Source organism: Pseudonaja textilis, chromosome 3, assembly GCF_049901715.1.
Source record: "Pseudonaja textilis isolate UNSWEBS1 chromosome 3, rPseTex1.2, whole genome shotgun sequence".
NCBI lineage: Eukaryota > Metazoa > Chordata > Lepidosauria > Squamata > Elapidae > Pseudonaja > Pseudonaja textilis.
The window spans coordinates 10,242,252-10,310,571 of record NC_141992.1 but is presented as its reverse complement, the minus strand read 5'-3'; the positions used below and the strand labels follow the sequence as shown (position 1 = coordinate 10,310,571).

The following is a 68,320-nucleotide window of genomic DNA, read 5'->3' as shown; positions in this document are numbered from 1 at the left end:
TTCTGTTCGCTTTTTGGTGTGTTGATTGTCCCTTTTGCACAGTATATAGATGTTTATGACTACATGTCTATTGATTTCATTTTAACCCTGAGCTACAAATATTCTGCTTTCTCAAGCTCACTAGATTAATATGTAGTAGTTACTGCCTACATTTCCAAGCAGTAGTATTTGTTTTAACCCATTTATAGATTATTATGTTCCATTTATTATTGAGAGACCCCAAGAGCATTCCATGGTTGTGATAGGATATACTCTCTCCTTCTCTCAAGTCTTTGTAATAGAATAATAAAGTTGGAAGCAACCTTCTAGTCCAAATGCTGCTCAGGCATGACACCCTATAGTACCATTTCAAATGGCTGTCCAATCTCTTCTTAAAAACCTCCAGTGTTGGAGCACCCACAACTTCTGAGGCAAACTGTTCCACTGATTAATTGTTCTGCTAGGAAATTTCTCCTTAGTTCTAGGTTGCTTCTCTCATTGATTAGTTTCCATCCACTGCTTCTTGTCTTGCCTTCAAGTGCTTTGGAGAATAGCTTGACTCCCTCTTCTTTGTGGCATCCCCTGAGATGTTGGAAGACTGCTGTCATGTCTCCCCTAGTCCTTCTTTTCAGTAAATGAGGCATACCCAATTCCAGCAACCATTTTGCATATGTTTTTGCCTCCAGTCCCCTAATCATCTTTGTTGCCCTTCGCTGCAGTCTTTCTAGAGCCTCAACAACTTTTTTATATCGTGGTGACCAAAACTGGATGCAGTATTCCAAGTGCGGCCTTACCAAGGCATTATAAAGTGGGACTAAGACTTCAAATGTTCTTGATACTATGCCTCTGTTAATGCAACCTAGGATTGCATTGGCTTTTTGGACAGCTTCAGCATACTGCTGGCTCATAGTTAAGCAATTGTTTACTAGGACTCAAGATCCTTCTTCCAATGACTATTGATGATTAAGGTAAAGCAGGGGTGGTATTCAGCAGGTTCTGACCAGTTCTGGAGAACCGGTAGCGGAAATTTTGACTAGTTCAGAGAACCAGCAAATACCACCTCTGGCTGGTGATTTTACAGTATCCTTCCCCTGCCAGGCCCACCAAGCCACGCCCACTGAACTGGTAGTAAAAAAAATTGAATCCCACATGTGACTGGTAAAGGGAAAGGTTCCCCTTGCACATACGTGCTAGTCGTTTCCGGCTCCAGGGGTCGGTGCTCATCTCCGTTACAAAGCCGAAGAGCCAGCGCTGTCCAAAGACGTCTCCATGGTCATGTGGGTGGCATGACTAAATGCAGAAGGCGCATGGAACGCTGTTATCTTCCCACCAAAGGGGTCCCTATTTTTCTACTTGCATTTTTACATGCTTTCAAACTGCTAGGTTGGCAGAAGCTGGGACAAGTAACGGGAGCTCACTCCATTATGCGGCACTAGGAATTCGAACTGCCGAACTGCCGACTTTTCTGATTGACAAGCTCAGCGTCTTAGCCACCGAGCTGCCGCATCCCATTATGGACTGAACAGACCTGTGCAAATATTTGGTTTGGAGATTTAATTTGAAACCAAGTGGTTTGAACCTCTGAATCCAACTCACTTTTTACTGCATGAGTAAAAGAAAAAAATCTGTGTAGGCTTTTCCTTTCCCTTGCACACATTTCATTGCCAGGCTAAGTAAGAATATCAGCGCTCTGAAATTTGAAAACAAAGTTTGCATGCATTCGGCTTTGCGGATGTGAAGAAAACCCCCAAGGATTTCCTGCCCACGCATTTGAAATGGTCTGCTGTGTTTTCTTCCCCTAAATCATGAAAAGAACTGGATCCTTCGGGAACCGGAGGCTGGAGCAGAACAGCTTCTGCCTGGAGGGAAGAAAAGCCGTCCCTTATTTCAGTCTCTGTTGCTGGCAGCCGGAGGGTTAGAGAAACACTTTGAAATCGTCCCTTTGCATAAATAACACGATATGTCAAAGTGCTGTGTTTGGACACACTGCTGAAATATCGTGTGCCAAAAGATGAGCTTATAAACATTAAAGCCATATGGGCTCTGCAGCCCAAGCGTGCTGGCCTGGCTTGCCGGAACACCACTCATGCGCCAAGGCTCTGTTGGAGACTTGGCTGGGGGAGAGCAATGCAACGAACCTAGCCTGACCTCCCTCCATGTAGCCGGCTGGACTGCCAGGGTTGTCCAGGAGGCGATCCAGACCATTCACATGGGCCTCGGCTCATTTATCAAGCCATAATTGGTTGGGCTCCTGGGGAGACCCTGAAAGTGTCAATCATTTCTGCTTTACTGCAACGGTTCATTATTACGGCTGGAGGAGACATCGGATGGAAACTTCAGGGAGAGGCCAAGGGGATTGTGATGTGGGGCTGGAGATAGAAATCCTTGCTGAAATGAGAGCCAGTTTGGTTAATGGGCTGGCCTAGAAACCAGGAGTCAGTGAATTCTAGTCCTGCCTTATGCATGAAAGCTGGCTGAGTGACTTTGGACCAAACACTAGGAGACAATGAATTGTAGTCTTGCCTTAGACATGAAAGCCAGTTGAGTAACCTTGGAGTAATCACCAGGAGCCTGGGAGTTGTAGTCCTGCTTTATATATAAAAGCTGGCTGGGTGACTTTGGGACAGTCCCTGGCTCTCAGCTGAACCCACCTCACAAGGTTGTTGTTGTAGGGAAAATAGAAGGAGGAAGGAGTATTAGCTATGTTTGCCACATTAAAGTATTATGATAAAAATAATAAAGATAGTGTGTCAAACTGTGTAATTCAGATCTCCTTTTCCTTTTTTCAGAGCTGAACAGAACTAGATTTGTTTCGTTTAGTGATTAAGGCACTGGGCTAGAAAACATGAGAGCATGAGTTCAAGTCCCATCTTAGCCATAAAAGCTAAGTGGGTGACTTTAGGCCAGTGACTGTCTCTCAGCCCAACCCTCCTCACAGGGTTGTTGTTGTGAGGAAAATAGGAGGAGGAAAGTGTAATGGATATGTTCATCATCTTGAGTTATTTGTAAAACAAATAAAGACAGAATACTAATACTAATAATTTAGTTTAGTTTACTTTATTGTCATTGCACCTCGTACAACGAAATCAAACACCATCTTCAGTGCGCATCATGACCATGAAAATAAACACAAACACACATCCTTCACCCTTCACACATTGAACAGGAAACCCCCGACACCACACCAACACTGCACTATACAGCAGAATTCAAAAGAGCTACTGCCCTGGGATAGAAGCTGTTTCTCAGCCTATTTGTCCTTGTTTTTATTATTCTGTACCGTCTGCCAGATGGTAATAGTTCAAAAAAAGGGGTGCCCAGGCTGAGATGGATCTTTGAGGATGTTTTGAACTTTCTTAAGTAGTGGGAGCTATAAAGGAGAGGGCAACCAATGATCCTCTGGACAATGACATTAACCGTCTGCTGTCCTATCTGCCACTGTGCAATTGGCAAGCCATACAGAGGTGCTTTTCTGTATCTTTTACTTTTCTGTATCCTGTACAGAGGTGGATTTGAAGCTGTACAGATGCAGATAGATAACTCAACAAGACGTCCATAACAAAGTACATTTATTAGTTCATCAGGTATCCTCATAACTCACATTTGTGATGAAGTTCTTCTTTAATGACCAATCCTTTGCATATCTGCGTTGTAGTAAAAGAAGGTTATCTCCTAACCCATCTTGTAGCGATAGAAAGCAGCTGCCATTGAGTTAGAGCGTTCAGGCAAAAGTGAGGAAAACTTCCCCCAACCCCTCGAGGGTCAATTAAGTGACCAATCAGGATTACCGATGTGGTCACGTGATATGGACTACATTTCCCAGGATACCTTTAACTACATTTACCATGATGCATTCCCTTAATGGGACAGCTCATAATTCCTAAGTAACTATCCAATTCTCATAGACTGGCTGGGACAGCACAGGTGTAGTAAGTTAAGATACTCTCTATGGTGCAGCGATAGAAGGTCACCAGCAGTTTTTCATCCAGTTGTTGTTTTCTGAGACGTCTCAGGTAGTATAATCTCTGCTGGGCCCTTTTGACCAGGGCTGCAATGTGGGCACCCCAGGTCAGGTCCTCTTTTATGGTAACACCCAGAAACTTAAAACTGGCCACTTGCTCCATTCGGTCTCCATTGATAAGCAAGGGCTGGATGTCTGATCTGTTCCTTCTATAGTTCTATTATGTAACATTATGTAAAAATATGACTTACCTGTATCCGAAAAGCCATGGGAACATAAAGTAGAAAAAGTTGTTGAAAATGAGAAGGTGAATATATTGTGGGACTTTCAAATACAGACAGATGCCATTTGGAACACAACACACCAGATATCACAGTTGTCAAAAACTGAAGTGTACAATGTATTATTATCGCTGTACCAGGAAATGCCAGAGTCGAGGAAAGAGAACTGGAAAAAAAATCATGAAATATCGCGACCTGACCATCAAAACTGCATGATTATAAATGAAACATGTAAGAGTGATACCCACTGTAATCTGGGCGCATGGTATTATGTCCAAGAATTTTACAAAATACATCAAGAAATTGCAGCTTCCTGCAATAATACCAGCGCAGAACTGCAAAAAATTGTGCTACTCAGAACATTGTACATTTTAAGAAGATACTTGGTTGATACCTAGGACGCTGACAGCAACCTATATCAACCATCAGTGCCAGCCAGTGATATTTGTGATACATTTCTAAATTGTTTAGTTAACGGAGTTTCATGTTTAATGAATAAAAGAAATAATAATAATAATAATAATAATAATAATAATAATAATAATAATAATAATAATAATAATAATAAATACCCTGATTCTACAAAAACCACAGCTTATATCCTCCAACGCTACTTTAACAGTTCTTGGTTAGAACTCAAGCTGTTGAGCTACCAACCAGCCCCAAAGGCTGTGAATCTCACTAAAGATTAGCTAATAATAATAATAATGATGATAATATTGATGATGATGATATTGAAGATGGTGATGCAAGCGGGAACTATAGAACTGAGTAGGAATGTAAAATGATCCATGTGAGATTCCCTGAAGCATCTTGGGTAAACTATCAGGCAGTCTTTAAAGACTGTACTTTCCTTGTCAGTATAATTTCTGAGAAAGGCAATATTTACACAATTAATCCACTCAATGAGCATCCAACACTTGATAGAAAAAGTTTGATTTCATTTCAATGAAAATGGCCAGTGTTTCAAAAACTGGTCATTATCATTGAGAGCCTTCCTGATTTCTCTGTTAGTGATCCCGTCAAAGATCTTTTTCCCCCATAAAAATATTTTTAAAGCCTCGTTCAGGAAACCCAACAATTTTAAAAGGTCGTTAGCTCCTGGCGTGACAATGAAAGAACTATTTGGGGGTCTTTTCTCTTTTCCTTTCATTCATAACATAAACCTCTTCTGATTTATTAGAGAGAGGCGGCAGTTTCGCTTGGTGTTTTCTTCAAGGATGCCTGATGTCGCAAAATGTTTTTTAGAACTTGACCTAGGAAGGACCAGCCTTTTAAATTACACTAATTCAGGAAACAGTTGAATTCAACACAGGAGATGGAAAGGTTAACATGTTTGTGATGAATTGTGTTATATCTTTCTACAGTAAACTCTGGAGGAAGCCGGACGTTTCAAGAAATCGACTTATTCCTGGTGACTTGAAATCCCTCCTTGTCCTTTAGAAGGGAAATGGCCGTTAATCAGACTGGACAACGGCAAGCTAATAAAAGTGGCTGTTAAATTGGAACATGCTTCCCATTTTTAGCTTTCATTGTTAAAATTTGCCCCTTAGTTTCCCTCTCTCACAAGATGACCGGGGTTCTTTTTTAGCCTTCATTCTGAAATAAGACCTGAATTGCTGATGGTGGTTGTGTGGGAGTTTAAATTCATGTTGACTGGAGAATAAAATGGGATCCGGGAGCTAACTCTTTTAAATTAAAGAATTTAAATTACACTGAAGAATTGGGGGAAAATGATTTTTCTTACTGAGAATATAAGTTTGCTGGTCTTGTATTCTTTGGCCAAGGATGACCAGGCAGGGCTCTCTGAGGTGATGACAAACAATAATACGAAACTCTGTAGAGATTCTCAGTCATCCATGACAGGACACAACTTCTTCAGCTCTGAAATCATTCTCCATTATCCGGTAAGAACTGAAGAAGCTTCTTGGATGAGAAGAGAAATGTCTTCAAAAGAAAAAAAAAAGCAAGAAAGTCCAATTGCCTCCTGAAAAAAATACCTTTGGGACAATGATATGAAACTGTATTGTTATAGGGCAGGGATATCCAGCCTTGGAAATTTTAAGATTTGTGGATTTCAACTCCCCGAATTCCCCAGCCAGTAGGCTAGGTTCCACAAGTCTACAAGTTGTCATGGTTGTTTCTACAATCCCTGTTGTAGAGAGACTGATACTCAAGGGAGACTGGCACTGTGCCTGGAGGATCCATTCCTAGTTTTAGTTGTGTGATGAGCATAACAATAATGGCATTTCTTCTTGGGCATTGACAGTGTCTTGGAATGGGATGGTTGTTTCCCCATCATATACAAGACCACAAATAAGCCAATTAAATTTTAACTGAATAAAATCTCAATCCTGGAAAACTGAATTGAGTAAACCACGGGCATGTTAAACACATATAGCATAAACTTATCATGCAAATAGCCCCTTTGCATTCTTCCTCCCATTCTTTGAAATCTTACAGACTTCCTACTTGTTTTTTAGGTAATTGCAATCTCAGTGACAGGCATGAATGGTAACCGTCATAAGATTCTCTCCCACTGTAGGAAAAGAGCAAGCTGAGCTGGAAGGTGGAGTTAAATGTGTCATTGATTTGGAGTCATTGCAATCCCACAAAACACCTCTCTGGGAATCCCGTTTATCTAGCGCCAATTCAGCTTTGACCATTAGTTGACTAAATTCCTGTATAGTGGTAAAGTAGCAATAATAAACTCTTCTGTGCCTTGAATTTAACCAATGCTCTTGGTTATTTGTGTCTAATATCCTCATGGTGTGATTCTAAATGTTGAAGGAGCTTTTCAGTCATTCAGGTCATGGTTGTCCCAAAAGTGCTTTTTTCAAGAGGCAGCTGGACTTTCTGTTTTTTATTTGAAGACGTTTTGCTCAGTGGTGGGATTTTTACTACCGGTTCTGTAGGTGTGGCTTGGTGGGCATGGCAGGGGAAAGATACAGTAAAATCTCCATTCCCTCCCCACCCCACTAACCTGCTTTCCAGCTCCGTTCTCCTGTGCAGGGCAACAAAAGAAGACCCAGCCAATCAGCTGGGACTCGGGAGGCAAAGAATAGATGCGGGTGGGGCCAGTCAGAGTGGCATTTTGAACTACTTAAAATTTCCGCTACCGGTTCTCCAGAACTGGTCAGAACCTGCCGAATACCACCTCTGGTTGCTTCTCATCCATGAAGTTTCTTCAGCTCTGATTGGGTGGTGCGGAATGTGATTCTAAAGTATTAGAATACAGAGGTATTTCCCTTTTTGATCAATATCATTTATTTCCAGGTAAGAAAATCTCAGGTTTTTCAGAGCCAAGATCCAGAACATAACAATTGAAACAGGAAGTCCTCAAAACTTACCCCCATTCATTTAACGATCATTTGAAGTTACGATGACACTGAAAAAAGTGACTTATGACCATTTTTCACCCTTATGACCACTGCAGCACTCCCGTGGCCACGGGATCAAAATTTGGATGCTTGGCAACTGGTTCATACTTATGACAGCTCAATGTCCTAGGGTCAAGCTATTTTCCAAGGCACCTGGAGGCCAGACAAGGAACAACGGATGTAAACTGAACAAGAAGAGATTTAACCTGGAAATAAGGAGAAACTTTCTGACAGTGAGAACAATCAACCCATGGAAGAGCGTTGTGGGAGCTTCATCACTGGAGGCTTTCAAGAAGAGACTGGACTGCCATCTGTCAGAAATGGTGGTAGGGTCTCCTGCTTGGGTGGGGGAGTGGGTTGGACTAGATGACCTACAAGGTCCCTTCCAACTCTGATTATCTGTTATCTGTTATCATGTGATCCCCTTTGGTGACCTTCTGACAAGCAAGATCCATGGGGCAGCCAAATTTGCTTAACAATCCTGACCCTAACTTAATCACTAGTGTTTCCCTGAACCACGGTGGCAAAAAATAGGGCAAACACTCACTTAACAACTGTCTCGCAAAATGGGGCAAAAACTCACTTAACCATTGTCTCGCTTAGCAAGAGGAATGTTGGGCTCAACTGTTGGGTTGTATGTCAAGGACTACTGGTATGGGATCATCCCAGGAAACCCCCTTGCTGCCTACATGGATGGAGAGCAGAACTGAGAGAGCAACTGTTTTTTTTCTTCACACGCTTTCGGCCTTTGTCAAGGAATGAGCTTGTGGGTTGTGTTTAGCGTCAGTCCATAAATAAACCCCCCTGGAGCCATCGGTGTCGGGCTTTTGGCGGAGTTCAGAGTTCCCGTGGCTCCTTTAGAAAAATGACTCATGCCAGCCGGGTCAGGTGACTTATTCCTGGTGACAGGAGGACAATTGTCTTCGGACAAAGCATTGTGGTAGCATTGACTTGATCGCTGGGTTTAAAATAGCTCCTCTGCTATTATGGGATTGGCCTCTACTATGTCACACCTCATGTTTTACAGGCTTGTATTTCTGCCTGAAGAAAGAGCCAGGATGGCCCCTTCCTTGATATGTGTATATACTGGTTATCCTTGTCTTACAATCATTGGTTTAATGATGGTTTGAAGTTACACCACCACTGGGGGAAAAAAGGACCAAAACTCACTTGACAAATGTCTCACCAAACAACAGAAATTTGGGGCACAATTGTGGCCGTAAGTCGAGGACTACCTGTATTCTAGATGATTGCAGTGTCCTGGGTTCATGCAAAGGTCATTTAGGGCCTTTCCAGGTGGCTTCCAACATGCAGGTTCAAAAGGGGAAAGCCAAGACTCTCTCAACTACCCGGTGGTGGGATGTAACTGATTTAACAACTGGTTCTGTAAGTGCGCATAGCATTCAAAAAACACCAATTTCAACCTGTACAGGGTGGCCCCAGTAAGTAGAACAGCTGACGCACGGTAATCCACTGTGTCACGCGAATCAGCTGAGCTGAAAAAGATGTAAATATAGGGCAGGATAGGGTGGGACAGGTGCTGGGGCGAGCTGATTGTCAGAACTGAACCGGCGGCAGCCCACCACTGCAAATTACCACATGTGTCGACTAAAAAAATACTCCTCCTAGTTGCCAGCAGAAAGGGAGTAGAGGCTTATGATTTGAATGGGGGTGGATCTCTTGTAGCACTGACAGCATGATTCACTTAAGAACTGTGGGAAAAGTGAATGTGAAATCAGGTGCAAACCACTTAACAACTGCTTTGCTTAACAATGAAAGTTCTGGCCATAAGTCCAGGACTTCCTGTACTGTATGCATGGATTGGATGGGGACTCAGGAGGAACTTCGGAGAAAGGAAGACTTTAAAAGATGTCGTATCGGTGGTTGCAATGCTATGATTGAAAGTCTGGCTGTTGTTTTACACACTGCATCCCACACAGGGCTGTCCAGAAGGTTATGGCCAAAATGACAAAATCTTGGCTACTATGATGGGATCAAAGCTTTTTCTGTTTGGCATGTATGTTGCACAGGGAGGCCTTTGACCACACCGTTGTGCAGGGGTGTCAAAACACGATTTCAATGAGGGCCGCATCACGGTTGTGTTTGATATGGGGGGGGGCAAGTGGGTGTGGCCATCTCAACCTCACTTGTGTCACGATGGCCTCCTGCAGCCCTCTGCCATCAAAAATGGAGCTCAGGGTGGGCCGCACTCCACTTTCACTGGCAGAGGGCTGCGGGAGGCTATCACAGCTGAAAATGGAGCTTGGGAGGGCCAGTTTTCACTGGCAGAGGGCTGCAGGAGGCTGTCGCAGCCTAAAATGGAGGTTGGGGAGGCTGCAGACACCCCTGAGCTCCATTTTTGCTGGCAAAGGCACCACGGGCCAGTTCTCCACTGAATCCAGGGTGGCCCCATGGGCCAGATCGAAGCACCCTGTGGGCCAGATCTGGCCCACAGGCCTCGAGTTTAATGCCCCTGCCATAGTGGGTGCCATTTTGGCATTTCAGACTGTAGATATCTTTGACATCACACATAAAAATAGGCAAGGATTCAATGCTATGTCTGCAATCACTACTGTAAGATTTTGCAGGTAATCTTCACCAATCCGAAGTCCTACACTGCAACTGTGAGCTGCAGATTAATTTAAGCAAAAGTCCACAAGTCTTAAAGTTGCCAAGTCTGGACATCCTTGCTCTACTCTAAAGCTATTCATTGACTGTACTGTATTGATTCAATAAACTGAATTCAGATATTGGATTAAGAGGTTTTATGGGTTCAGACAACACATGGAATCATCACTTCGTTGACTAACAATTTCCCCCTTCCCAATGATCGCTGCTAAAAACTAATCAAGTTTAACATGTTGTGCAAATGCATCAGCTAGGTCTTTACCTGGCCTGCTTAAATGCATTGCAATGAGAACAGCCACTGAAAGACTCTGCCACCCTGATTAAATCACCTTAAGGCAGGATAAGAAGCAAAAGATTGAAAGGAGAGGAGCAACCTTGAACTAAGAAATTTACTGGCAGCGAGAACAATTAATCAGTGGAATGACACTGGAAAGTTTTTAAGAAGAGATTGGCCAACCATTTGTCTAGAATGGTACAAGGTTTCCTGCTTGTGCAGGGAGTTGGACTAGAAGACCTCCAAAGTCCCTTCCAATTGTGTTATTCTGTCAAAGTCACATTCCCTTAATTTACTCCTTCGTTACTTTTCCATATCCTGGAAAAACCCCTCTTGCTTAGATGGCTCTTTTCAGATCCTGTCCAAATTATACTTCTGTGCTTCCCTTGGATGTCAAATTACACCTCTATCCTTCCCTTGGATGCCAGATGTAAGTCCCAATCTTGCAATTCATTGTTGCTTCATAATTTACAAACCTCACTGATCTCCTGTTGGAATGAACCTCTCCCCCTGGAAGGTTGCGTAGGACATTGTGTGCATCTAACATTAGACAAACAAACCACATATTTCTCCTTGACAGGGGAAATGACCAAAGCAGGAAGTTGTAGTACCAGTTTGTTTCCATATAATGAACTACCTTTGGCCAGCTTCCTGATTCTATAAATAACCCTTGGACTAGTTTCTCCACACTTGGCTGTGTGATGAACTCATGACATGTTAACCATTGTCTTCTCTGTTTTTGCAACTTGTGATGGGGGCGTCAGCAATTGGAGGTTAAGGCTTCTTAGCACAGTTCTTACTACTCTTCAGTTTAGGTAAGCAAAAAGCAACAAAGATGATTAGGGGGCTGGAGGCTAAAATATATAATAACATTTGCTGGAATTGGGTCTGTCTAAGGTAATGAAAAGAGGGACTGGGGTGACAGGATAGCAGTCTTCCAATATCTTAAGGGGCTGCCACAAAGAAGTTAAGGTACTCTCCAAAGCACCTGAGGGCAGGACAAGAAATAATGGATGGAAAGTAATCAAGGAGAGAAGCAACTTAGAACTGAGGAGGAATTTCCCGAGGGACATCTTGCCTCCAGAAGTTGTGAATCCTCCAACACTGGAAGTTTTTAAAAAGATGTTGTCTGAAGTGGTGCAGGGTTTCCTGCCTAAGCAGAGGGTTGGACTAGAAGACCTCCAAGGTCCCAACTCTTTCCTTCCCTTCCCCAAGATATTTGGGAAAGCTGGCACCTGTTCTTAACATCAATATCTTTCATCTTCATTCTTGGCAAAAATTAATGCTTATTTAAGTTCTGGCACTCGGGTTTAGCTGAAGGAGCCAACTGCCTATTCAAAAGAACATTTTTTTTAAAAAAAACATGAGACATTTTTGAACTTCCACAAGTAGTCCTTGATTTACAACCATTCATTTAGTGACTGTTCAAAGTTACAACAGCCCTGACAAAAGTGACTTAGGACCGTTTTTCACACTTATGACCCTTGGAGCATCCCCTATGGTCACGTGACCTAAATTCAGACGCTTGGCAACAGTCTCATATTGTCAAGTTGAAAACCAATCAGTCTCAAAGGCAAGAACAGGGCACAAGTTACCCAAAATTATAAAAATTAAGCTCAGCTGAAAAGGAGAGAGGAGGGGAAGGGCTCGAACGTTTCAGGAACCTCCGAGACTCCATTTTCCCACCCTTTAATTCCTGGTGCGTGTGAGGTGTCAGGATTCCAGCAATCGCCCTAATTAAACCATGATTCTCGAGCCAAACTTCAAAAACTTTCAAAGGATTCATTAGAGGCGACATACTGACACCGCCCTGTATGAAGCCAACTCTGGCATACATAATTTACAGTCACCTGTGACCCTGTTTCCCCCTTGGATGTCTCATAAACCAGATTCTCCCATTGAGCAGTTCACAGTCTGGGTGTCATCATTCACGTTCTCCAATTAAATATATATGTGGGCAAAAACTCTGGTATTTTAGTTACAATCTTTTAAAGATAAGAGTTGGACTATCCTTTCGCTTTCAACTGTTCTTCCAGATTTCCTTCCTCCCACCCACCCCTTTTTTATGGCAACTGCTAAAACAGGCATAGGAATGTTTTATGAGTGGACAGGCGGTTCCATTTGGCTTTTTAATAAATGAAATGACTTGTAGTCAGATGTTACCATCCTCTTTATTAAGAATAAAATTGCACACAAAGGAGTCATTTAAAAAAAAAAAGAAAGAAGATGAAGAGGAGGGGAAGGAAGAGTAGAATCACCATGAACATAACATCGATTGTTATCGCTTTCGGATGGGAGAAGGGAGAAAGAGAGACTTGTGCCTGAGGTCAGAGCTCCGAAATCCCTTCTCTTTTTTTTGATTGGTGAAAGAATATCAACTTTTAGAGAGTCAAAGGGCCCAAAAAAGAGTCAGTGGCAAAAAATGGCAGGCGGGATGCCATCGGCAGCCTCCGTAGAGAAGGAAGGAGGGAAGGAAGGTATCTCCCAAGGAACAAAAAACCATGCGGATTACAAAAAAACCTGCCAGATCCAAACAAGATTATTACAGTCCGTAAATCTTTAATCTGCTGTCCAGTGATGTCCACAAGGATGGTAGAAGGGATTCCTCGGTTTTTCGAACAGAAGGTCTAGTTGTTTAGGCCAGGGCCAAGGCGCACCACGAGTCTTGACGAGGGCCAACGCTTAGACCTGATGGTTGGGACATGGCAGATGGGAAGGTGTAGTCTTCTGGCTCATACTTGAATTGGGGGTGAGGTTCCTCCAGCCCGTTTTCAGAATGACCTGGACCCTGCAGGGGTCAGCAATAAATCAATCAGTTCACCGTCACAAATGGGACATTCTTAAGACAATGGTTAGGTACTGTTCTGGCTTTGGCTATGAGCCACGGTGGCGCAGTGGCTAGAGTGCAGTACTGCAGGCTACTTCTGCTGACTGCTGGCTGCCTGCAATTTAGCAGTTCGAATCCCACCAGGCTCAAGGTCGACTCAGCCTTCCATCCTTCCGAGGTGGGTAAAATGGGGGCCCAGATTGTTGGGGGAAATAGGCTGACTGTACACCACCCTAGAGAGGGCTGTAAAACACTGTGAAGCAGTATGTAAGTCTAAGTGCTACGGCTATTGATACAGGAAATCCTCACTTACTGTTCTTCATTTAGTGCCTGTTTGAAGTTACAACAGCACTGAAGGGACTTCAAACCAGTCCTCGCAGATACAACCATTGCGGGCCCACAGTTACATGATCAAAATTCAGGTGCTTGCAGACAGCATGCAGACGGCATGCATTTACAATGGTTGCAGCATTCCAGGGTGACTTTTGATACCCCTGCCATAATGGGTGCCATTTTGGCATTTTGGACTGTGTCCTGTAGATAATCTCTGACATCACAGACAAGGAGTTGGGAAGTGTTCACTGAACAGTTGCAGTGTGGCAAAAAAAGCTGTAAAATTGGACAGGACTCAGTCCCCCTTAATTACATGTTTATCTGGCTGTTTTTTGCAATGGGTCTATTGAAAAAAAAATGACATAAAAGTAAGAATTCAAGTACTCCTCAACTTACAACCATTCATATATCCTAAAGATGCAACTGGACTTTTCTGGTTTTTTCTTTGAAGACGTTTCGCTTCTCATCCAAGAAGCTTCTACGGCTCTGAATGAGATGGTGGGGAATGGAAGGATTTATACTCCTTGCATAGAGCTGGTCATTTGCGTCCTTTTAGAGGGTTGGATGACTTGGATGACTGAGAATTCTCTACAGACTTTTAGCTATACAATTTGAGATGAACCCCCTTCGAATGGTGTGGGAGTAGGAATGGATTTCCAAAGGAAAAAAATTGATGACTACAGAAACCAGGAGCATTTACTCAGGTGACCCTGAGGACACAGATAAACCTCCAAGTGGCCTCAACATCTCTCTAAAAAGAATGCAAATGATCAGCTGTCTGAGACCGTCCCAGGCAGCTTCCCAAAAAGATGGGGGTGGGTGGGAGCGGTCAGGCTCACTTAATGACTTCATGACTCACTTAATGACAACGGTGATTTACTTCTCTGTGGCAAGAAAAGGCCACCACTACAGTTAATAACTGTATGCCTCTCTTAACGTCCGTGATTTACTTAATTCTCTGAGGCAAAAAAGGTTGCCAGTGGGGGGGAGTCGGATTCAGTTAATGACTGCATGACTCACTTAATGACCAGGCTGATTTACTTTCTGCGGCAAAAAAAAAGGTTGTAAGATGGGGCGCATCTCCCTTAACAACTGCCTCGCTTAGCTACAGAAATTCCAGGCCCAAATGTGGTTGTAAGTTGAGGACTGACTATATCGACGTAAGGTCCCTGTTGATTCTACTGACCTGTGAAGTTGACACTATTGCTTGTCCCGGATATTGTGGTGTAATGGCGGGTTCGGTTTTTAAAGTGACAGTGCTCTCTGAGTTTGTAAGCGAGGAAGGAGAGCTGGTGGTGGAAGTTGTGGTACCTGATAGTGATAGAAAATATATATATATATATATTAGAATCTATCTATCTATTAATCTATCTATCTATCTATCTATCTATCTATCTATCTATCTATCTATCATCTAACAGATAATCGGAAGGGACCTTGTAGGTCATCTAGTCCAACCCCCCAAGCAGGAGACCCCACACCATTTCTGACAAATACACCATTTCTGACATCTATCCTCTCTCTCTCTCTCTCTCTCCATCCATCCATCCATCCATCCATCCATCCATCCATCCATTGGTGGGATTCAAATTTTTTTACTACCGGTTCTGAGGGCATGGCTTGGTGGGCGTGGCAGGGAAAGGATATTGTAAAATCTCCAGTCAGAGCTGGCATTTGCAGGTTCTACAAACTACTCAAAATTTCCGCTACTGGTTCTCCAAAACTGGTCAGAACCTGCTGAATACCATGTGTCTGTCTGTCTGTCTGTCTGTCTGTCTGTCTGTCTGTCTATCTATCTATCTATCTATCTATCTATCTATCTATCCATCCATGACAGCATGACGCAGATCCAGCAATTACCATCCACAATCATTCCCTCCTTTCATTAGTATTTCCACCTATTCAACAGTTTTCAATGCCTTCTACTATACAGATAGTCCTTGACTTACAACCATTCACTTAGTGAACATTTGAAGTTACAACGGCACTGAAAAATGGAGTTACGACCATTTTTCACACTTATGGCCGTTGCAGCATCCCTGGTGGGGGTCACTTGATCAAAATTTGGATGCCTGGTTAACTGGTTCATCTTTATGACAATTGCAGTGTCCCGGGGTCACATGTTCTTCTTTTGCGACCTTCTGACAAGCAAAGTCCATGGGGAAGCCAGATTCGCTGAACAACTTTATTACTAATTTAACCCCCGCAGTGATTCATTTAACAACTGTGGCAAGAAAGGTCGTTAAGATGGGGGAAAACTCATTTAACAAGTATCTCATTTAGCAACAGACATTTTGGGCTTAGTTGTGGTCTTAAGCCGAGGACTACCTGCATGATGCTCAAAGCCAAATGCCTTCTATCTGGTTTGTCTCCAGGTTAGGATTCTAACACAGGTCCTGTTCCATTTCTATTGTTTTTAAAATCAATTTATTAACTGTCCCAATTACTAAAGGGCCAAGAAAATAAGAAAATAAGAATTAAAACAGAAATCCTAGAGTAAACGGGAAATTATCTCAAGGCCATGTCAACTATGGGATTAAAAAACAACAACAACAGAGTTTTAAATCACTCTCTTGACACTGAGAAGCATTGTAGGGGGAAAGCCCAACATTTTCACAAATAAAAAAGGAAACTGAAATAAATCTGAATAATACGATGAGTTAGTGCATTCGGTGGCCATGAAATACCAGGAATGCTTGCGAACTGCCGGATAAGAAAACATTGCAAAATCGGTGGGAGTTGAACTGAAAACACAGGAAGAGGGCAGAGGCAGTAGAAATCTCCAAAGTATGTTCTGCCCTGTAACATTTTGTTTGGATTTTCTTATGCATTTATTTATAGTCTTTGCTGCCAAAGCACTCAAGAAGGTTTACAGTTCAAAATGACTAAGATCAATCCTTAACCATCATTCTTTGTTAGAGCTGGCTAAGAGCTGGAGAGCGATCCGTCTTGAATTGCCATGCTTCGGGCTAAGAATTTGGATAGGGCAAGTTCAAAATAAAACACACAACTAACTCCCTGTTGTCCAGAGCTGCAAAACACTGTAGTTCACAAATCAGAAAATATTACTGGACATGGAATCAGATGCAATCGATCCATACTTAAGCATTGAGAAATACTCGGATATATATCAACAGAGTCCTGTATTTCCTAAATAAATAACATCGCCTGCACTAGCAAATAGAATAATAATGAAATGCTTACTGTTTGTTGAGGATTTGCTTTTATTGACATTTTTAGGTTTCCGTTTTCTGGTCTGGATGCTTTCCTTTTTCATCGCCAGAGGTCTTGGCACCTTGATATTAAAAAGAAAGAAAAATGAGCACAAACCAAAATACTGGTTTAGGCCTGGCATTTCTGCTCTGGCTGCCTACCACAACATTCTTTTCTGCACAGATATTTGCACAATATGTATGACGTCCTTGTCCTTCACTGCAAACTGTTTTCCTCAATGGTCGTCCTTGGTTAGTAAATGAGCAGGCACAATATTTGGAACCCTTTCTGAATGATATATTATCTTTCCTACCAGACTTCCCCCTCTACAACAACCACATGCCAAGCAAACTTTTGTCTCTTGGAGTCAAAAAATGGACCTTTGGTTTACTAAGACCAAACTTGGATTGCTGCATCCAATTTTGGTCACCGTAATACCAAAAAAAAAAAGGACGTTGAGACTCTTTTCGTTGAACCAGACATCCCTAATTCCTGCAACCTTTCTTCATAGGTTTTAGCTCTAATCTTCTAATCATCCTTGTTTAGCAATTGTTACAACGGCACTGATAGAAGTACAGCGACTCTCTCATTAACAGTCACTGCAGCATCCCCGTGGTTATATGTGATCAAAATTTGGGTGCCAAGAGCTGGCATGGTTTACAGGTGTAATTCTGGGCTCCTTTTTTAGAGGACCGAAGGCCAAAACATATGAAGAAAGGTTGCAAGAATTGGGTATATCTAGTTCAATGAAAAGAAGAACTAGGGGTGATATGATAGCAGCATTCTCATTTTGAAGAGGCTGTCATAGTGTGGAGGGGGTCAACGTATTCTCCAAGGCACCTGAGGGCAGGACAAGAAGGTGGAATATCATTAGGGATGATAGTCCATCTGAATATAATTAGGTATGATATTCCATCTTCTTGTCCTGCCCTCAGGTGCCTTGGAGAATACGTTGACCTCTTCCACAGGTGTAGCAAGCACCTTTGGGACAACCATGACCTGGATGACTGAGAATTTCCATAGATAGTGTTGCGGTTCGCTGGCAGCCTGTGCAGATGGCAGTGGAATCGGACAGTGGGAAAGAACGGGGATCACTCGGGAATCTGGGGAGGACTCAGATGGGGGTCTTGGGTCCGATGCAGGGATGGGGCCAGGACCATCTGGGAGTAGTGTGCTGGCTCCGGAGGCTCCGGAGTCTGGCATATCAGCAAGGCAGAGGAACAAGGGGAGCCTGTTCCTAGTGTGCGTGTGCGCAGAGCTGCTAGAAGGCAAGAGCAGCCAAGACAAAAGGGGCAACTCGGGAGTAAGGCTGGGAGGTGATTCCCCCTCCCCTAAGGCATAAAGGAAATGCAAAAGTAGAGAAACCTTTGCAGGAAACAAAGTTGTTCGTTCTGTTTGGATTAATCCTTAAAGCTCTGTGTGGACTTTCTGCTTTGGTTGGTTTTTTTATAGTTCATTTGGCACTTTAGTTGTTGGCAGCACTTCAAAGGAGAGAAAGGTGGGTGCTTATCTCGAGGGACTGTTTGGGACTCATTACAGGCTGGGAATGAACATAATTCCCAGCACTGAAATAAAATGAGTTGTTTTAACTAAGCATGTACTTAATTACGGTCTCAGGAAGCCTTGGTCAGAACAGATACCTCCAGTGACGGAGCACCTACAACTTCCAGACTAGTTTGCAGAACTGGCAAATACCACCTCTGCTTGGCCCTGCCCACCTGCCCCTGCTGTTACCTCTCCTATATTCCCTTGTTTTTCAGCTCAGCTGATTCACACAGCAGGGTGGATTGCTGCGCCTCAGCTGAGCTAAAAAACAGCTCAGCTTACCAGCATGGACAGAGGTCGGTCTTTGAGCTCTATGCCGCGCATAGAACCACACATAGAATCGGTAGTTAACAATTTGGAGACCTACCACTGTAGATAATGTCATCGATGCAATGAACCTAAATTTGGACAGACTCTTGAGACAGTGGAGGACAGGAAGCCTGACCTACTGCTGCAGTCCATGGGGTCGCGAAGAGTCAGATGTGACTTACAACTGAACCACAACAAAATGCCAGCAACTATCTCTCAATGACCATTACTAATGTCAATCGACACATCAAGTTATTAAAACGTAATAAATGCAGAAAGCTATGCTCTCCTCTTACCCCGTGGAGTTTCATGTATAATCCACATGCATTGCACACCGGCTCCCCTTCCGCGTTCCGTCTCCAGAGGGTTGTGGTGGTTGTGTGACAGTTAGTGCAGCAAAGACCAGCTCGACGACTTGTAGACTGCCAAGTAAAAGAAGAGAAATAGTCTTTTTAAGAACAGAAGGACAATTTTTGGAAGGAGGGAGAGCCAAGGGAGAAAAAAAGAAACATTATTATGAGGCATCAATTTGGAGGCAATCAAAATTAAAACCATTTCCCAAAACATGAAAAGCCTTGATTCCACATTAAAGACAACACGATTTATTGGAAGCAATAACAGTCTGCTGAGATCATGTCTTTTTGCAATGTGCATGGTGTTTTGTTTTTTTTAACGTTGTGACATGCTCTGGTAATATCCCTTTAAATCCTCTTCCCTGAATTTAAGTGGACTTTTGCCAGGGGGAAATCTTTCACAAAGCACCAGAGGAGAAGCTGAGCCAAAGATTTCACACTTTGTGTTTTCTTTCTTTCTTTTTCTTTTTTCTTTCTTTTTCTTTTTCTTTCTCTCTTTCTTTCTCCCTTTTTTCTCTTTCTCTTTCTTTTTCTCTTTCTATTCTTTCTCTTTTTTGTTTTTCTTTTTCTTTCTTTCTCCTTCTCTCCATCTCTTTCTCTCTGTCTCTCTCTCCCTGCCAAAGTTATGTAATTATGGCTTAAAGGATATCAAGCATGACTTCAGAATACAGGGGTTAGGAACCCTTGAAGACCTAAATGGAAGCTTTCCAGAAAACTGTGGATCCATGCAACTGCTGGCTAAATGCTCTCCCGGCCCCAATCGTTCTGAGATTGTGTGTATATTCTAAAGAGCAAGGAAGTGCTGTGATCACAAAACTGTGTGGATGTGCACGAAACGCCTCCCCAATCACTTAGCAGCTGTTTTGCAAATCGAAACAACTTTTTTTCTATAGTAATGGTTGTTTTCAATCCCTTGAACTGCCTGGCAGACAGGTCAAATGCATCTAGTTCAGCGGTGGGGCTAACCTTTTTGGGCTCCTGTGCCAAGAATTGTGCTCATTGATGTGCAAATGCTCGTGTGCCAGCACCCAGAAGGCAATGCGCGCACGCCTCGTGCCCTGCCCATGCATGCAATGTATTCCACTGATTAATTGCTCTCAATGTCAGAAAATTTATCCTTAGTTCTAGGTTGCTTCTCTCCTTGATTAGTTTCCACCCGTTGCTTCTTGTCCTGCCTTCAAGTGCTTTGGAGAATAACTTGACTCCCTCTTCTTTGTGGCAGCCCCTGAGATATTGGAGCACTGCTATCCTGTCACCCCAGTCCTTCTTTTCATCAAAGTAGACAAAACCAATTCCAGCAATTGTTCTTTAGATGTTTTAGCCTCCAGTCCCCTAATCACCTTTGTTGCTCTTCTCTGCACTATGAATTAAGTGTTATAACTTATGATTCTTGACTCTTGATGAATGTACCTTTTCTTTTATGTACACTGAGAGCATTTGCACCAAAGACAAATTCCTTGTGTGTCCAATCACACTTGGCCAATAAAGAATTCAATTCCATTGAATTCAGTTTCATGTTACAGAGGACTTATAATCAAGTCCCCATACTTATGGTCCTTATGGTCACTTGATCAAAATTTGGGTGCTTGGCAATGGGCATTTAAATATGACTCTAAACTAGGAAGGGCAACTGTGAACTTCTAAACGTTTCTTCAACGTGACTACAACACTCATCAACCTTCGCCCTTGGTTACCCCAACAGGGTCTAGAACAATTCGCTGTGGCCAACTCGCCACAGCCAGGTCACCATGGCCCAGCTCATTGTGGGACAAGAATTATACTAATATTAAAGAAATGGTGGAATAGAATCATTAAAGAAAGGATGCCAAAGGAAGGACAGAATGAAGTGTGAATGACAAAAACTGAAATATTTTTTCATTTATTTTAAATAATTCAATTGAATTCTTAAATTGTCCCACGGCGAGTTGTTACACAGTCATGGTGAATTGTCCCAAGTTGGCCATGGTGAGTTGGCCACCGCAGGTTGTCCCATTCTGACCCAAGAAGATACTGGGAATTATAGTTCAGCAACAGTTGGAAGGCTCCCATTTCCCCGTTCTTTGCTAGCCTGACCTTTTCTTGACATGCTAACTATCAAAGGACGATTTTTGGGTGGCCGGGAAGGATCTCCAGAGCCACAGACTTCTCCAAGTGGCTGCTCGTAAAACTAGATCTCAAGCTGACCCGGTCTCATTTCACTTCTCACTTCAGGTGCTTTAGGAATACTTCACAACCTTCGTGAGAGAAACTTTCTGCCTGCGATGATCATAATCCAGCTGCTTTGGAAAATTATGTACGCGCCGGAGAATTTCATATTTGTTTACTTTACTATTAAAAACTTGGGACCACAAATGATGAATTAAGTGAAAGAAGCAGGAACTTGAATGCCCAGCTCGGCAAACTTCATAGCGCTGATCAGTGTTTGTAGAAAATGAATGGCGTGACAAGGCAAGAGAAGACGGTTCAACATTTAGGTTTGCAAAAAACAGTTGTTAAAATAGAAAGTGCAGTCATATACTGGAAGCTGCCTTTTGAGTCTCTTTCTCTCTCTCGGCCTTGCAAAAGATTTGTGGTTAGTTTCTTCTAGCCCTCCCAAGCTCCGTTTTTACTGGCAGAGGGTTGCACAAGGCTGTTGCAGCCGAAAATGGAATTTGGGAGCCTGTTTTTGTTGGCCGAGCGCTCAGGCCACCACAGGCACCCCTGACACGAGTGACGTTGAGCTGGCCATGCCCACTCCAGCCCCCCAAGGTCAAACTCAACCAGAGGTGGTATTCAGCAGGTTCTGACCAGTTCTGGAGAACCGGTAGTGGAAATTTTGAGTTTGGAGAACCGCCAAATACCGCCTCCTGACGGGAGATTGTACAGTATCCTTCCCCTGCCATGCGCACCAAGCCATGCCCACAGAACCAGTAGTAAAAAAAATTGAATCCTACCACTGAACACAACCCCAATGTGGCCCTCAATGAAATCAAGTTTGACACCCCTGTTCTACCCCAACTTCCAAGGAACAATAAAAAAGCTTCTGTAAAAAATGGAGTAGATTATTCCCCAATGGCCCTTTGGTGGTTTTAAGTGCACCGCTTCCAGTGAATGACATGTTTGCCCTTAGCTGATATAAATTGTCCATAACAGTTTTGTTTACTGACCATTCTAAGTAATGCCAGCACTGAAAGAAAAAGACTAATGACTGAGTTTTTTTCACACTTATGACCGTTGCAGCATCTCCATGGTCACATGATCAAAATTTGGGTGCTTGGCAACTGGCATATAAATATGACCCTAAACTAGTAGGAGAACGTCTGTGAACTTCTAAATGTTTCTACAGCATGACTACAACGCCCATCAACGCTCGTCCTTGGATACCCCAACAGGGTCTATAATTCACCACAACCAACCTGCTAGAACCAATTCAACATGGCCAACTCGTCACCGCTAATGACCATTGCAGCATCCCCATGGTTTCATAATCAAAATTCAGCTGCTTGGCAACTGACTCATATTTATGATGGTTGCAGTGTCTTGGGGTGATGAGATCTCCTTTCTGTCAAGCAGAGTCAACAGGGAAGCCGTACTTCCTTAACAACCATGCTACAATGTACTGATTCACTTAACTGTGGTGAGTACTATCCTAAAATGGGACACAATTCACTTAAAAACTATCTCGTTTGGCAATAGAAATGTTGGACTCTGTTGTGGCCCGCCAGTGGCCAGCAGAGCTGGTAGCAGATTTGGACAGTGAGGAGGTTGGGGAGGAACATGGGCCAGTCCTGGAGTCTGGGGAAGGCTCTGACAAATGTTTTGTGTTGGAGGCAGAGATGGAGCCAGGACCGTCTGACAGTTATCAACTGCCTTCTGAGTTGGACATCAGTGAGGCTGAAGAACAGCTGGAGCCTGTTCCTAGTGTACACTTGTGCCCAGCTGCCAGAAGAAGGGAACAGCTAAGGAACAAGGGTCGACTTGGGAGTAAAGCCACAGGTGAATGGTGAATGGCCCCTCCCATAGGGAATAAAAGAGGAGCAAAAGGGGAGTGGGGCTTTACAGGAGACAATTAGTTCATTTGGGTGAAGATCTGTTCCTGCATTCCTGCCAAGTATTGTCTGCTACAGTGTGGCGTCTGAAAGTTATCGACCTGGCAACTCTCCAAGCCTGATAAAGGTCTGTAATTGTGAAATACCTTGAAAGACTGTTGGCCGGGAGTTTGCTGGAGAGAAATTCACTATAAACTAAATAAAAGGGGTTTATTGGGACAAGGAGTCAGCTTCGTGCTGTTGGGGAAGCCTAGGTCAGAACAGATTCCATTGCGGTTGTACGTTGTGGATTAGCTGTGCGTTACACAGCCCTTCAAGGAAGAAGGCTGCTCTTCTAAAGCACACTTGAGTAACACGTTCCTTTGTTTTGACATTTGGCAACACCAGTGTAATGAAAAAAAAAATCTGTTGGGCTAATGGAAAAGGAGGGAAACCCCCCAAATTATTCCAATGCTTTTTCAGCACAGAGAGTTGAGTTTCTCCTCCTCCTTACTCCAACTGCCTCTGCAAAGGAGTGACCTTGCTCCAAATTGCCATTTCAATCCTGGGCCAACCCAGTTTTGTTTATACAAAATCAGGCCGAGTCCTTAAACGGAAAGCTAATCGGGAAACTACCTTAAAGCAGCTCAAATGCAGCTGATAAACTCTCTCTGCATTGTGAGTTTCCAACTGTGTTTATTCAAAACACACCCAGAAGTTTCACCCACTCTCTAAAGCCAGTGGACCTTTCTGGTGAAGCCTTGTTCCAAAGTTGTTGTTGTTGTGGTGGTGGTGGTTTATTGCAAGAAGAAAGGAAAATAAACCCAGAGAACGGAGATCCAAGAAATGGATTCAAAACCGTAACATCCTCATCCCAAATACGAACAGAAATGCAGCTCGTGTTGTAGGGTTTTTCTTGATTAAATAAAAACACTGCTTGCATAGCTCTGACTCCGGCAATGGAAGAAAGGCAGGGAGGAAACAGCACTGAGATTTCTCCTTTTTTTTAAAAAAAAAAGTGGATTATCTGCTCAGCTTTTATCTACTAAAACCCAGCTGCGGGGAGGCACATTTCAGGTTTTATCCGTAGGTCTGTACAATTGCTCCTCCCTACTTCTACTGCAAAACATACACCCCCCCGCCCGCCATGGTTGCTTTCAGTTCTACGCGCTTCAAAGGCCAAAGAGAACATTATCAAGACTCTGGAAAATTCAGTGTTTTTAAATTTCAGGTATGGGGTCTCAAGGACGAAGGGATATTTTGGAAGCCCACGTGGTATGATCTATTCTCCAAACAACTGAAGGGGAGTAGGGGGAAATCCGATCTTGAATGTTTGGTGAATAGCCCTGGAGGACGTGTGTATACACACACACACACACTTGAGAACACATACGGTCTGCTAGAATGAAGTGTGAAGCTCTGAATGGCAGAAACAGGGACAATTTACAGCTTATCTGGGGCCCATGTTTCAACCCCACCCACCCCGGATCGAATTGAAAGTGTGAAAGTGTGAAACCTGAAAAATGACGGCCAAGAAATCGGCTTGTTGGTTTGACAGCCCGTTTTGTGTAAGCTTTGCAGAGCAAAACAAACAATTATTTGGGGGTACAAATGCTGTAAAACCATTTTGGAATTTTGCCTCCTTTGATACAGTGAATGGGAGATCTGTATATAGATAAGTCCTCGAATTACAACCATTCACTTAGTGAGTGTTACAACAGCACTGATAAAAAAGTGACTTCTGACGATTTTCCACAGTTACGACTGTCTTGGCCTGTATTTATGACGGTTGCAGTGTCCTGGGGTCATGTGATCTCCTTTTGTGACCTTCTGGTAAACCAAGACAATGGAGAATCCAGATTCACTTAGCAACCTCAAATGATTTGTTTAATAACTGTGGCCACAGGACAAAACTCACTTAACAACTGTCTTGCTTAGCAATGGAAGTGTTAGGCTCCATTATGGTTGTAAGTTAAGGACTACCTATATTTAAATATTGGTGGTTTCCCAACCTTGGCAAATTAAAGGTGAGTGGATTTCAACTCCCAGAATGCTCAGCAATGACCGTGCAGGCTGGAAAATTCTGGGAGTTGAAGTCCACATGTCTTAAGGCTTGAGGCCAAGGTTGAGAAAACTGCTCTAAAAAGGAGAGTTGTTAGATGCTTTTTGTTAGATCGGTTCTCAGGAAGACGCAAGACCAACAGTGAACATTCAGCTCTTTATTGTATTTAGATCAGTGCTAAAACCTTGGAGCCGCAGCAGCCCTTCATATAGGGCGGCATGCGGCTTGCTGGCCAATAACGGGCATTCGAATTCCCCGCGATCGGTTTGGCCAATCATGGGCGATCCGTCGTGACCCAATCACAGCCGGTCAGTCGGCCAATCGGGTTATGGTCCATGTGGACCAATCGGTTTGCAGGGTTTCAAGAATGTTAATATAGAACACCCCTCCCCCCTTGGTTCAGTCCTTATGTAGGGTGGTCACGTAGTCGCGCAAGTAGGTGGGGCGTTGTACCTGCCTAATTGACCTGCGCGGCTCAGTTGTTGTTGAATCTTTGACCGGTTCGGACAGGCTCCGCGTCGTTCTCAACTCCCTTGCTGGAACTGCCTGGAAGGGTGAGCCGGGCCTATGGCTGCAACTCCTACCCGGTCTACCCAGTTCAGTTGAGTTGTCGGCTCCGTCGTTCCCGCCTGGTCTTTCTGGGCTGGTGGAACTGGCTTGGCTGCTCCTTCTGGGTGAAGCCCCCGTCCCATCCTCTGCGTGGTCTCCTGGTGAGTATTGCTGGTTAATTTGTGGGTTTTTGGTGGGTGTTCCTGATTTTTCTGTTGCGGTTTCCCACCCTCCTCCAGTTTCTTTAGTGGTGTTTTCTGGCGGTGTTTATAGGCTGTCTGTGTTGGTGGCTAATCTTGACCTTAGTTGGTCGATATGCCTTTTCCAATTTCGCCCATCGTCTGTTTGCTGCCGGTATGATCGGGGGCCTGTTACCTGGGTTATTTTCGTGGGTACCCAGATAGGATCCCCCATGAAGTTTTTTGCGTAAACGGTGTCCCCTGTTTTAAATGCTCGGTGCCTGCTTGACGAGTCTGGGGGTTTCTCAGGGTTATATGTGGGGTGCAGCCTATCTAATTTGGACCGTAGTTTCCTGCCCATAAGTAGTTCTGCTGGGCTTTTGTTGGTTGTCATGTTGGGTGATATATGTGTATGAGTAGTAGTTTATTTATTTTTTCCTGTATATCCCCGGTTTCGATTTTTTGAATGGCTTTTTTTTGTGTATTGAACTATGCGTTCCGCCTGCCCATTCACTGCCAGATGAGCGGGCACTGTCAACGCATGCCATATCCTTTTTTCTGCCAGGAATTTCTCAAAGACTAGTGCGGTAAATTGCAGGCCGTTATCCGACACTAGTACGTCTGGCAGCCCGTGTGTGGCAAAGAGAGTCTTTTAATGATGGCTTCTGTGATTGTTGTTTTCATGTTGCTTACCTCCAGCCAATTGGAGTAAGCATCGATCAAGAACATGTGCCCTCTGGTCGGCCCGGCGAAGTCTATGTGAATCCTAGACCAGGGGCCCCTGGGGGTTTCCCATTCCAGGATTGGCGTGGCGCGGGGGGGGAGCTTGACCTGGTTTCTTGCCGCTGCGAGTTCTGTTTGCCGGTTCCGGAAGGGTTTTAAGGGTTTGAAGTGTTCGTCGCTGCTATTTTCCAGCCACCCTTTTTCAACCCAGCTCAAGACTCGCACCAGCCGCTTGTCTTTATTTGTTTCTCTGGCAATGTCTGGCACGGTCAGAGGTGAGTCAGGCAATGTCTCTATCTGCAGGGTTGTTGTTGTGGGTGCTGGGTTGTCCTCTTGGTCTGGTAGCGGGGAGAGGCTTAACGCATCTGCATGTGAAATGTTCTTGCCGGGTCGGTGCATTAGCCAGTAGCTGTAGGCGGCAAGGAACTCGGACCACCTTGTCATCCTAGGTGACAGGATGTTCGGGGCGGCCCTGTCCCCTGCCAGGATCCCTAGCAGCGGCTCGTGATCGGTGATGATAGAAAAGGTCCTACCGTAGAGGTACTCGTGCAATTTTTTGACGCCGGAGATGACTGCTAGGGCCTCCTTGTCTAGCTGGCTGTAGTTTCTCTCTGGCTTGGATAGTGTTCTCGAGAAGAAGGCAATGGGTGCCTCCTTTCCATCCGGTAGCGTGTGGCTGAGGATGGCCCCTATGCCAAAAGGTGATGCGTCACATGTGACGGCTAGCGGTAGAGTCTCGCTATACTGAATGAGAACTGCATCCGAGGTTAGTAGTTCCTTTGTGCGTTTGAAAGCGTTTTCCTCCTGCTTCCCCCAGGTCCAAATGGCTGTTTTATCCAACAGCCTATGCAAGGGTTCCGCCACGGTCGCCTTATGTGGGAGGAAAACATTGTAAAAGTTAATCAGTCCTAGAAAGGCTTGCAGTTCGGTTTTGTTTCTTGGTCTAGGGGCTTCCTTAATGGCTTTGAGTTTTTTGTCGGTGGGGTAGATTCCGTGCTTGTCAAGGAGGTAGCCCAGGAACTCAACCCTTTCGGTGCACAGTTGGCATTTTTCTTTTTTGACTTTTAGTCCAGAGTCTTTGAATTTTTGAAGCACCTCCCTCAGGCGGCTTTCCAGTTGGGTTTTATCAGTAGCCGCCACTAGCACGTCATCAAAGTAGGGCACCACCCCCTTGATTCCCTGAAGCAGCCTTTCCATTAAGCTCTGGAAAAACCCCGGTGCCACGCTGACTCCGAATTGGAGTCTGTTACATTTGAAGGCCCCCCCGGTTACAATAGTTTGTGCTTCCACCATTTCAGCATTGATCGGCAGTTGCTGGTACGCTTGAACCAGGTCGAGCTTTGCGAAGACCCGGCCTCCCCCCAGTGAGTGCAGAAGGTGCTGTACTACTGGGACAGGGTAGGCACTCTGCTGCAGCGCGTGGTTAAGGGTGGCCTTGTAGTCACCACAAATTCTTATTGACCCATCTGGTTTGATCGGGGTGACTATGGGCGTCTCCCACCAGGCATGGTCAATTGGCTCTAGAACCCCTTGCGCGATGAGCTTGTCTAATTGCTCATCGATCTTGGGTTTGAGCACGAATGGCACTCGCCCTGGTTTGAGGCGGATTGGGGCAATGCTAGGGTCTAGATTGAAGGAGATTGGGGACCCCCGGTACTTGCCTAGGTTGCCGTCAAAGACTTCTTAGAAGTCCCTTGCGAGCGCTCGGTAACGTGGTTGATGCCCGTCACCTCGATGCCTAGTGGCGCGAACCATTGTAGTCCCAGCAAGCTCGGGCGGTCTCTGTCCACGATGGTGAGTGGAAGCACCTCAGTCCGTCCCTTGAAGGTGATCTTGAAATGGCCGATTCCGACTACAGGGATGCGGTTTCCCTGATAGTCCTTCAGGATTAGTTTTCGGCTCTGCAGCTCGCGTCGGTGGAGGGTAGGCACCAGGCGCTTGATTGTGCACCAGGAAACCATGGAGAGATAGGACCCGGAATCCACCTCCATCTCACATGGTTGATCCTCAATGCCTACCTCCACATACACCTTCTGGGCGTCGATGGTCGAGGAGTGACCAATGACGACCGTCTGATGTGCCTCCTCTCTTGGCTGTGCCTCGCTGAGCCGCCTGCTCCGGCTTTCTTGGCTCCAGCGACTCTCGGTATGGAGGTCCTTGGTCCTGGGGTGTGTGTGTGTGTGTGTGCAGTCTCGTCGCTGGGGGCTGCCGGCTCGACGCCGGGGGCTGTAGTTCCACTTGTTCCGGCACACCTTGGCAATGTGCCCCCGCTTGTCGCAATGCCGGCAGATGGCATCCAGGAAGCGGCATTCCGAGCGGGGGTGATCGCCTCCGCAGCCGGCACACTGGAACCTTGACTTACGTCCGCTTAGTTCCCGCCGCTCGCGTGCTGCCTGGTGTCTGTGGATTTCTTCTTCCTCGTCCTTGGTGTCGGAGAGGGAGTCGACGCTGCCATGGTGGGTGGCGGTGGTTGTCCGGTGGCTGGTTTCCATGTGCTTCTCTGAAATTGGGGTTGTCTCGATGGCCGCTGGCCGGTCCGCTGCGTTTGTCTGCCTCATCCGTGCCACCAACTTTCGGGCTGCCTCGGCTGCCATTGCCTCAGCGATGGTGTCGGCGAGGGAGATGTCGCCCTTGGCTATCGTCCGGCTCTGTAGAACGGGGTCCCTGAGTCCGAGGACGACTCGGTCTCGCAGGGCTTCGTCCATGTTGGTGAACCCACACAGACCCCCGAGGTCCCTCAGCGCCGCCACGAAGTCACTGATGCTCTCGTTCTCATGCTGGTCTCGTCGGTAGAAATCGTGCCTTCGGATGAGGGTGGGCACGGTAGGGGTGTAGTGGTTTCGTAGGATGGGTTCGAGGTCGGCCCAGTCCATCTCTTTTACATCGGCAGGCTTGGCTAGGGCTTTTGCCATCTTGAAGACCGCAGGCCCGCAGTATGTTAAGAACACGGCCCTTTTTTTCTGCCCGTTGGCATCCTTGAGGTTGCTGCATTCCAGAAACATCTGGAACCGGTCGGTGTAGGATTCCCAATCCTCAGCAGCTGGGTTGAAGGGTGCGGGTGGCAAGGTACTGCTGGCCATTCTGCAGGTTATGTTGCGCTGCTCGCCACATGCTCGGTTGGTTTCTTGTCTCACGATCCCATCCTCCTCGCCAGTGTTAGATCGGGTAGATCGGTTCTCAGGAAGATGCGAGACCAACAGTGAACATTCAGCTCTTTATTGTATTTAGATCAGTGCTAAAACCTTGGAGCTGCGGCAGCCCTTCATATAGGGCGGCATGCGGCTCACCGGCCAATGACAGGCATTTGAATTCCCCGCGATTGGTTTGGCCAATCGCGGGCGATCCGTCATGACCCAATCACAGCCGGTCAGTCGGCCAATCGGGTTATGGTCCATGTGGACTAATCGGTTTGCAGGGTTTCAAGAATGTTAATATAGAACACTTTTCATCTGACTGGGCAGGATCAGCTGTTTCCTTACTACAGAGGTCTCCAAACTTGGCAACTTTAGGACTTGTGGACTTCAACTCCCAGAAGTCCACAAGTCTTAAAATTGCCAAGTTTGGGGGGGCCCTGACTTATTATTTCAAGAGTTCAACTTCCAAGCTTGTAAGTCCCAATTTTGCCTCTCAGACTGACAAGTGTCATGGCAGTGAAACACAGGTTAGAGATCCCAAAGGTGTGTTTTTTTCCAAGAGACAACCTGGCTTTCTGTTTTTTTTTTTCCTGGAAAACATTTCACTTCTCATCCAAGAAGCTTCTTCAGCTCTGACAGGATGGTGGGGAATGGAAGGATTTATTATACTCCTTGCAGACAGCTGGTCATTTGCATTCTTTAGAGCAGGGTTGTCCAACCTTGGCAACTTTAAGACTTGTGGACTTCAACTCCCAGAATTCCTCAGCTAGTGCAGGGTGTCCAACCTTGGCAACTTTAAGACTTGTGGACTTCAACTCCCAGAATTCCTCAGCTAGTGCAGGGGTGTCCAACCTTGGCAACTTTAAGACTTGTGGACTTCAACTCCCAGAATTCCTCAGCTAGTGCAGGGGTGTCCAACCTTGGCAACTTTAAGACTTGTGGACTTCAACTCCCAGAATTCCTCAGCTAGTGCAGGGTGTCCCCTTGGCAACTTTAGACTTGTGGACTTCAACTCCCAGAATTCCTCAGCCAGCTGGCTGAGGAATTCTGGGAGTTAAGTCCACAAGTCTTAAAGTTGCAAGGTTGACACCCTGCTTTAGAGAGAGATACTGAGGCCACCTGGAGGTTTTATCTGGGTCCTCAGGAACACCTGAGTTGGTGCAAATGGGTGTGGAGCCTTCCTGCAACCGCTGAAAGGACTGTGCTGTACACACAGTCCTTTTCAACAGTTCCGTTCCATTCCTTACCATCCAATCACAGCTGAAGAAGCTTCTTGGATGAGAAGTGAAATGTCTTCAAAGAAAAACAAAAAACAGAAGTCCAGTTGCCTCTTGAAAAAAGCACCATGACCTGGATGGTTAAGATATGTTAAGACATGTTAAGAGATACTATCAGTGAGTGAGGCGGGTCTTTAAAAATTCCATGAAAAGCAACAACTCAAACACGAGTCAGTCTTACCAGTCGTTTCTGTGGCTTGATGAGCGGTCTGTTGGTCCCGTTCAGTTTGTGATAGAGGCCACAGGCGTTGCACAGATAATGCCCCGTGCCATCTTTCCTCCATAACGGGGTGGACAGGGCCCCACAGTTCACACACTCTCGGCTATCCCCAGGGAATTCCTCCAGGAACTCTGAAATGAGGTAGGGGGGGAAAAAAAGAGAATTGTGAGAATTGAACTTTGGGTGGAATCAAGGCAGCCCTTCAAGGAAAACCCAACAAGGAAGCCAAGATTATGAGTGCAGTTAGAATGCTGACAGGTGAGAACAATTAATCAGTGGAAAGATTAATTGCCTCCAGAACAGAGGTGGTATTCGGCAGGTTCTGACCAGTTCTGGAGAACCGGTAGCAGAAATTTTAAGTAGTTTGGAGAACTGGCAAATGCCACCTCTGACTGGCTTCACCCCATCTCTTCTCTGCCTCCCGTTGAGTCCCAGCTGATTGGCTGGATCTTCTTTGGTTGCCCTGCACAGGAGAACGGAGCTGGAAAGCAGGTCAGTGGGGTGGGGAGGGAGTGGGGATTTTGCAGTATCCTTCCCCTGCCACGCCCACCAAGCCACATCCACCAAACCACACCATGCCTACCAAGCCACGCCCACAGAACCGGTAGTAAAACATTTTGAATCCCACCACTGCTCCAGAAGTTGTTAATGCTTCGATACTGGAAGTTTTTAAGAAGAAATTGGGCTACCATTTTTCCGAAACGTTTTCTGATCAGGGGACTGGGCAGAGGACTGGACTAGAAGACCTCCGAGGTCCCTTCCAACTCTGTTATTCTGTTAATGCTAATATAGTCCTTGACTTACAACACTTCGTCTGGTGACTCTTCAAAAAAGTGACTTATGACCATTTTTCACACAACCGTTACAGCATCCCCATAGTCATGTGATTAAAATTCAGACCAGAGGTGGTATTCGGCAGGTTCTGACCAGTTCTGGAGAACCGGTAGCAGAAATTTTGAGTAGTTCGGAGAACTGGCCAATTCCACCTCTGACTGGCCCCACCAACCCCATCTCTTCTCTGCCACCCCAGTCCCAGCTGATCGGCTGGGTCTTCTTTGGTTGCCCTGCACAGGAGAACGGAGCTGGAAAGCAGGTTAGTGGATTGGGAAGGGAATGGAGATTTTACAGTAACCTTTTAAAATTCTCCATCCGATTTGAGGAGAGAGAAAAAGTGGGAACGAATTCTCCAAGCAAAGGAGAAAATATCCCCTTTTTTTGTTCTTTTGAAATGCTACAGTAATATCACTACTAAAAAAAGTCCCTATCAGAAAAAAAAAATGGGCACACCTCTAGAGAGATATTTTTAAAAAGATGTTCATCTAGACCAGAAGTGGGGAATCATGGCCCCTTTATGACTTCTGGACTTCAACTCCCAGAATTCAAATTCAAATTCTGGGAGTTGAAGTCCACAAGTCATAATAGAATAGATAGAAGTCTTTATTGGCCAAGTGTGATTGGACACACAAGGAAGTTGTTCACCACACCGATCTAGACTAAATGTTCCTCAAACTTGGCCACTTGAAATGTGTGGACTTCAACTCCAAGAATTCTCCTGTCAACGGTTGACTGGAGAATTCTGGAAATTGAAGTCCATACATCTTCAAGTGGTCAGCGTTTGAGAAATATTGATCTCAACAGTACAGTCAAAAGATGAACAGATGCATTGATATAGATCAATATTGATCTACATCTATGGACCATCTCTAGTTAAATAAATAAGAGTCAAAAACTTCATGCACCATCTTGAGAAGATTGCTCCAATTATCTCTTCATTAAAAAGCGAAATTTGAAAGTGAATTCTCCATCATTGCACTGAATCCCGAGGTTTATATTTGTTTATTTTTAGGCAAGGTAATATTTCAGTCTGCCTCAGTCTTCCAGCACACACAATGGTTCCAAAATCTATGTGGCCATTTATCTGATGCAGATAGAGGTAAGTCCTCGACTTAAAACCATTCATTTAGCAACTGTTCAAAGTTATAATGTCACTTTAAAAGAGTTGGCGATTGAACAGGATCAGGATAACCATCTGTTTTGGTTCTGCAACCCAACAGGACAGACACAGGCTTCAGAGAGTAATTAGGACTGCAGAAAAAACAATGGCTGCCAGCCTGCCTTCAGTTGAGGACCTGTATACTGCACAAGTCAAAAAGAGGGCCGTGAAAATATTTACAGACCCCTCACATCCTGGACATAAACCGTTTGAACTCCTTCCCTCAAAATGACGCTATACAGCACTGCACACCACAACAACTAGACACAAGGACAGTTTTCCCCCCCGAAAACCATCACTCTGCTAAACAAATAATTCCCTCAACACTGTTCAACTATTTACAAAGTGAACACTACTATTACTCCTAATCAGTGGTGGGATTCAGCCAGTTCGTACCAGTTCGGGAGGACCAGTTGTTAACTTTCTGAGCAGTTTGGTGAATTGGCTGTTGGAAGAAATCATTAGGACAGAGAACCGGTTGTTAAATTATTTGAATCCCACCACTGCTCCTTATCACCCATCCCCTCCCACTTGTGACTGTAGGACTGTAATTTTGTCGCTTGTATCATGATTTATATTGACTGTTTCCTAGTATGATTTGTTTGCTTATTGTACCCTATGACTACCATTAAATGTTGTACCTTATGATTCTTCACTCTTGACGAATGCATCTTTTCTTTTATGTACACAGAGTATTTGCACCAAGACAAATTCCTTGTGTGTCCCAATCACACGTGGCCAATAAAGAATTCTATTCTATTCTATTCTATTCTATTCTATTCTATTCTATTCTATTCTATTCTATTCTATTCTATTCTATTCTACTCTACTCTACTCTACTCTACTCTACTCTACCCTACTCTACATTTCTATTCTACTCTACCCTACTCTCCTCTCCTCTCCTCTCCTCTACATTTCTATTCTATATTTTTATTCTATTCTATATTTCTATTCCATTCCATTCCATTGGTGTTAAAATACAAAATGAAAAAGTCTCTAGATCTCCTTTGAATTGAATTCACAAAGAACTTTGCCTCTGTCTATCCCCTTGTGGATTTCTGAATCCACAGATGTGGCCGGCATCATTGTGGTCCTCGACTTACATTGTAAGTCCTCGACATCATTGTAGTCTTCGAGTCTTCATTTAGTGACCATGCAAAGTTACAACAGAACTGAAAAAAGTGACTTATGACTGTTTTTAAACGCTTACAACTATTGCAGCGTCCCCAAAGTCACATGAACAAAATCCAGGCTCTTGGCAACTGACTCATACTGATAATGTGTCCCAGGTGATCAACTTTTGCGACCTTCTGACAAGCAAATGGGGAAGTCAAATTCACTTCACTGCTGCATTGCTAACTGAACAACTGCAGTGATTGACTTTAACAACCGGGGCAAGCAAAGTTACAAAATGGGGCAAAACTTGTTCAACAACTTTCTCACTTGGTAACAAAAAGCCACATTGTGGTCGGAAGTCGAGGACTACCTGTGTATAATGCAACATGTGCCCCCAAGATATTCACAATGTAAATAGACTTACAACAGTTCACTTAGTGACCATTTGAAGTTACAACGGCACTGAAAAATATGACTTATGACCATTTTTCACACTTATGACCATTGCAGCATCCCCGTGGTCACGTGATCAGAATTCAGATGTTTCACCAACTTAGAACACAGAAAATTTACAATTTAAAGGCAAAAACGTCCATTACAAACAATGGATTCACTTAAAGATGCCTGTGGTCGATTTAACAGTTCCTGCCAAAAAGGTTGTGAAATTGGATATGCGCACTTGGATGACTCGCTTAACAACTGACAGAATTTACAACCGTTATTTCCAGCACAATTTGACCTTATTTATGACCAAGGTTCACAATTATGGTCATAGGTTTCTGCCTTTGACTTAAAGAATTCTGAAGAGTTTCCTCAACCAAGCTCATGTTGGAAACAGAAACCCTTGCAATCGTCTAATTGTTACAAATTATTTTACAATTTGGGTCTTTTCTAGAAATAATAATTGTTTCTTGGCTCTCTTCATTTCCTGGATAATCAGGATTTCAAACAAGCAATTATCCAGGTTCCATAAAATCATAAATACCTATTTGTCACAGACAGGTGGTAGCATATAGAAGACAAACTTCTTTTAAACAACCACAAATCTCTAAAAACAAACAAAGCTTATATACTCTTCCTCAATGATTTTGACAAGACCAAATTCATCAACCTTAAAGAGTTTAAGATCAGGACGTAGAAAATAAAACAAGATTGTAATTGGGTTTTATTTTGTGGATTATTAATGTTGTAAGCTACCCGGAGTGATTTCTGTGTGAGTTGAACAACCATATAAATCTATATAACAAAAATAAATCAGTACCAATAAAGGAGAATTTTTGTAGCTTGAGGCTGAAATGAGGGGTCTTTTGTTGCTCTCTGAGCTTGGTTATTTTCTTGCAGATATCTCATTACCCAAATATTGATGATGTTACCTAGTTTGGTTAATGAAACGTTTGCAAGAAAACAACTAAGAAAGCATCAAAGATGCCTCAAATAAATAAACATTCCTTCTTAGTCTGTTACTTCCCACTTTTAGGAGGTACATTAGCTTATTTATTTTTTTCCTCCTTTCAACCTATTCTTTGCAGGAGTTCCCCTTGCTTAACTCCTCTTCTTTTTCTTCTAAAGCCCCGCAATAATAATTGTCTCGTCTATGCAATGCCAGAAACCAATGGCTGTTGATTTCTCTGTGGAGGCACAGAGGATGCCTTACTTAAAAACTTTTTAACACACGCCTCCTCCAAACAACACCCCCCCCCCGCATGCTTTTTAATGCAGTTTGCAAGGGCCGGGTGACACGCAGCCCAGCTTGGTTGTAAAAATAAATGATCGAGATGATGTTATTGTAAGTTGATAAAAGGGGAGGAGGAGAGGGAGGATGAAGAGACTTCCCTGATTTCAATCAAACCATGTTGCTTGTTGACTGCTGGCGACAGGCAGACTGGACCAGGCCTGCTGGAATGTCTTGGCTGATGGAGAAAGTCCGTGTAGACTGAACTCTGCGTATCAATCACTCCGACAGCCTAGGCCTGACAAATGACAGACTCTCTACAGAAGTCTCTCTCTCTCTCTCTCTCTCTCTCCCTCTTTGTGTGTGTGTGTGTAATGGAGAAGGGTGAGAAGTCACCTTTCCCCAATCCATTCTACAGCGTTACCTCTACCAAATCCTGACTTAAAGGCAAGATAAAGAAGAGGAAGGGGTCAACTCGTCTATGGAGATTCTCAGGTCATGGTTTGTCCCAAAGGAGCTTTTTTTTCAAGAGGCAATTGGACTTTGTGGACTTCTTTTTTCTTCTTCTTTGAAGAAGTTTTTCTTCTCATCCAAGGAGCTTGAAGAAGCTTCTCATCCAAGGAGCTTGAAGAAGCTTCTCATCCAAGGAGCTGGAAGAAGCCTCTTGGATGAGAAGCAAAACGTCTTCAAAGAAAAACCACAAAAATCAGGAAGTCCAGCTGCCTCTTGAAAAAAAGGACCTTTGGGACAGTGGGGGGTCAACTTATTTCCCAAAGCAGCAAACAATGGATGGACACTGACCAAGGAGAGAAGCAACCTGGAATTAAGGAGAAATTTCCTTGACAGTGAGAACAATTCAATGGAACAGCTTGCCTTCAGATGGTGTGGGTGCTTCATCAGTGGAAGTTTTTTAAGAAAAGACTGGACAGCCACTTGACTGAAATGGGGGTAGTAGGGTCTCCCGCTTGAGCAGGGGGTTGGACTAGAAGACCTCCAAAGGTCCCTAACAGCTCTATTCTATTCTAGTCATTCTTTATTGTCTATTAAAACAGGGTCTCCAACCTTGCAACTTTAAGACGTGTGGACTTCAATTCCCAGAGTTCTTTGCAAAGCTGGCTGAGGAATTCTGGGACTGGAAGCCCACAGATCTTAAAAGTTGCCACAGTTGGAGACCCATGTACTAGAATAAGCCCTGGGCAATGGTTTGGGGTTACAGCTGACCTATTGTCCTTGGTGGGACCATCAGTGCCATGTTGATTCATCCAGAAAGCTTATTTGGAATTGACAGAAGAGAAATGGCTTTGCTTCGCTTTCCATCCAAATGGATGGATATCCCAGGATCAACAGAGCAATTGGGTAAACAACCAAAATACTAAGCTAGTCAACAATCTGTTGCGCAGGGAGTTAAAGAAGGGATGGCCATCACCTGCTTCCAGGTGACCTGAGAGGGTATGAGACATATTCCAAGGAAACCCCTCCCCCCCCACAAATATGGCTGACAATAATAGCAGCTGGAAGCTGCCAATTTGTCATCAACGCTGTGAGTTATAGGCCACCTCTTCACAATCCTGATGGGAACTAAAACAGAGCAGTCCAGAGAAACTCACTTCTGATCAAGAGGAAAGCTGTGAAAATTTACCATCCATGAAAGTATGGGTATGCCTTAAGCAAGTCATTGGGTTCAAAATATTTAATTCCAATGTGATGGATTGGAATGGAATAGAATAGAATAGAATAGAATGGAATGGAATGGAATGGAATGGAATGGAATAGAATAGAATAGAATAGAATAGAATAGAATAGAATAGAATAGAATAGAATAGAATAGAATAGACCTTTATTGTCATTGCATTCCACAAATACAATGAAATTTGAAAGCTACTCCGGTACTGTGCCCCAAACACCACATCACAATCACTCTACAGAGTATTTAAAAATTAAAATAATTATAATAATAATAGGACTGAATCACAAATGCACCTTTTGATTCAAGACAATTACCGCCTTGAAAAGGAAACTGTTTCTCAATCTATTAGTCCTCATTTTAAGACACCTATAACGCCTTCCTGATGGTAACAGTTTGAAAAATGAATGTCCAGGATGAAAACGGTCTGTAGAGATTTTTAGTGCTCTAGAGAGGAGTCTGGTCTTCGCAATCTCTTCCAAAGAAGAAAGAGAGCAACTGATGATTTTTAATGATGATTTGACCAAAGCTGCCAATTCAGATTTCCCAACCAGTTTTCCAAATTGTTTCAGAAAGTTTTACTTTGACTCGGTGGGATTATCCACACGCACGAGAGCACTTTTCTCAAATCAATCCCAAACATATATACAAGTCATTCTTGACTTACAACAGTTCATTTAGTGACCGTTCAGACCGTTCACAGTGGCAAATGTCTCACTTAACAACAGAAATTTTGGGCTTAATTGTGGTCGTAAGTTGAGGACGGCCTATATTGATTCTCTGAATCAAAACTTCAAATCTCCCGGAAAATCCAGATATGGGGCAACTTGCATCAGCCTAGAAAGTCACCACAATTGACTGCATTCTGTGACACCACATTTGCGTGGCTCAATGTGGCACAACAAGGGCAAAGGAAGAATGATAAAAAGTGTTCCAATGTCTAAGGAGCTGCCCCAAAGAAGAGGGGATCAATTTATTCTCCAAGCCCCAGAGGGCAGGACAAGAAGCAATAGGCGGAAACTAATCAAGGAGAGACCCAACCTAGAACTAAGGGGAAAATTTTCTGACAGTGAGAACAATCAACCCATGGAACAGTAAGTTGCCTTCAGAAGTTGTGGGAGCTTCACCATTGGAGGCTTTCAAGAAGAGACTGGACAGCAATCAGTCAGAAATGGCGTAGGGTCTCCTCTTTGAGCAGGGGGTTGGACTAGAAGACCTCCAAGCTCCCTTCCAACTCTGAGAGATGAAAAGGGCATAATTTTGTCAGGGTTGAATCCTGCTCTTAAATTGGAAAGCTGCTGATATTGCACATAGAATACTGAATAGAATACTGAATAGAATAGAATAGAATAGAATAGAATAGAATAGAATAGAATAGAATAGAATAGAATAGAATAGAATAGAATTCTTTATTGGCCTAGTGTGATTGGACACACAAGGAATTTGTCTTTGGTGCATAGGCTCTCACTGTACATAAAGAAAAAATAAAATACATTCATCAGGAATCATAAGATACAACATTTAGTGATAGTCATAGCTTACTAAAAAACAATCAAATCATACTAGGAAAACAAATGAAACAATATAAATTGTAAAGATAAAAGCAACATGGTTTTAGTCATAAGTGTAACTTTTTTGTTATGGTTATATAGTCCCATGCAACTTTGTGTGAGTGGAACACAGAAGGCAACCTCTTCTACGCGTCCTGCCAAATAAACCCAAGGTTATACCAAGGACACGCCCTACAGCAACACCAGGGAGGTGGTGGCAACCGAGAAGGAGAGCAGATGGAAGGGAGGCAGGAACTTTGGAAAACCAATCCATCACTGCCACCAGGACAGCAGCAACATGTTTTTTGCAAAACAGCTTTGTGCCAAGGAAAACACAAGCCTTGTGCCATTTTTAGAGCTTACTGAAGGATGATTTCTGTTGGAAGGGGTTAAGTGCTGGCCCTGAATACTCCATTTGACCCCGGCTTGCCCCCGTAACATTGCAAATTGAGGGGGGGGGGCGCAGAAAATCCAAGGCATTCTGGTCAATTTCAATTACTGACCCACCGTAAGGAGTGCCAGTTTGTTCTAGCAGTTAAGACACCAGGGTAGAAGCCAGGAGACTATGAGTTGTGTAGTCCTGCCTTAGGCATGAAAGCCAGCTGGGGTTTTTTTTGGACCAATCACCAGGAGACTGGGAGTCCTAGTCCTTTTCTTCGGCATAAAAAGTTGACTGGGCCAGTTCCGCTCTCTCAGGCCTAGTCACCTCACAAAGTTGTTGTTGTGAAGAAAAATAGGAAGAGAAAGGAAAATTATGTGAAAAATAATAAAGGAAGGAAGGGGGGGAGGAATGGAAAGGAAAAAGAAAGGAAAAGAAAGGAAAGGAAAGGAAGAAAGGAAAGAAAGAAAGAAAGAAAGAAAGAAAGAAAGAAAGAAAGAAAGAAAGAAAGAAAGAAAGAAAGGGAGGGAGGGAGGGAGGGAGGGAGGGAGGGAGGGAGGGAGGGAGGGAAAGGAAAAGGAAAAGGAAAAGGAAGGACCGGAAAGGAATAGAAAGGACTGGAAAGGAAGAAAGGAAAGGAAGGAAAGAAAGAGAAAGAAAGAAAGAAAGAAAGAAAGAAAGAAAGAAAGAAAGAAAGAAAGAAAGAAAGAAAGAAAGAAAGAAAGAAAGAGAAAGGAAAAGAAAGGACAAGAAAGGAAAGAAAAGAAAGAAAGAAAGAAAGAAAGAAAGAAAGAAAGAAAGAAAGAAAGAAAGAAAGAAAAAAGGAAAAAAGGAAAAAAGAAAGAAAGGGAAAGGGAAAGGAAGGAAAAGGAAAGGAAAAAAGGAAAGGAAAGGACTGGAAAGGAAAAAAGAAAGAAAGAAAGAAAGAAAGAAAGAAAGAAAGAAAGAAAGAAAGAAAGAAAGAAAGAAAGAAAGAAAGAAAGAAAAGGAGCAGCAGGTCCATCATCCCAGCATCATCTATCTACGCTGAGGGTCAGCACGATGCAATGGTAGTACAGGTAGTCCTTGACTTGCAACCATTCATTTAGTGACCATTTGAAGTTACAACAGCACTGAAAATTGTGGCACGACCATTTTTCACACTTATGACCGTTGTAGCAGTATCCCTGTGGTCACATGATCAAAATTCAGATGCTTGACAACTGGCTCATATTTATGACGGTTGCAGTGTCCCGGGTGGGTCAGGTGATCCCCTTTTGCGACCTTTGGACAAGCAAAGTCGATGGGGAAGCCAGATTCACTTTAACAACCCAGTTACTAACTTCTGAACTGCAGTGATTCACTTAACAACTGTGCTACTAATTTAACCAATGGCAGTGATTCACTTCACAACTGTGGCAAGAAAGGTCCTAAAATGGCGCAAGCCATTTCGCTTAGTGAAGTATTGGGATCAATTGTGGCCATAAATCAAGGACTACTTATAGAATTGGATCCAGTGGTCTGTCCAATTTCCCACTCAAGGCAGCGTCCATGGAGCGATTCTTCAGCTCACTGCTCCCAGTACAGCCAGTGCTGCATGATGATTGTCTCAGGGATAAAATGAGAGAGAGAAAGTCCTATGGAGGCTGCCTTGAACTTCCAGAGAAAAGGCCAGATAAAAATGCAACGAAGAAATAAATATCTCCTAGTGCTCCATTCGCAAAAGCACTGCAGCCAACATGATACTAACCGGGATTGTATGCTTAGCTTTGATATGAATGAGCATAAATGCTTAAATAAAAGGGCAGATATATACTAAATGTTGCACCTGATGATTCTTGACTCTTGATGGATGCATCTTTTCTTTTATGTACACTGAGAGCATTTGCACAAAGACAAGTTCTGTTCGGTTCTATTCTATTCTATTCTATTCTATCCTATCCTATCCTATCCTATCCTACCCTACCCTATTCTACTCCATTGCACTCCATATTTTCTATTCTATTCTATTCTATTCTATTCTATTCTATTCTATTCCATTCCATTCCATTCCATTCCATTCCACTCCACTTCACATTTTCTATTCTGTTCTGTTCTGTTCTGTTCTGCTCTATTCTATTCTATTCTATTCTATTCTATTCTATTCTATTCTATTTTCTATTCTATTCTATATAGATTGATAATGAATGGAATAGAGAATGGAATGGAATAGAATAGGGAATGGGATAGAACACAATAGAACAGAACAGAACAGAATATAGAATAGAATAGAATAGGGAACAGAATGGAACAGAACAGTTGGAAGGGACCTTGGAGGTCTTCTAGTCCAACCCCCTGCTTAGGCAGAAAACCCCATACACCATTTCCGACAAATGGTTGTCCAATCTCTTCTTAAAAGCCTCCAGTGTTGGAGCATTTACAACTCTGCTTAGGCAAGAAGTTGTTCCACTGATTAATGGTTCTCACTGTCAGGAAATTTCTTCTTAGTTCTAGGTTGCTTCTCTCCTTGATTATTCTTTGGAAATAAACGTCCCTATTGTCCATCAAGCTATATTGTAAGTAGTGTGTGTGCGTGTGTATGTGATATTATTATATATATAAATCTTTGTCTTACAACTTTTTGTTTAATGATCCTTCATTAAACAACGGGGCTGAAAAAAGTGACGTATGACGACCATCACTTCTCAAAATTCAGATGCTCACCAACATACTCATATTTTATGATGGTTGCAGCGTCCCTGGGGGGGTCATGTGATCCCCTTTTGTGACCTTCTGTCAAGCAAAGGCAATTGGGGAAGCCAGATTTCACTTAACAACCATGTGACATTAGCAACTGCAGTGATTTAAATGGCAAGAAAAATGGGACAAAATTCACTTAACAATTGCCTCGCTTAGCAACAAGACATTTTGGGCTAAATTGCAGTCATAAGTCGAGGATACCGAAGTTTGTTTCTTTAATAGGATTCTTTCCATTCTGAGTTTCACATGCAGGTTATATTTTATCCAGGAGACAGGCACCTTCAACAATGGGCTTCTTTTCTGTCTGAACTATCACCCAACATCGACTCTTCTTTTTTTCCTGGTTAAAACAACATCCCTAATATGGCCCAAAGGTTATTGAGACAATTTAACAGGGAGAGAGGTTAGATTAATTTTAATTAAAACGGTTCAGTTTTCACGTGACCCTTGATTCCGCTTAGCTCAGAAAGTGAATAATTGTGATTTCACTTCCAGCTGGTGCTGAAAAAAAGAATTTCAGATTTTAAGGACAAGACGCCAAGACATTGAAAAAAACAAAACAAAATCCTGTTGATTTGCCATCCAATCAGACACTGAGCAGAGCAAATTTGGAAACTGATTTCATTGATTCTCTCCCCCACTTTTTGGCCCAAATATTATTTGTTGTATGGTTATTCTGGAAAGTGTGCCTTAAAGGTAGAAAACATTGGAAGAAGAATTGACAGATCTTGAACAGTAAAGGCAGTGACCTAGGTGCTGATAGTCCTCAACTTACAACAGTTTGTTTACTGGCCATTGGAAGCTACCATGGCACTGAAAAAAGCAACTTTTCACAGTTTTTCACACTTATGACCATTGCAGCCTCTCCATAGTCATGTGATCAAAATTCGGCGGCTTGGCAACAGACTAATATTTATGTCGGTTGCAATTGAGGTGAGGTCATGTGATGTGATCCTCTTTTGTGACATTCCAACAAGCAAAGCCAATGAGGAAGCCAGATTCATTTAACAACTGCAGTGATTCACTTAACAACGGTGGAAAGTTTGTTAAATGGGTCAAAACTCACTGAACCACTATCCCGCTTAGCAACAGAAATTTGGGGCTCCATTGTGGTCATAACTCGAGGACCACCTGGGTATGAATTCTGCCAAAGCCCTGCGAATGCCACAAGATTTCATCTCCTTTGCAACCTGGTTCAGGCCATAAATAGAAGCATTCAGCTCTATAAATAGAAGTTTATTTAACATCAGCCTACACACAAAACAGCCCTTTGGGTTTTCCTTGCCGGCCTTGGTAATCACACCTTTTGATTAAAACATTTTGCAAAGTAATCCCTAATATTTTATCTTTACGGTTTTAAGAATGTCTACTGAAGATGGTAGCACAGAAGACAAAATACATAAAAATATCCAGGGGAAAAAAAAAACCCAACCCAATCCAAACTAAATCTTGATCCCTTCTCAATCCAGCTAGAAATAAGAAGGGCCTCGGGTCAAGTTTACCCAGATATCATTCTGTTATTTTCTTAGCCAAGGGATAGTAATAGTTTGCCATTGTCCTCTGAGATCTTTTTTTCTTTTCAACTTCACAGTCTAATTTACAGTCTTTTCTGTGTTGCCACTCATCCAAGTACTAACCAAGGCTGATCCTGCTTAGCTTCTAAAGAGAGAAACTAATATTTACTCAAAGGTGAACTTTGAATAAGGAAGAGAAGGGAAAGAATTAGTTCATTATTCACACAATTCAGTATTATATTGTGTCTAGTGTGTAATTCAGGCACATCCATTATTCACCAGCTGTTTACTTAGATGCCGCTTTTCTCCTTAATCAAATTATTTCTTCCTAATCCAACTCTATTGACCATTTACATCTAAATCTGCTCCAACTTTAAGCTTTAAAACTGCTTTGTTTCCTTTAAATGCCTAAATCCACCTAACTCTGAAAGGTTTTTTTTAAAAAAATAACAAAAGTGTATGCATGAAAGAAATCAAATATGCATTTATCATATCAGAAAAACAATATGCAAGCTTACAAGGTAATTATTGTGCGGCTTTTAACTTGCTAAGATGCTAAGCGATACATTTCCTAGTCAAAGCGATTTAAATCACCCAATTCAAGGGATGTTTTTTTAGAGGAAGCTTATGAGCTTTATCTTAAAATAACTTTTTTTTAAAAAAAAAGTGGCTTGTTGAATTCATTGTCATGTTTATTTTGGATTTTCATTTTAAGGCACACCTTAAAACACTGGTGGAAATAATTGTGTCATTTTTAGCATATTGTAATAAAACACTTCCAAAAACGCAATATTTGATTCTGGTTGAAAATTGGAAATTATATTTGTTGTTGCATAAAATTGTTGTGGCATATTTTACTAAAATAAAACAAAGTAAAAGAATATTTTACTAAAATAAAACAAAGTAAAAGAAAATAAGTACTATTTTGTAAAGATGTAACTTTGTTAGTATGCCACAAAAATAGTTAAAGGAACATAGACGTAGGTTAGTAAAACTCCCACACCAAAGGGTATATAGATGAAGAATTAAGAGGGGTGCGTGGGTGGGAAAAATAACCTGTTGCATTTTTCATAGAATTTAATTTCCATTTAAGGGAATTTGAGATTTAGGGATCGGTTTCCAAATTCCCTGGGCATCAGAGTGCAAATTCTTTGCCAATTGCTCTGTTCTACACAATCATATTAAGACGCCCGTGTTATTAAGACGAAACGTTGATGCAAATTTTTATTCCCTTCGATTTAGCGAAAGAGGCATCACAAATCCGGGATTCCGAACCAATCCCCGCAGGAAAGAGAAAGTTTAAAAGAAAAAACCCACCCAAAACAACAGAGAATGCACAACGGGAAGAGGAAAATATTTTTGTTTCGGAGCTTTAAAAAAAATTGGGAGTGGGGGTGGTGGGGAAACCACCCGGGGAAAATAAATAGTTTTTAAAAACGACTAAGATTTGAAAAGAAGCCTACGAAATTAAAGAAATCGAGATTTCCTTCTCCTCCTTCAAACGGGCAATGGCAAATTTTGGGGAAACAGTCCTGAATTTGAGGGCGCGTTTCGGATAGAGGGAACAAGGAGGCATGAAAATCCGAGACGCCAACAAAACCCGACACACTGATCTCCACTCTTCAAAAAGGGGCTTGCAAAATCCAACAACAACAAAATCAACAAACAACGATAAGACGCATCAAAGGGAGGTGGGCTTCACCCCCAAATTAACTCAAGCTTCTATTATTATTGCTGCTGCTGTTGTTGTTAGGTTCGCGCCCGTTTCGGGGGTTCCTCGTTGGAGAATAAACTCTCGCGTGCTTTCTTTGTCGTGTGAACCGAAAGCCAAGCGACTTCCCGTGTCTGTGGTGATTTTTGTTCGGGATTTTCAGCTGATGGATGCCACGGAGGGCGAGGCTTGGAAGGGGTGGGGGGTGTGGAGATAGTCCACGAGATTTTCCTTTAGTGATTTAGGAACTCTGTTGGCTTCGAAACTCGCTTTTCTCTCTCCATAAATTACTTAAAAAAAAAAAAACTCCATCGGAGCGGCTATAAATCTGCTCCCTTCGTTGAAACACCAACCCGTGTCACTCCTGAAGTCAGCATAAAAACGGATAATCGGCGAAGTTAAAGGGTTGTGAAGAAATAACTCTCGCTTACTGCTTTCATTTTAAGCCCGCGGGATAAAATAAAAATAAAAAAGATTTTCTCGCGTCTCTTTTCTCCTAAACAACAACAACAACCCAGCTCCTTTCCATCCACGGCGCTGCTTTACACTTGGCTGCGAGTTTTAAAAACCGGAGAGAAATAAATGCCCAAGCGGCTAATCCCGGGAGATTCGGTGTAGGAATCGGGGCCTCGGCAGTATTACCACCGGTTTCCCTGCTCCTTTCAGTGGAAAAGTCCTGGGAATTTTATCTGGAACAAATACAGGGCTAAGAATAGGCTGTCAGAAGGAGGAAACTTAAAAAAGGGCTAGGCCCCTTATAAGTTATTTTTTTTCCCCTGTGCCCATTTTTAATTCTGCTGCAAAAAAAAATAAAAAATAGTTCTTTAAATGCACAGCCCTCTAAATGAGCCATAGTTTTCCCCCAACTATACAGGCCTTTTATATTTTCCCATTTTTTAAAAATAACAAATTCGGCTTCAACTAAAAGTGGGAACAATCAAAATAGCGAAACCCTTAGAAAGAAGCATTTTCAATGTACAGGCTTTACAAAAAAATGATGCCACAGCACTGGCCTCAGAATAGGAGTTTTAAGCCCTACTCTTCCTTTACAATTGGTCTTCATCTGTTCAATCAGCTCTCTCTCCCATGAATTTTCCTACAGGATGAAAATGTATTTCTGTTTTTCTGAAGGACTGAAGTTGAATGAGCGCCCTGACTTATAACCAAAGGATGAAAATGTTAACACTTGGTAGGAAGATGTACAAACTTAGAGCAATGTCTCTAATCCTGGTGTTTTATCTGGACTTCCAACTCTCAGCTGGGGAATTCTGGGAGTTGAAGTCCACACATCTTCAAAGTTGAGAAAAACTGCCTTAAAAGTAAGATGCTAGTCCCTTTGATGGCAATGAAAGAAATAATACTTTCATTATGTTCCCTTGGGTATTTTTTGAGTATGTCTAGTTTAATGAAAAGAAGGACTAGGGGTGACAGGATAGCAGTCTTCCAATATTTGAGGGGCTGCCCCAAAGAAGAGGGAGTCAAGCTATTCTCCAAAGCACCTGAAGGCAGGAGAAGAAGCAACAGATGGAAAGTATCAAGGAGACCCCAGTGAAGATGAAGTAATAAACAAAATTCTGACTTGCACTGAAATGGACAGGCAAACACTAGAGATGAAAAATAAGGATGGAACTGGGATATTATATAATTTGGAATAATTTTACCATTGGTGGGGACAGAAAGGGTTTAAGATGGAAAAGAGTTAAGAGGACATCTGTGATCATGAGACTAAAATAAGAATTTTGGAAGATGTAAGTAATGATGAATAAATGTATATATGTGTATATATGTACAAATGTATACAAGATCTACATTCTATTATATTTCACTAGAATGATGGCCAAAAGTCATGTCAAAATGACTTCACCACCTTCAATGTTTTTTAATGTTATGTTTAATATATAAAAAAGAAAATTTAAAAGTAATCAAGGAGAGAAGCAACCTAGAACTAAGGAGAAATTTTCTGAGAGTGAGAACAATTAACCCAGAAGTTGTGAGTATTCCTCCAACACTAGAAGTTTTTAAGAAGAGATTGGACAACTGCCAACAACCATTTGACTGAGGTGGTGTAGGGTTTCCTGCCTGAGCAGAGGGGTTGGACTAGAAGACCTCCAGGGTCCCATCCAACTCTATTATTCCTTTAACTTCTCAGGAGTGAAACCTTTCCCCAAGGCCTACATTTTGCTAATCTGAATGAATAAATAACTTTATTTCCCACTTGGGTTGGCTTGTTTTTTTGATTTTTTTTTGACAGGCCCTGCAAAAGGGGTTGGTGGGGGTGGAATCCAAAGACATTTTATGCTGATGAGGTATGTGTGCTGATATGTGCACACACCATGCCCAGGTCAAAACTCAAAGTCACAAACTCCAAAGTACACTTGGCAACAGGTCAGGCGTGTTCAAGTTAAGGCACGTTTTGTTCAATTATAGCTGGGTGGCACTTTATTTTTCAGCATCTGCCCAACATGTGATCCTTGAACTAATGAGACGAAACTTAGATCCTTCTTTAAAAGGACTGAACCCTGGAAATCTCTCAATTCTACATTTCTGCGCCTCGCCGAAGGCATTTCCTATACAAACTAATTAATGGGTACTTGGTCTTCCTTTAGAATTCATCATTAAGCGATATCTTCCAAATACTTTCCTGTAATGACTCTATCTCTAAGAAGAAGTTTCCACTCCACACTTAAAACCTTGTAGCTTTTCATGTTTATCTTTGACCATAGTACCATCCTAGAATTCTGTGACTTCTGTTAAGTTGGGCTGTGTTACTTTGTAAAAACACGTCCTTGAAAAGATACTAACCTACGCACACACTCCCATACCTCTGATGCAGAGAAATTTACTAGCCTGGTAGTGTCTATGTCTCTTCTCTCAGTCATCCAAGTCATGGTTGTTCTAAGGGTGCTTTTTTCTTTTTGCATAAGGCAAGTGGACTTTGTTTTTGTTTTTTTCTTTGAAAATGTTTGGCTTCTCATCCAAGAAGCTTCTTCAGTTCTGCTTCTTGGATGAAAAGTGAAAATAACAAAAATAATTTCTTTTCTTTCTTGAAAAGAAAAATAACCAAGAAAAGTCCAGTTGCCTTTTCAAAAGGCATCTTTGGGACAACCATGGCCTGGATGATTGAGAATCTCCATGGAACCTCCATGCAGGTTTTTGCTGGATTTGAGAAGGGTCTCCACCAACTGGGGAAGGGAAAAAATACAAGAAAATCCAGTTGTCTTTTGGGAACAAAACATCTCTGGGACACCAAGTTACTTAAGGGGGAAAAAAAATCAGAAAATCCTAATAGACATAGAATCAAATGTAATTGAGCCATACTTAAGAAGTGAGAAATACTCCGATATCTCGACAACCAGATTCCCGCCACATTTGCTAAATAAATAATATTGTCTGCTTGTTTTGTATGAACTCAGTCATTCTTGATCTCGCTGCTTAGCACAATCTACAAATGAGGCTTGCAAGTATCTTTTTCACCTAAGCTCTTATTTTAAGCAAATGTTTTGTTAACATTCAAGGTCATCCAGTCATGATTTGTGAAGAAATTTGTGAATAATAAGAGAAAGAATTTAACTGCTAAAACTGTATCCCACTGTGACTATACATTCGTGTTAGAACATACCAGAACTGTTCTTTACAGTTTCTAGTTGCTCATTATTAGAGAAATTACTTTATTATTTAAGCAACATTTGGTAAAGATCCACCTAGAACATAAAAGTTTTGGCAATTATTATGATTTATTAAATTTGTTGGCAGCCCATTTTATCACAGAGTAACTAGATTTTAATTCCCTCCCCAGACTCCCCATCTTCTAACTAACATGTTATAACTCATCCCCTTGTAATGCCACTGTTCACGCAACAGATTTGAAACCATTACTGAATAAAGCACAAAAGGTGGGAAACACACCTTTGCTAAATTTAACTTAAGTGCCCGAGAAGACTCCATAATATAAACCAAATGTCAAAAGCCTCTTATCAAAATGATTTCTGCAAGTAATTGATAAACCCTTGACTCTGTAATAAGGAATTCAATCAATCAAAATAAGAGCTGGAAGGGATCTTTGAGGTCTTCTAGTCCAACCCACTGCTCAAGTAGAAGTAGGATACCCTATAATATCACTTAGCCATCAAAAGATCTGTTCTCCACGAGCAATGCTAATTGTACCCAGGTTGTTTTCACAACCTTTTTTTTCCAAGGAAACCTTTAGGAAAATCATGATAACCAGCCCCAATGTGAATTTCCACATGCAGCACTGATGTTACTCCCAAATTAAACTTCCCCCTTCTCAGCACAGAATTATTTTTCCAACATTTTCAGCTCTTGGCTGAATCTGATTTACCCTCCTCACTTGCCCCCTGGCAAAACGCTGTCGATGGCAGCATTTTTTGACAGTAGCCAAACTCCTTGGCTGCATAAATAAGAGAAGCATACAATCAAAAACTCAGGAAGTATTAATACTGCTTTATAAAACTTTAGTAAGGCCGCCTCTGGAATACAGTTTTGGTCACCACATCACAAAAAAAGGATGTTTGAGGATTTGGAAAAAGTGCAAAGAAGAGCAACTAAGATGATTGAAGGCCTGGATACTAAAACATACCAAGAATAGTTTGGCTAGTCTAGAGAAAAGGAGGAGGGGGAAAGAACGGGGACATGACAGCAGTATTCCAGTATTTGAGAGGTTGCCACAAAGAGGAGGGTCATCCAGGAGAGAAGCAGCCTGGAATTAAGGAGGAATTTCCAAACAGTCAGGACAATTAACCACCAGAACAGTTTCCCTCCAGAAGTTGTGGGTGCTTCATCACTGGGGATTTTTAAGAAGAGAATGGACATTGAGAGAGAATGGACTTTACACTCTACCTTCTGTTTTTGTGGCTGTTCCCAAATTCTGCCATTTACAAGAGGGGCTACCAGAACCAAGGACATAATTGATGAAATCTTTACTTCACACCAGTCTTTAGGCAAATCATTACAGGAGGCTGGCATTGCTACAATTGGGCACAGGAGAGCTAGTTTGCTCTAGTCTAGTAGTTAAGGCACCAGGCTAGAAAGCAGGAGGTCAAGTCCTGCAGTTTATTAACCATGAAATCCAGCTGGATGACATTGGGCCAAACACCAGAAGGCTGTGAATTCTAGTCTCACCTTAGCCATGAAAAGCAACTGGATGACTTGGGCCAAACCCCAGGAGACTGAATTCTAGTCTCACCTTGTGTGTTGTATATATATATACTCGTTGCTTTGAGCTTTTTGTAACCATAATAAAGGTGGAATACAAATAAATCAATTAATGCTACATACCGAACGTAGATCTCCGGCCTGGCAAGGCTGCTTGTCGCGTCTGGAGGCTATGGAAGACACTGCTGTCAAAATGGTTGCTGGGCCAAGATGGTGTCATTTCCGCTGGGTTCACATAAGCCGTGGGGTACGGGCTGGAGTAGGATCCATTGACCGAACGCATCAGAGTGTTGCCATACTGGTCACGCCCTCCAGCGCCCAGCAACAGTGGACTTTGGTAGCCCCCATCCCGGCCGGCCGTGCTCCCCCCAGGAGGGCTATGGGTGTAGGAGAAACTGGAAGGTGGGTGAGGGCTGCCGCCATTGAAGTGGGAAGCCTCAGCCGCGGCTGGCTGACCCCATCCGGGGTGGCCGCCCAGAGGGTGGCCTTGGTGGGTGGGATCGCAGCTTTGCAGGTGGTAGGGGAGGCTCTGGAGCATGGAAGAAACTCGACTGGTGGGGACGTAAACGGCCGGGCTCGCTGTGGTGTGCAGGAAATTGCTGGAGTCGTGGGGGTAGGCTGACTGGCCGGGATTTGGAGCAAGGGCCAAGCTTTGATACATGTTTATATATCCTTCAAAGCACAGTTCGATTGGCCAAAAGCAGCAGCGGTGATCAGGACTCCAGGCAAGACAAGTCAGCAGCTTGGATGGAAAGGATCAGAGCAGGAATACGAAATGTTCGACGAAGTGTCTGGGCTGTTACAATCAAAGGAGTTTTCAAGTACCTGGAAAGGGAAAAAGAAAAATAATAATTCAAGACTGCAGTTATTAAACACCTCAACCTATTTAGCTTCCTGGAGATCCTTGTTCTACATCAGAGGTCCTTCGAACTTGGCAACTTTAGGACTTGTGGACTCTCAAGACTTTTTCACTGAAAGTGAGTAGCCCAACGTTCAAGAGAAATTACTTTCAAGAAAGCAAAATCTAAGCCAGGACCATGGTCCTGGGTTGCTATGCAATTTAAAAGGCAATGAGATCCATTGGATAAAACTGCTCATTATATACATTTCTCTAGTTGTCATGTTACTACTTTCCTACATGGGTAGAATCTTAAAAGTGCAACTTCTAGAAAAGAAGGTTGTGTTTGTGGGTTACCAGGGGTCTCCAACCTTGGCAACTTTAAGACGTGTGGACTTCAAGTCCCAGAATTCCACAGCCAGTTGGCTGAGGAATTCTAGGAATTCTAGGAGTTGAAGTCCACACGTCTTGAAGTTGCCAAGGTTGGAGACCCCTGGATTATACAATATTCTTTTATGTATACTGAGAGCATTTGCACCAAGACAAATTCCTTGTGTGTCCAATCACACTTCACCAATAAAGAATTCTATTTTATTCTGTTCTATATTTTGTTCTCTCTTCTCTTCTCTTCTCTTCTCTTCTCTTCTCTTCTCTTCTCTTCTCTTCTCTTCTCTTCTAAGATGCTTACAAATGCATGTAATGGCATGTAATTCAATCCCCTCTTGAAGATTTAACAATGGTATCTTAAATAATCTTAATCTTAAATAATCACTATTAATCTTTAAATTAATACGGGTACTCCTCGACTTAAGACCACAATTGAGCCCAACATTTCTGTTGCTAAGTGAGGTTATTTGCTAAGTGAATTTTGCTGCATTTTATGACCTTTCTTAAGTGAATCATTGCAGCTGTTAAGTTAATAACCCAGTTTTTAAGTGAATCTGGCTTCCCCATTAATTTTCTTTGTCAGAAAGTCGCAAAAAAGGGGATCACAGGACGTAGCAACCATCATAAATATGAATCAGTTGCCAAATGTGTGAATTTTGATCACGTGACCATGGGGATGCTTGCAAGGGTCATAAGTGTGAAAAAATGGTCATAAGTCACCTTTTTCAAATGCCATTGTAAAGTTCGAATGGTCACTAAATGAACTGTTGTAAGTCGAGGACTGCCTGTGGTATCTTAAAAGCACCCTTCCCTGCCTTCTGGATATGCTGCGTTTACAAATTCCCAGCCAGCACAGTGATTAGCTGAAGTCAAAGGTCAACATATGAATCTGGATGCTAATTGGAAAAAGTTGCATTAAACATAGGGGTATAATCATGTGCTCTGCATTTTAAAAGTGGAAATAACAGCCTTGGGAATTGCAGTTAGGAGCAGGGAAGAGGGGTGCCCTTGAGGCCATCCAGACCAACCCCTGCTAAGTAGGAACCCACATTAAAACATTCAGTCAGAGGGCTGTCCAGTCTAACCACCATCTTCTTTCAAAATCAGGTTCATGCTTTCCAAGACATGGCTATGATAAATATCCCTAAAGAAGCTATAATCCTCTCAAAACCAATCCTGGTTAGGGATGATACAATCCACTTCTAACAAAAACAATCCTGGTTAGGTTTATTTTTATTAGGAGTAATTATGTCAGTCCTAAGATGGTTAATCCTAGTTAGGAGTGACATAATAGTGAGAATGCCCCTGGAGGAAGATTGCCTTCACATAGAATAATAGAATTGAAAGGGACCTTAAAGGTCTTCTAGCCCAACCCACTGCTTGCCTTAAGGTTGGATAGAATCAGATGTACATCTAATATCTGAATAGGTTAGGGAACTTTAAAAACTGCATTTTGATTCAATTGACAAATGTACTGTATGGGAAATCACAGGAAGCTCATATATACAGATTAAAGAGAGCCTGTACAAAGAGTTTACAAACACTGTGTTCAATCCAATTCATAGGTTCTCTTGCAGAGAGCGGATCAGGTGTGGATCAGATTATTGGGCTTGCAATAATCTTCCATTTGCTGCATGACAACCAGTGTCAACCAGTTTTGGCCAATAATGGATCAACTGGGGTGGGGAAAATCCTAAGCCCTCATATCTGACACCCTTTGAAAGCCTTCCATTGCTCTCAAAACTAAAGTGAGCTATAAAAAAAAAAGGCAACTTATACCTTATGACTTGTGGATCACAACCCACTCATTGTACAATGGATACGATGCATAGCAACAAAAATCCAGGAGATACAGTGACATTACATAATAACTCATATTATCAATCAGAAATTAAATACCCTGGTATCGCTATTAAACAATCATTTGACTATAATTTTATTCATTCATACTTTGCGAGATAACGATAATTTACTTAGTTTATTTTATAACAAATCACATAATCATACCAAATCTATCCTAAAAACACTTTTATAGATATGATATCAAAAAAAAGAAATATATCTTTATATATTCATTATTTCCTAGAATTCTAGGTATTCTATTCTGTAATTGAGACTACGAAATGGATGCACAAAAAATTGGTAAACCAACCGAGACACTGCTTGTATATTTATGAAAGAAAGCTGGATGTTTTTATGTTTTGTTTGTTTTGTTTGTCTTTAAAAACCAATAAAATTGTTTTTTTTTAAAAAAAAATCCAGTATATACATTCCCTACTCAACATCTATAGACATCTACTCAAGATTGTGATGGCCACTGACTTGGAAGAAATGAAGCATCTGATACAGACTTAAGAGAGGCTGTCTACCTCTAATTGTGAAATATTAAAAACTAGAAATCAGACACGCCTGTAAAGAACTCAAGACATCAAAGTGCCCTTCCTTTTTTTTTACATATGTTGTTGCTGCCTTATGAAGTGGGATGTTCACACTAGTCGGAAGTTACTAAAGAGGTTACCATCTCCATCCTCTTGTTTAATGATGAGTCTAACTCCTGGTAGTAGAGTGTTTCTCAACCTTGGCCACTTTATGTTGTGTGGATTTCAACTCCCAGAATTCCCCAACTAGGTATGCTATGCTATGCTGTGCTGGCTGGGGAATTCTGGGAGTTGAGGTCCACACAATGTAAAGTGGCCACGGTTGGGAAACACTGTACTACAGTTTCTGACCAATGACCATCCACTGTCCTATTTGGAGACTTCTAGCAAAGGAAAACTCACTGTTCAAAGTGGCAACCTGTTCCACAGTTTATACCAAGGGTCTTCAAACTTGGCAAGTTTAAGACTTGTGGACTTCAACTCCCAGAATTCCTGAGCTAACATGACTGGAGGAGGAATTCTGGGAGTTGAAGTCCATAAGTCTTAAAGCTGTCAAGTTTGAAGACCCCTGGTCAACAATTGTCTTCCTGACATTTTAGCCTGAACTTCTAAATTTTTACCTACTGCTGCTGGTCCTTCTTAAGGGGATAATAAAGAACAGGTCTACATCTTCGGGATTTCTGGAAGATACCTGGATCACTTTCTCATCTACTACTGCCAACTCCTGCTCTCTTTCCTAGGAATTCAAACTCTATATAGACATCTGGCCATCATATTTGAGCACTGGGCAGAAGGTTGGCCTAGATGATCTCTGGGGTGCCTTCCCCATTCTGTGATTCTAACAATGACATCACATTACTGAATTAAGCAGTTCTTCCTATGACCCAACTCTCTTCTGTCCCAGCCAAGCAATTTTATCTGCACTGAACAGAGCGAGATATTATCTCAGTGTTTTATTTATTAACCTGTTTGTACACAGCGTTCACTCAAACCTTGAGGTGGCTCCTCCTATCCTAAAAACAATGAAACACAGCTCTCCAGGGCATTGCAGTAAACATCCCTCGGGCATCAGCTGGCCATAAAACCAGTGTTAAAAGACCAGAAGTCCCTTGGCCAACTGCCCCTACTTCTGGGGGAACATTATGGGCCCCCCCAACTGCCATGAAAAAGAAGCTGACAACTCTTTTGAAAGTGAATGTGGGAAATGCCATCTTAGCCTCAAAAAAGAAAGAAGGAAAAAGGAAAGAACGGAGGAAAGGAGAAAAGAAGGAAAAGAAAGAAGGAAAGAAAGGGCAAAGAAGGAAAAAAGGAAAGGAAAAAGAAAGGAAGGGAAAGAAAAGGAAAAAGGGAAAGAAGGAAGGAAAGAAGGGGGAAAATAAAAAGGAAGGAAAGAAAAGGAAAGAAGGAAAGAAAAGGAAAAAGGAAAGACAGAAAGAAAGAAGGGGAAAAGGAAAGAAGGGGAAAAAAGGAAGGAAAAAAGGAAAGAAAGAGAGGTCGTGGATGAGGTGCCATTACAGAACACGGGGTCTTCAACTGTGAGGATACACAGTTTAAATACACAAAGTTTTAGGGAGGTGCTAGCAGGTTTGCTAAGAGTTAAATGTCAGGAATCAAAAGGTTTTGTTGATTAGGAGTTAAGTCGTGACTCCATGGACCACAGCATGTCAGCTCCCCGGACCCCACCTCCTCCTCCTCTTGGGAGTCTGCCCAAATGCATGCCAATTGTCTGGATGACCCTATCTAACCATCTCCTCCTCTGCCCTTCCCTTCTCTTTTTGCCTTCCATCTTCCCCAACATCAGGGTCTTCTCCAAGGAGTGCCGGTGGCCAAAATATTTGAGCTTCGCTTTCACTAGCTGTCCTTCCAAAGGATAACCAGGGTGGTTGATTGCTTTTAGGATTGACCGTTTTTAGGAGAGGGAAATTAAGCTTCCTTAATTGAGAAGACCTCCAAAGCCCCTTCCAATACCTGTTATCCCAGTCAGGAACCTAAAGCTTTGCAAAGACCAAAGCAACCTTCTTTAGTCAACATCTGGGTTTGCCCTTCTCATTCAGCCATAATATGGTGCCAATTCTTCGGGCTCTGCGACATAACTAACCTCAACTGTGCAAAAGAGGAAGCAGCTGAAAAGGCCAAGACAATCTCTTTCCATAATACAGCAAAAAAACAAAAAACCCACACCCCTACTCAGGTGAGACCCAAAGGTGCCCTTTTTCCAAAAGGCAACCGGATCTCTCTCCCCCCACCTTTGAAAATGTTTCGCTTCTCATCCAAGAAGCTTTTTCATTTTGTTCAGCTTCTTGGGTGAAAAAAGGAATGTTTTCAAAGGAAAAGCAACTACTCCAGTTGCCCTTTTGGAAAAAGTACCTTTGGGACAGCCATTACCTGTATGATTGAGAATCTCCATGGATACTCAGGTGAGAAGGAGATGAGAGTTGAGTGTTGTTGTTTTTTCTAGGCTGCATATTGGAAATAATTTACCCTTGCCTTTTCAAGTTTCTAGTCCAGCCTACAAGTTGTGTGTGTGTGTGTGTGTTTGTGATTCCTTGTGGTTCCTCATCTCAGTACAAAACATCTTCAAGAGAAGCCAATCTCCTGAGTGGACACTGTGAAAATGCAATCAGAAATTCTAATATTGTTTACTTCCGCCCTTCCAATACTACTCAGATTTATTTATTTATTGGTGCATGCAAAGACTCAGTTCGAATTGGCATCCTTCAGTCTCAAGAGACTATGGTATCGTGCTCTGAGAAGAGGTCCTAAAAGAGCATCTAAGTGTGGCTAAAAAGGCCAATTTGACAATCCCTTTCGCCACACTTGAGGACAGTTCCACTCTGTACAAAATGCATGCATTTCCTGACTGGATCTCAACTCAAATCTCAGAAATCAAATCTCAGAATAGAAACCGGGAAAGAAAACCTCGCAAATCTCTCAAATTGGTCTCAGAGTCTCAATCCATCTTTAATCTCCCACTATTAAAATCCTTTAAAAAAAAAAAACGTTCAAATGTCCAAATTTGGCCTCTGGTAGAGACTAGATTTAAAAGTGGGAGACCCTGCATGAAACAGAGAAGCAGTGCTCCAACAAGGTTACCAGGGCTGATGGGCACTTGCCCGTGGGCCCCATGGGCCAAGGGAGCCCATACTAATCGGTGTATGTTAACCCTTCAATGCACCTTGTATCATATAAATACAGCAACATATTACATATGTATTTGTTGGAAGTGCCAATAAAATAGGTTTAATTTTATTGACCATTTACGTTTTTATTCCCGTGAGTAGTTGTCGTAGGGACCCCAAGACACTGCTTTGCCCAGGGCAGATAATGCTGTTAAGAAGGTTACCGTGTTTTAATCTAATCATGGGTTGTTTCATCAAAGCCGGTTTCAAGGTGAAGTCTCTTGGCCCTCTCCCTCCCACGCAGCGATCCTGTGGGAATTCAAGGACCCCCACACAGACACCATAAAGAGGAAGCAGCGAGTCTGGGTTCCTGGAATACCGGAGACAAAAAATACGACCCCCTTATAATTCGCGTCTCAATCTTGGGCTCAAAGTAAGAGCCCAAAAGGTGGGCTCCTGAGCTTATTTTGAGGAAAAAAAGTCGGCTTGGAAGACAGGCCTCCTCGTACAATATAGTTAACTTCTCCAGGCGCAAAATGCGGCGGGCAAAACAAGATCCAAGCTGCTTCCGGAAAGAGGACAAAATTAAATCCAAACGTTTAACTTGAAGCTATTTGAAATACAAACATCTATATTATAATTAACCCTTATCCATAATTACCCTTCTTTCATTGATGGAAATCGGGGCGCGGGTTTCTTTTTGATTTCTTTCCCCAAACGAGGTGAGGTATTAAAGATATAAAGACGCAGAGAAATGGTTTCTTTCGTTGGGAAAGAAGAGGAAAAAAACAAAACATCGCGGACTGCCCATCGATTCGCGCTTTTTCAGTTTTAACTCGGAATATTGTTCCGAAGGAAACAGAAAGGAGTATAGAGGTCGAGCCATATTTAAACCAGCGACTTATTAATGCCCAGATCGGATCTATCGGAAGAAGAAATGGAAAGAAAACGAGGTAATCGAAGGGGATTTCAAGGGTGCGATCCCCTCTTTTTTGGGGGGGTGCGCGCGTATGTGGGGATGGTCGCAGTAAAAAGAACTGAACGACTCGCAAGCAAAGCAGAATATTCGCTTTTGCAGAGACTTCTTGAAGGGAGTAAAATAAAACAAAACAAAACCGCAACCGCTTCAATTAAAGCCACCGAGGTCGGAAGTATATTTTCCCCGAAGAAACGTAGGCCTCAATCGGCTACGAGTTAAACCGAAAACTTCGTATTTTCTTCCCAGTGTTTTTATTTTTTAAAGCGCATCAAAGCAGACGGATTAGCAGGAAGTACAATTTACAAGTCCCGCGGAACTTTGCTTTTTCTTTTCCTTTCTTTTTTTTAAATCAATTAACGGCTGCTCAGTTTTGGTTCCTGGGAAATATAACTAAATAAAAATAAAAATATAAAACTATTCCCAGCCTTCTTACGGAACCAACTTTAAAAAGTTGATTTCAGGCTCGCGTAAATTAGACTCTTATGGGTCGTTAGGTTTCGTTTTTTTGGTGTGGGGAAAAAATAATAATGGAAAGGAAGGCCCGGTCCGTGGTGATGATGCCTCCACAGGCGTTTGGCTGCCTTGGGTTTCTGAAAAGCAGCGGCCACAGTTTTTGCGGCTTAAGCGCTTTGCTCGGGAGTAAAAAAAAAAGCCAAAGCAACGCGGAGCGCCAGTGGAAGACGACCTATTTTCTTAAAAGTCGGGGTGCGAAACAAGCTATATATATTTTAAAAATAGACTGGAAAGGGTCACTTTTTTATTTTGCAGAATCCTTTCGAGAAGAGGGGGGGGGTGGAATCTCCCAGATTTTAAAGCCAGATCAAACTTTTCCATAAAAGTCAGAAGAGGGGAGGGAAGAAAGGAAAAACAGACGAATGAATGAATAAATGAAACCCGTTTCCCAACTCGTCCAAGGAAACACTAGCTTAACAAGGCTGGGCCTTTAAAAGGAAGGTGGCGGTGTGTGTGTAAAAGTGGGGAATTTAATCTGCAGAGCCGTAAATCACCCGCTCGGTTATCAATAATGGCAAAGCTTGAGTTCTCTCTCTCTCTCTCTCATACTCTCTCTCTCCCCGTTTCTCTCTCTCTCTCTCTCCCATTGCTGAACCCCCTTCCTCCCTCGCTCTCCAAGTGCGACACTATCTGCCAAGATAAGCCCAGCCGAAGACGAGATAAGTTGGCTACAGAGGGAAGGAGGGTTTAAATAAGGGGGAGAAGGGGTGGAGGGGGGGTAGAGCTCTACTCACGTTATTACAGATCCGGAGAAAAAACTCGCATGACGTGGGAAGGAGGTCAAAGCAAAAAAATAATCCTAGTTGCCACAAATGAAAAGCAGAATGCAATCCGAAAGGTGCAAAAAAAATTAAATGATTTTTTAAAAAAAATTAGAAGGGCGCAGGGAGGGGGGGGGAAGAGAAGAAAATTGAGCAGGGGGGCAGCCGACGTGTTCCCCTCCCTCTGCCCGAAAAGGCTTTTGAAGGGATCTCCGGCGAGACGGCGGCGGCGGCCGTCGGGTTGTTATCTCAGCTGCGCCCGGCGAACGCGCCTCCAGCTCCGCTCGCTCCTAATCTCGGCCTTCGAGTGATGCCTTCATCGGCGACTCGGCCCCTTTACGGCTGGCGGTGGGGCAGCGTCACGTGACCTCCCCTCTCCTCCTCTCCCCCGGTGAGCCAGACCGTCCAGGGGAAGAGTTTGGGTTGGGGGGGGGCGAGGAGGAAAAAGTGGGAGGGGGGAAAGCGGGCGATACCTGGCGAGGGAGGAAGGAATTACACCTTTCCCCCCACCCACCCCGTTTGTAGGAATTATCTATGTATACATACAGGTATATATTTGGCAATCTTTCTGTCTCTCTCTCTCCTCCCTGTCTTCCCCCTTCCCCAAGAGTCAGGAATAGGTGAGTAAAAAAGTATTCCTGGGTTACTCATTAGGACTGGTTGCCAATCAGGACGCCTCCTCTCCCCCCCCTCCCCCTCCCCCCGAGAGCATTTCCAGAGATTTTCCAAAGTAGAGTTCGCGGAGGGAACTTCAGCCTTCCTTCCCTCTCTCCTCCCCCACCCCTCTCATTCTTTCTCTCATTCTCTCTCATTCTTTCTCCCATACTCTCTCATTCGCTCATTCTCTCTCCCTGTCTCTCATTCTCTCGTTCCCCCTCTTTCTCTCTCTCTCTCGCCCTCCCTCTTTCTCCCCCCACTCCTTTTCCCGGCTTTTCTTTCCTGCCTGTTGGTTTTCAAAAGAAAGGACTGGAGGGGCCACCCTCTTTCAAAAGCAATTTTATTTAGTTTTAAACGCGGCCGGTGGAACTCTCGGCGACTTTTCCTCCCCCGCCCCTCCGGATAAGCAAGCGCCGTTTGGGATCGGGTTTGTGGGTCAGAGAAACTCTTGTTTAAGCGCCGTCGGACGTTTAGATCATGGCGGCCTTTTACACGTCTACTCGGAAGTAAGTCGTTGTTTTCGGCGAAGTAGAAGATGGATCCTTTTCTTCCTCGCTATTTGTTCCTTCCTATTTGTTTTGCCTTCTTCCCCCCCCACCCCTTTTCTCCTGAGTTTTTTTATTTTGTTGTGTTTTGATGTTTTCCATATTTTGTCGTCCTTTTCCCCCTTGCGCGGCTTATTTGATTTCTTTATTCAATAAGAATAAAGTTGATTGAATAAAATTGAAACCACTACAAACCACGCAAGATGAAAGGATAAGATATTTTATTTTTCTTTCCAGTCCCTATGCATCAACTATCTCACCAATTTTTCCTTGTGCAAAAAAAAAAAAAAAGTAGATTCAAGCCGATTAGCTAAATCAACTAGCGGATTATCTTTATTTTTGAACAGATAACTCTCAAAATGCTCAGACGCCTAATAATCCGTCTGGAGTTCAGTTTTGGGCCCTTCAGTTGATCTACACTATTATAAGCGTTTTGTCTTAGGGAATCAAAATTGTCTGAGCTAGTTTAACTTTCTGCAAGTTGAACTAGACAGGTACACAAATGGGTCTAAGATGAAAATCCGGAACAAACATTTCCAAAGTGCTTCCTTCCACTCACTCCCACAGAACGAGTCTGTGTATTTTGACCTGAGGAGGAGGATAGTTGGGGGGGCGGGGAAGAAATTCCCACGTTTCTTAAGGAATATTCATCTGTATGCCTGTATGCTACGGTAGCGTAAACCCAGTTTCCCCCCAATTCAGTGCGGCGATCCTACTTAAAACTTACACCTTCTCGTGGATTGTGTCCCGACAACACGTCCCACTTATTCATCTGTCCGCCGCTGCATTCGAAAACACACAACCCGGCCCGCTTTGGCTCGTTTAGGGAGCGATGCCTAGCGACCCCCGGAAAATAGGTTCATTTGGTAATTCAGAATTAAGTGCGTTGCTAAATGGATTTTGCTTTAGGAGTCTTAGCAAAAGGTAAAGCGAAATTCGGCTAGGACGCGATCGGCAGAAGTTTCGGGTCGCTCTGTATGTTCGACTGGGCTTACTTTCAGAATTTGGACCCGGATCTCTTGAAAAATGAGCCAATCCAACCCAGCGGGTCTATTTCCAGAAACCCCCGAAGCTGCTTTAATGAAAGTTTCTCCTTGGCGGCCAAACAGACCATTATCGAAGCCCGCCCAAGTTCGTTTTCAGGGCCCAATTTTTTTCCAAGAGAGTTAAATTCGCTTTGCGACACAGTGGAGCGCCTCAGAGCAGAGCTGTCTTAATGCATGGGCCTGATGGACACTTACCCGTGCCACCCCACCTCCGAGTATGTGTGTAGTATGCCCCCCATATTAATCTGTGTATTAATATTCAATGCACTTCCTATCCTATAAATACAGCATATTACATTTACTGCGTTTTTAAAAACACAAACATGGAAAATATGTTTAATTTTATCGACCGTTTACTGTTGTATTCCTGTGAGTATGTACACTTGCTTTGCCCGGGCCCCATAATGTTGTTTAAGGCCCTGCCTCAAAGGCCTTGAAGGTGGCTAGGAGCTGTCCCGGGGAAAATGGGGGTGACAAACCAGGATTGTAATAGTTGAACGGCCAAAGGTTGCCGAGTAAAAAAATAAAATAAAATGGCCCCAAGCCCTCTCTTTTCTTTTCTCCTTCCCCAAACGGCGACCGTAACAAACTAACAAGGCTAAAAGAAGAAAACGCCATACCTTACCTTCCTTTGTGGCAAAAATCGGGCCGAAGAAAACTTCCAAGATTTTCGCTGCTCTGACGAACCGTCGAAACGCAATCCCTGCTGGATGAAAGCGAAATTCCGCGGATTTTGTTTCTGCGCAGATGGTGAGGGCAAAAAGGGCGGGTGCTACTTCGGAAAGAATCGGATCGGATCGCTTCTCTTAAACCGGTTTAAGGGGGTGGGCAGTCTCAGCGAGGTTTGGGTGCTCCACCACAGGTGGGCTTTTTAAAAGAAGAGATTGGGCAAGCAATTTATCTGAAGCGTTATTGGGTCTCGGGGTTGAGCGGGGCGGGGGCGGGGCGGGGGGTTGGGCTGGATGACCTCCCAGGGTCCCTTTCCAACTCTGGTATTCTGTGAGAAGTAAAGCGGGAGAGGGGGCAAAACGCTACAGTTCGCATATCCCACTTCTTGAAGTTTCCGATGGTTCATGACTCCCAACAAACATTCTACTAATTTAATTTATAGTTTCATAAATAATACTGTAAGGAATAGTACTGCTCCTAGTAACTACAATGCTATATAACGAGAATTATTATGGGTTTTTTCCCCTTGGAAAACGTTCAACTTCTAACAGAACTGAAGATACTTCTTGGTTGAGAAGCAAAACATTTTCAAAAGAAAAAAAAACAAGAAATGTTCAAATTGTCTTTTGGAAAAAACAGCTTGGGGACAACTGTGATCTGGATGATTGACAATCTCCAGATATAGACATAGATTTAAATATATAGGTACAGGTGTAGATATAGCTATATAGATACAGGTGTGTGTGTATTATATACTATTTGTATATATAGTGTACATTGTATATACACAGGCTATATTATAGCCAAATCTTAGTAATACTAATAATAGCATATCGACCCTTTGGATAATGCCACCACTCTGCTAAACTACTAATTTCCCACAACACTGTCGAACTATTTAGTAAGACTGCATTACTATTATTCTTCTCATCCTTTCTATTACCTGTCTCTTCCCACTTATGACTATAACCGTGTTGGTTGTATCTTTACAATTTATATTGCTTTATTTGTTCCCTAGCATGATTTGATTGCTTAGTAGTAATCTATGACTATCACTAAGTGTTGTATCTTATGATTCTTGATTAATGCATTTTTTTCTTTTATGTACATTGAGAGCTTATGCACCAAAGACAAATTCCTTGTGTGTCCAATCACACTTGGCCAATAAAGTATTCCATTCCATTCTATTCATCCATTCTATTCTGTTCTATGCTGTTCTGTTCTGTTTTATTCTGTTTCACACTTGGCCAATAAAGTATTCCATTCCATTCCATTCTATTCATCCATTCTATTCTGTTCTGTTCTGTTTTATTCTGTTTTATTCTTTGGATTTGGATATTTTGTGTGTGTGTGTGTGTGTGTGTGTGAGTGAGTGAGTGAGTCAATACCGACCATTTTGGAGAATCCTAACCTACAGGCAAAGCTGCCCATTTATCTAAGTTCTCCACTAGCTTCAGCCAGTTTACTCTCCAGGAAGTGCCAATAGAAATGCGTTTTCGAATGGAGGCAAACAGGAACGATCCAACTCGGATCCAATCTGGGTCGGTCGCCGGGGACCAGCGGTTTTGTCTTCCGAGCTTTCGGCTTTGAGTTGGAGGAGGCCCATCCTCAAGGGAACTTCTCTCTGGAACCAACTTCTCTCTCAAGGTCCATCTTCTAGGTCTAGAGTAGACCTTCTCCCACGCGAGCCCGAAAGCTCGGAAGACTCAACCTCTGTGTTTCCCGTTGACCGATCCAGACTTGGATCCTGCAGCATTATCCTGAGACACGTGTATTTTCGCCTTCATTCCGATCCTGAGAGATTTCCTTAAAGGGTCGTGTGAAAGACCACAGAAAAACAAAAAAAACACCCTCCGGCTTCAATTAAACCCTCCTGGGAGCTATAAACCGGCCTTCGGGGCAACACAGATACACACACAATAAAGCCAGACTGCATTGCGAAATTGACCCACCTCAAGGCCAACCCGGCGTTTAACCTGCCACTAATCCTTCAGACATGCAAACGAGGAGTTTTGCAAAAAAAAAAAAGTGTGAAAAGGGCAGAATCGCCAGCCTCGGGTCGCCGGATCCTTCGTTTTTAATTGGGACCCATTAACTGGCGACCTTGAACTGGACTTAAAATGTTCAAAATAACAAAAGGCGTTTTTTTTATTTCCCGGGGTGGTTTGTCACCGCAGCCGAGGTGACTCCGATTGGGCCGGCCAATAAATTATAAAATAAATAGAACGATAAATGGCCAAAGGATTCCTCGCCCTTCCACTCCCCGCCTTAAGCGTTGGATTAACTACACAATAAAAAGAATGTCCATCATTAAATGAAATGCGTCCAGGGCGGTTTCTTTGGGCGCCAGAACAAGAATCTTTCCTTTTCCAAGCCAATCGTGCCTTCGCATCCTCCCCTTCCCCCCCTTTTAATAAATTAAATATTGAATATTACAGTGATTAAGTAAATTTAATAATCGAGTGCACTTTGGTTGTATTTTCGCTCCTGCCTGTCCGAAAAATAAAAGTGCCCCAAACAGACGTTTAAATCGACCCAAGAGGCATTGGGGGGGGGGGGTGTTTTGCAGTGCTTCTAAAATCCCCCCTCCCGCATCAAGCTTATTTGTTCGAGCCTTAGCTCCCCAAGCAGAAATGCAAATGGTTGAGTTTTGGGCTCCGGCGGCTGGGGAGGGGGCGGTACATTTCCATTCCCCTCAGTGCATCTCACCCAATGTCAGTGTTTTCCCTTCAACTTTGGGCGGGGGGTGGGGGGTGGGGTGAAGGAGGAAGGGTTGAAATCACTCACAACAGAGTTGGAAGAGGGACCCTGGAGGTCTTCTAGTCTAACCCCCTTGTAACCTCCGTCAATGAGCCTATGAGAAACCCCAGCTACCCATCCTCATTTTAGAACTAGGATTGTATGTAGTGCAAAAGTGGGTCTCGTGGCAACGGGCTCCTTAAAAAAGCATTTCTTGCATGGGACCTCTTGAGGTCATCCAAAGCATCTTCTCAAAAACCTTGGGCCGGTCTTCGTTTCAAGGCCGCCCCCCACAGCCGTCTCACCATTTCTCCGTCGAGAGGTAAATGGGCTCGAGAAAGAAGCTCTCGGTTTCGAGAACAGCCAGGGCGAAATCCTCCCCGCTTCCCAAGGTAGGCGAATTAAAAATACAGAAAAGCAAAGCAGGTTTTTTTTTTCTCTTCTCGGAAACGAAACTCTGAAAAAAGGGAGACTCTCGGAAGAAACTTAGGAAAAGCCAAATATTGCGCGAGAATTGGCCACCGCGCTTTTTCCATTTTCTCCCAGCTGCTAAAAGTACCCAAATCCTCCCCGCCCCCCGCCTCTTTCTGAAACCGAAGAGTGGCCGCCGAAGACTTTTATTTGAAGGAAGGCACAGGCGGGTAAATCTTACCCAAAGAAGCACAATGCAGAGGGAGAAACCGCTTCCCATTCGCGAAAGTCGATTAATAATGATTATTTTGGTCTATTACTAGTCATTCAGCAAAAGTCGCATTTTGTTAGTGCTGTAATCTTCATTCCCGGGTTTGCAAACTTTGAAAGCGCTTTCCCTGATATTGTTACAAACCGGGATAGAATAAGCTAGGAGGATCGTTGCGTATTAACGGATTCCCAGAGTTTCTGTTCTCCCTCTGAAAAGAGAGAGTTGTATCGAAAAAAATAATAACAAAAACCCGCAAAAAAAATTAGTTTTCCTTCTTGGAAAACGGAAACGCCTGGCATCTCCAGCACAACTTTGGGAGAAATGTCAACACCCATTCCTAAATTTTCCTAATTAAGTAGGAATCTCTATAAACCCCTCCCCCCCCAGGAAAATTATTTCTGCTGTAGCAAGTGAGAAGGTTTTTCAAAAAAATATTGCCTTGAAGTTGTCCCTTAACCTGCAAAACCAAAGGCGATAGTTCCCAGTTCCAAATAAGAAGGAATGGGGTTAAAACGGAAAACTGATTTTGCTTTTCTGAAATCTAAATTAGAGGGATCAGCAGCTGTCTTTGGAGTTTTAAACATGGTGGGATGTCAAACTGTTAGGAGTTGCACACAATCCTTTTTGAAAGTCTATGGAGATTCTCAGTCATCCAGGTCATGGTTGTCCCAAAGATGCTTTTGGGAGTTGTTTTGACATAACTTTTTGGTCATCATTCTAGTGTAATATAATATAGATCTTATATACATTTATATACACACAGTTATACATGTATTCATCCTTAAATTACATCCTCCAACATCCTTTGTGTTATTTTAGTCTCATAGTCTTGGATATCATCTCAACAACTCTTTTCCATCTTAGGGCCTTCCTTTCTGTCCCCACCAATGGTAAAATCTATTCCAAATTATGTAATATTCTGAATCATCCTTATTTTTCATCTCTAGGATTAGCCTATCCATTTCAGTGCATATCAGAATTTTATTTATTACTTCATCTTCACTAGGGATTCCTTTCTCCTTCCACTTCTGGGCAAATACCATTCTTGCCGCAGTGATGACATGTATTATCAAGTATAACTCTTCCTTATTATGGTTTTTTGGGGGGTATAATTTGCAATAAAAAGCATTCTGGTTTATGGTCTATTTTAAATCCCACCATTTCTTCCAGCCACTTCCCAATCCTGTGCCAAAACTCTTGTGCTTTTTTTTTTACAGCTCCACCATGCATGATAGTATGTGCCCTGTTTCATTAAACATTTCCAACATTTTGGGGATTGATTTTTATACAACCAAAGATGCTTTTTCTTCAAAAAAGCACCTTTGGGACAATCCTTTTGAAAAGGAGCTGTTTTGAGGCATCTGAGTTAAGTTTAGGACCAGGAGCAAAGTTTGAAGCAGAGGTGAGAAAGCAAGCTGGGTCCAGAAGGATTTCCCAAAGGGCAAATGAAAAATTAAATTCAAGCTTTTATTGAGGGTGATCAATACTCCTAGTAAATAGTTGCTGGCTGCCCATATTGTTCTCCTGACTTGGACTGTTTATTTTGCCTCTAAGCTTTTCTCTCATCTCTAATGGGCTTCTCTTCATTTCAAAAGGATTTTCCCAGATGGAACTTGAGAGATGCTTTGGCATGCCAGCCCCTCAAGGAATTCAGTTCTTTTAAAAGTAGTAGAGACTACTTAAGTCTTCTCTTTCCCCCCTCCCTTCTCTGTTGAATGTAGTCTTCAAGGACACGGTGGGAAAAGGCTGTTTGTGAGAAGGTGGGGTAGGATGGAGGGGGGGTAAAATATGAGTAGCTTGCCAATCAGTCCTATTCTTTAGCTGTTTGAAATGCATTTTCCCCCTGAATAATCTTTAATGGTAGTAAATGTCTACATTCCATTGCAACTTGCCTCCAGAAATAGTAGTTGCTCCATCACTGGAGGTTTTTAAGAAGAGATTGGACAGCCATCTGTCAGAAATGGTGCGGGATCTCCTGCTTGGGCAGTGGGGGTTGGACTAGAGGACCTCCAAGGTCCCTTCCAATTCTATTATTTTGTGATATCTACTCTGGGGTGGCAGATTTGGTTGATGGAGTTCTCTATGCATAAAGTCTTGCCATGTCACAGCCAATTCCTGACATTCTCTTTTGTCCATGCTAATGTTTGGGGGTTGCATAAAATATTTGGAGGGCCCTGATGTTTGTGTAGGGCTGTGTCATGTATATGAGTCCATTGAAAGTATTTTGGGGGTTTTTTGGGGGGTGGTGGTGGTGTTCCTTTCCT

General features: G+C 43.0%; 1 protein-coding gene across 1 annotated transcript; it reads right to left on the bottom strand.

Annotated features, from left to right (window-relative positions):
• Positions 1–12,657: 12,657 nt before the first annotated feature.
• Positions 12,658–60,030, bottom strand: GATA5 (GATA binding protein 5). Its single transcript, XM_087928667.1, has 7 exons — positions 59,692–60,030; positions 50,867–51,568; positions 31,196–31,365; positions 19,027–19,152; positions 16,868–16,958; positions 14,850–14,974; positions 12,658–13,291 (listed from the first exon to the last, which is right to left on the bottom strand). Exons 2-7 carry the CDS (start codon positions 51,402–51,404, stop codon positions 13,139–13,141), a joined length of 1,203 nt encoding a protein of 400 aa, XP_087784793.1. The 5' UTR covers positions 51,405–51,568; positions 59,692–60,030; the 3' UTR covers positions 12,658–13,138.
• Positions 60,031–68,320: the final 8,290 nt, after the last annotated feature.

Bases quoted from the DNA above. Each gene is read 5' to 3' on its own strand.
- GATA5 (XM_087928667.1), bottom strand. From the start codon at position 51,404: ATGTATCAAAGCTTGGCCCTTGCTCCAAATCCCGGCCAGTCAGCCTAC. The intron at 31,366-50,866 runs GTATGTAGCATT...ACCTCATTTCAG, and splicing joins AGGCCGGAGATCTACGTTCG to AGTTCCTGGAGGAATTCCCT. The intron at 19,153-31,195 runs GTAAGACTGACT...TTTACTTGGCAG, and splicing joins TCAAGCCACAGAAACGACTG to TCTACAAGTCGTCGAGCTGG.